Here is a 72,089-nt window from a genome sequence, read left to right as displayed (position 1 = left end):
AACTGTATGCTTAGTATCAAAGGAAGAAAATTCCTGGCTATGGCACAGGAGACTTGGTCATGTAAGCATGGACCTCCTGGCCAAATTAGCAAGAAAGCAATTGGTTGAGGGACTGCCTGAACTTAAATTTGAAAAAGATCAATTATGCCACGCTTGCCAAGCTGGAAAACAAACCAAACAATCTTTTCACAGCAAAAACATTGTCTCAACTAAGCATCCGTTAGAGTTACTACACTTGGATCTCTTCGGTCCAGTCCAGCCGCTGAGTCTGGGTGGAAGAAGATTTTCTTTGGTCATTGTAGATGACTTCTCTCGGTACACTTGGGTCATCTTGCAAAGTAGCAAGGATGAGACCTTTGAGACATTTTCAAATTTGGTTAGAAAAATTGAAAATGATAAAGACCTAAAATTGGCTCACATCCGAAGTGATAATGGTGGAGAATTCAAAAACCAAAAGTTTGTTGAATTCTGTGAAGCCAGCGACATTGACCATAATTTTTCTTCTCCTAGAACACCTCAACAAAATGGGGTTGTAGAAAGGAAGAACAGAACTCTGGTTGAAATAGCCAGGACAATGCTGGATGAGCATAGGCTTCCAAAGTATTTTTGGGGAGAGGCTGTTAACACAGCGTGCTATATTCTTAATAGGGCTCTAGTTAGACCTATACTCAAGAAAACCCCCTATGAACTTTGGAAAGGACGAAAGCCGAATATTGGATACTTTCGTGCCTTTGGCTGTAAATGTTTTATTTTGAATACCAAAGATAGCTTAGCAAAGTTTGACTTAAAAGCTGATGAGGCTATCTTTTTAGGCTACTCAACAAACAGCAAAGCATACAGAGTTTTTAATAAACGAACTCAAGTTTTAGAAGAGTCATTACATGTTGAGTTCGACGAGACTAACCCTGCAGGTAGATACCATCCACTGACCGAGGATGATCCACACTCAGTAACCGCTGACCAAGAACCAGCTACTGAGTCATTCACTAAAAGGCTGACCAAGAGTAAGAGTGAACCTAAGATTACTTTCACTGACCAGTCTACTTCTGCAGAGATTGTTGAAACACAGACAGCACAAGACATAAATCTACCGAAAGAGATAAGGATTCCAAGAGGGCACTCAGAGAGTGCAATCCTTGATTCTGCTGGGAATACCCTGATGACAAGGAATCAACTCAGGAGGTACCTCAGCAATGTAGCCTTCGTCTCAGTATAGGAACCTAAGAACTTCGCTGATGCTGAGGAAGATGAATTCTGGATGAGCGCAATACAAGAGGAACTCGATCAATTCAGAAGAAATGATGTATGGGAGCTAGTGCCACATCCAAGGAGTCAGAAGACCATTGGAATAAGGTGGGTCTTCCGCAACAAAATGGATGAGCAAGGAAATGTAGTCAGGAACAAAGCAAGGCTTGTAGCTCAGGGCTACAGTCAGCAAGAAGGTATTGACTACGGTGAGACCTTTGCCCCAGTGGCAAGGCTAGAAGCTATTAGGATCTTATGTGCATATGCATCTTACATGAACTTTAAATTATTCCAAATGGATGTTAAGAGTGCATTTCTTAATGGAGTTATAAACGAGGAAGTTTATGTTAATCAACCTCCAGGGTTTGAGGATCCAAAATTCCCAAACCACGTTTATAAACTCAAAAAGGCTCTGTACGGCCTCAAGCAAGCACCACGTGCTTGGTATGAGAGGCTGACCAGTTTCCTGCTGACTAGAAATTATGTCAGGGGCAAAGCTGATACAACCTTATTCATTAAGAGAAAGGGTAAAGATACCCTGCTGGCTCAAATTTATGTTGATGATATAATATTTGGTGCAACTAACGAATCAATGTGCAAGGAATTTAGCAAACAAATGCAGACTGAGTTTGAAATGTCGATGATGGGAGAACTCAACTTGTTCCTCGGACTTCAAATAAAACAAGGAAAGAATGGCATCTTCATCAGTCAAGCTAAATATGCCAAGGAGATATTAAAGAAATATGACTTGGAAAATTGCAAGCCAATATCCACTCCTATGGGCACTGACACTGTCCTCTGCGCTGACGAGAATGGTAAGTCAGTAGACAGCAAATTGTATCGAGGTATGATAGGCTCTCTACTTTACTTAACAGCCAGTAGACCGGACATTTAGTTCTCAGTATGCTACTGTGCTAGATATCAATCTAACCCTAAGGAATCTCATTACATAGCTGTAAAAAGAATCCTTAAATACTTGCAAAGCTCAGTGAACGCAGGTTTATGGTATCCCAATACACATGGCTTTACACTCGTTGGATACACTGACGCTGACTATGGTCGAGACAAGCTAGAACGGAAAAGCACCTCTGGAGGATGTCATTTCTTAGGAAGCTGTCTTGTGTCTTGGTTCAGCAAGAAGCAGGCGTCAGTAGCCTTGTCTACCACTGAAGCTGAGTACATTGCTGCTGGTCACTGTGTTGCTCAAGTCTTATGGATTAAGCAACAGCTTGAAGACTATGGTGTTCAAACAAAGACAATTGAGGTCAAATGCGACAACAAAAGTGCAATTGATCTATCAAAGAACCCAATTCAACACAGCAGAACGAAGCATGTCAGCATAAGGCATCACTTCATTAGAGACCATGTACTCAAAGGTGAAATAAAGCTGACTTACGTCCCAACGGATGAGCAGCTTGCGGATATCTTCACAAAGCCACTGGCTCGTGAACAGTTCATCATACTGAGAGAAGCCATTAGTATGTTTAATCCTCTTCAGTAAATTCCTGTTCTATAATGTGAATTTATGCTGAGTGAGTTACTATACTGAATGATTTATGCAAATGCATGCTGAGTGATTGTTATGCTGAGCACTTAACACAAAATACACATCAATACTGAGTCAATATGCACACCGAGTAGTAATCTTAAACTGAGATATCATTCTTTCATACTACTGACCACTCAGAATTCAAAACGCTTAGTATTCTAAATGCTGAGTGTTAGATCCATTGCACTTAATGCTTAAGCACGCGAATAGCCACCTAGGATGACGTATGCGCCGAATGTGTCATAAAAGCCAGGATTTTTTTCGGTTGACAATCCCAAGGCAAAACTGACACATGGATTCGATAAGATCCACATTTCACCGCTATAAATAATGGGCAAATCCTCATTCTTTATTTTCTTTACATCTACCAAATTCTAAGGCAAAGGCTTTCTCTCTAAAAACTCTCAAAGCTTCCCAAACGCATTCTGCAACCATGACTAAAGTTTCATTCAACATTTTCGGTGCCGTCCACACTAAGCCCAGCTCCGATGAAACCTCCAGGCAAACCTTTGTGCCTAACACTACCAAGGTCACTACGCCGAGTAAAGGAAAAACTGGGCAAGCTACCTCCTCCCAAGAAAAACCGACCAAAACTAGAACCTATACCAAGGTCTTTGGTAACATTAGCGAATGGAAGGTGGATTTCTCACGATGGGTCTTTCAGTCCTTCGTAACCTCCGAGCAACCCTTCTGTGAATGGATATCGCAAAATGGATGGACAGAGCTGTTCTCTATTAGGGATCACACTTATCCTGACCTCGTAAGGGAGTTCTACCACAACCTCCGTGTTGCTGATGACAACCAGGACTGTCTAGTAACTGTGGTAAAAGAAAAGACTATCTTCATAAATCCTGACTATCTGGCAAACCTGCTAAAGTTGAAAAATGAAGGAGCAAAGCTGAGAAGATATGGAGATCAGGACAAAACTGGGTACGTAGTCAACTTCTGTAAACCTGAAGGCCACTCAAGAGAAGTATCCAGTTCCTCTATGGGTCAGCACCAAAAGATGGCTCACTATCTGCTGAGTTATTTCATCTACCCCAAGATCAACTGCATCACCTCAGCAACGAACTTCGAGCAATTCTTCATATGGCATATGCTGACATATAAGCCAATCAACATGCCAGTATTCCTCATTGCTGGCTTCCTAAGGAGTACCGGAACTCTAAGGCTGGGATCGCTCATCACCAGGATCCTGATTGATCATCAGATAGACCTAACTGATGAAGTTCAAGCAAGAGGATCTGAAATCACAGCAGCTTCGCTGAGGGCTTTAAAGTTCAATCAGCCTCTGAAGAAAGGAAAACTGCTGCTGCTAATGAACAACAAGCTGACGAAACAGCTGTCCCGGTGAAAGGGAGAAGAACTAAGGCTCCAGCTGCCCGCAAGAGGAAAGCTGCTGAGACCACTTCAAAGAAGGCTGAGCCTAAGGCAAAGAAGCCTAAGTTAGTTGCTGAACCAGGTCAGGAGAGACCGAAGTCAGCTGAGAAAAGGAACAGGCAAGATGAGCCTGAAACTGAGGACAGAACTAACGCTGATGTGCAGCCTCAGAAGAAGCACAAGTCTTCTACACTGACTCCCATCGATGCTATTCCTACTGACGTTGTTGTGCCTGGTGACTCTCACTACACACAGTGTCTAGGAACTGTATCTGAGGAACAAGAAGAAGAGGTGCATCTGGACGATCAGTTTATTGCACCAGTTGAGGAAGAACTAGATAGTGATAGTTCAGAATATAATGAAGAAGAAGAGGCCAGCGGTCAGGATGACGCTGAGGATAATGAGGAGACAACCAGTGAGGTTGAAGCTGAGAAAGCCAATACTGAGTTGGCTGCTGGAGAAGAACAAGAACTTGACCAACACAATATTGATCAAGTAGATGAGCAAGTTGACCAGCATGATGCTGAACAAGAAGAAACTTCTCCCTCTCACTCAGGAGATTCTATTCTAGCTGACACTCCTCCTCACAGAAGAAGATTGGTTAAAGCAAGTGAAAAGACAGTCAGCGAGCCTCCTGTACAACCACCAACTCTTCCTGACTTCGTTATTCAAAAGCCAACCCAGGACCCTTCTGCAGTTAAGCTAAAATTTTTCAAACGACAAGAACCTTCTACTACATCGGCATCTATCGAAAAGCAAGCCTCTGTTTCTTCCCAATAGGAACATGCCGACTTGAATGCTTCCGCCAACTCAACAAGTCAAGTTGAGCCGATTACTGTAAATGCTGTTGTTCCAAGCATTGTGCTGACTCCAAACATCACTGCCCCCGTCAGCACTGACAGTATTCGAATTTCCTCTTCTCCACTCAACATATCTGCCAATCAATCAGTTCTACCAGAACCTCAAGTGCAGATTGGAACAACACTCCCAGTCAATGACCACGTCATTCCTCTAACTCCTCTTCCTACCGGTCATACTGATTTCACTGAAGGCTCTCAAAGTTATCTAAATGCCACTGAGTCTGGCAAAAGAATAATCGACTCAGTGCAAGCTTTGATTAAAGACCTTCAGCAACCTACTCCTCTTACTGCTGGGTCTTCAACTATTGAGACTACTCAGCTTTCCCAAGTCACTCAGCTTCTCAACGAAGTTAAGGGATTCAAGGATTTGCTGAACGTCATCATTACTTTTCAAGCACAGCAAGCTAAGCAGGATTCCATTGCAAAGCTAGCTGAGATCCAGCTGACAACTGTTCAACACTTAAACGCTCTCCAACAACAAGTTCAGACCTTGTCAGCTGAGAACACACGCTACGCCACTTCTGATGAAGTAAAGATGCTCTTTGCTCAGCTTCACACCGAGCAACTCAAAACCAATGAGCAAATGGTTTCTTATTCTCAGTGCTGTGTAGAGCAAATTGGTGAGGCTGTTCGATTGCTGAATCTGAACAAGGAAGAGATGGATACTGACGCTATGAAACAGAATGAAATGCTGTCCATCACCAGACAAACTTTCAATCACATACGTCACAGCAATGTTCAGCGTCAATACTATGACACCTACTTACTCAAAACATTCCATCAAGTCATTGCTGGTCTGACCGATGCACTTACATGGATAGGCAAAGCTGAAGCCTTCACAGTCAGCATGATCAGCGCTGCTGAGCTTAAAATACCTACCGAGGTCTCAGACAATGGAGTGGCTATTTTTGATGGTGTCAATGAAAGCGCCGATAGACTTAAAACGATGTCCACCGAACTAACGAGAGCTGTCTTAACCGACACCTTTAGGATTCCTCCTCCCGATGCTGACAAAACGGGGGAGAAAGCACAAGCGAGAACACAGAATGAGTCTAGTCAGTCCAAACAGAAGAAAAAGAAATAGACATAGGCTAGCTCAGTATAGGCTAAGTATGTATGTAGTCTCTATGCATGTCTCAAAATTTTTGTTGTAAACACTGACTACCTACATTAAATATCAATACTTGCATCTTATGTTCAAACTCTGAGTTATGAATTATTTTTATACGATGCTGTGTATTATGTCATTATGTATCTTCAATTGAATCAGCCTTGTTTAAATGCTTATAAAATTCATTGAACAACAAATTACTCAGCGCCCTCTGAATGATAAAACCTTCCGCTTAAACACTGAGTAAAAGAGAATATGTTCCATGAGCTGACCTATATCTGAAAACTGACCTTAGACTTACTCGATTAAACCTTTAAATGTTTAGAGTAAAACTAAGTCAGTGGCTCAACCCTTACGGGGGAGTTTGTTAAGTTATATTAGGTCAACTATCATGGGGGAGCTCAACACTGAGTTCCTCGCTGAATAGTTTTGCCAACATAAAAATGGGGGAGTTTGTTGAAACACCTTTTCACATAATTTTGATTTGACAAAATTGTTTAAGTATAATTAAAAACATATTCTAAACACACTAAGTTTAAATGCTTTGATTTATTCTACTAATGTGTTTGTTCAATGTTGAGTTAAATTGTTTATAAGACATAAGGATTAAAAGTCCCAAGCCTAATACAACAGTCAAAGCCCAAATCAAACAGTTCAATACAACTCGGCCCGCGTTTATCAAAATGATGTCGCTGTGTACCAAAACGCAACTCAGCAAGAGAAGGATCTAGAAGACCTTCAGGGAACAACTTCGGAACGAAGCTGCTGAGTTGGTTCGACAAAGCGTACAAGACAGCAGCTGGCTAAGGAAAACTTCCAGACAAAGTATTTCTACTTTGGGTAAAGTTCAGACGACACAGTATGCTGTCCAGTTGACTTTACCATAAAAGGAGAGACATTCTGCTGGGCTGACCAAAAGCTGACCGAGGACAGAAGATACACAAATCTGATTGGCCGAGAGCTCTGAGCAAGTCAGGATGACAACGACAGGAAGCCGTTTCCCTCCAACGGTTATTTCGAAATTCGAAATGACCGATGCCTCAAGATGTCTCTATAAATAGTGCCATCAGAAGCTTCATTCCACACAGAACTTGATCAAGCCATTACGCTGACCAAATTTCTACGCAAGTTCTGCAAGCAAAAAGCAAAGCAAATCTTACACTACATTTCATATATTTGTGTAAAAGTCTAGAGTGATTATTCAATCATCTAAGGTGTCTTAGCAATCATTGTTTAGGACAAACACTTATCATTTCTAGAGATTAGAAAGGAGAGGCTGAGTACTCGGTTATAGTACTCAGCGAGAGATTAGGATTGAGTAGAGGTATAGAGGAAGGTACTCTTGTTATACTCAGTTGCTAAGATTGTAAAAGGTTTGAGGCTCTACCTTTAAAGAGCTCGGTAGAGGATTCGAAATCTCGGAACGTGTTCCGGGGACAGGACGTAGGCTTAGAAGAAGCCGAACCTGGATAAATCTGCTGAGTAACGTATTTCTTACCTTAAACTCCTTATATATATTGCTTGCTTAAATAACCAAAAAACTGACCAAGTAAAGAGGTCAAGCTGAGTTGTGCGCATCGAACATCTGAGCGCATGAATAGACTTTAAGTGCTATCTCCTGACTCAAGTCAAGAAACTGACCTAGTCACCAGTTGACTAAGCCAGTATCTTACTGATTACTCAGCGTCGCTGTTAAAACCTTTTCTCTTGAGAAAAGAAGTCTGCCCTAAGTCTTTAAAAAGTTTAAATAGTTCCTAACCCCCCCTTGGAACTATACTTGTAACGTTATAAGGGACCAACAAGTGGTATCAGAGCCTAAAAGCTCACTGTAAAAGGTTTAACAACCTTGAGCTGATCCACACTATGGGCGAAAACAGTACTCGGTTTCTCCCAGGAAACCAAACAACTCAGATATTGCCTGAGGGGCTGTCCATCACTCGGCCTCCCCTATTCTTCGGGTCTAACTATACCTTCTGGAAGAATAGGATGAAAAATTTCATTTAGGCTACAAATATGAGTGTCTGGCTATCTATAGTGCAATGCCCATTTGTACCTGTCGAAGTTGTGGCTGGCCAAACAGTTGTAAAAGCTAAGGCCAAATGGACAGAGGATGATCTCAAGAAGCTTCAAAATCACGCTTCGGCTATTAATATGCTTCACTGTGCGCTCGATGCTGCAGAATATAATAAAATCTCAGGTTGTGAGTCGGCGTAAGAGATCTGGAAGAAGCTGGAGGTCACCTACGAAGGAACCAATAAAGTAAAGGAGTCCAAGGTGAACCATCAGATGAGACTGTACGAGCTTTTCGAGATGAACAATGATGAGGGGATATCTGACATGAATGCAAGATTTACCAACATCATAAATGAGCTCAAGAGACTTGGGAAGATCTTCACTGAGGAAGAACAAGTCAAAAAGATACTCAGGAGTCTTCCTAAAGACTGGCAAGAAAAGAAGACCGTTGTTGAAGAAGCTCAGGACTTAACCACCTACAAATATGACGAACTCATCGGCTCGTTGCTGACCCATGAGATATCAATGAAAAACTTCGAGGTGAAGGAAAAGTCTGAAGACAAGAAGCAGAAATCTCTTGTCATGAAAGCTGACTCCACTGAAGGGAGCTCAACAGATGATGAGGAGATGGCTATGTTCACAAGGAAGATGAAAAGGCTATTCAGGAAAAATGACAAATATTCTAAGAAGCCTTACAGAAAGTTTGATAAGTATAAAGCTGACTCCAGCGAGGAATGGTCGACGTCCCGCAAGGAATGCCCGTGAATGATCCAGCTGCCAAGGAGCCCGAGGGCGATGTGGAGGTGATCATCGTTGAAGAGGAAAAAGGCGCGAGCCCGAATCATGAGGTGCTTGCTCGAAAGCGAAAAAGGGATACGGGGAAATCTGTTGATGAAATTGGGGCCGGGGAAGAGCCTGCCGGGAAAAATGCAGCTGGGGCCAGCGAGGGTGCTAGGAAATCCTGTACTGATGGCGGGACCGAGCTGTCTGCTGATGTGCCGGATCGGGTAGGAGATCATCAGGAAATGGTTAAGAGGATGGAAACGAAAATCTCCAAGTTCAGGGACTATGTCATGAATTTATCGGTGCATTCAGATATGATGACCTCCGATCTAGCTCGGGCGATGGCTCGTGTTGCCAGGGTTCCCGGGGAGCACCAGCGAATGGAGGGGGTTTCAAAAATGAACCTGGGCTTGGAAACCTTATCGGCGCTTGGTGTGGTGGGTTTTTCTATCCGCACTGTTTGCCTAGATTTATCCTTCATGATTTTCGGATTTAACTTGTGTTATTTTATGTAGGCTATCCAGAATGCAACCAGGGTTTTTGACATGTGCGTTAATGATGATCAAGTCTTTCATGACATGGAAAATGCCCTGCGAAGATCTGTTGGCGATCTAGAGGATGCAAATAAGAGATTGATAGCTGACGGGGAGCTTCTGGAACGTCGTGGGGCCGAGATTACCGTTCTGTCCGAGAAACTGAAAGTAGAGACGGCCGGTCGAGTGGAGCTCTCCAAGAGGTTGACATAGGATGTCGAGGAGATTTGTGCTTATCGGGTGTTGCTCAGGATGGCTGTTGCGTGGACTCGCTGAGTGGCAGAGAATCTGAAGGAGAAGATGGGACAGGCGAAACTGCTGTCCGTGGAGAACGACTCCCTTAGGCAACAACTGGAAGTTGCACGGAAGGAGGCTGCTGATCTTCGTGCTTTCGCTGGTCAGCGCGAGGAGAAACTTATAAAGCTGGATCGTATGATGCTGATCACCGCTGCTCACTCTGCCGGGTATGAGGTTCCTCCGGAGGTGATCTTCGCTCCGAATGTGTATGACAAAGCTGCCCAGGCGAAGGCTGTCGAATTCTGTGGTCGTTTCAAGAAGAAATAGTAGGCAGTTGTATTTTGCTCATTCGCTTTTGCTTTCAAAGATGTAATGATGACCCGTACAATCTGAATCTTTTTTGTGATCTTGTGGTATTTTAATTATGTATTCTGTATGTTGATTTGATTGGAGTTCATTGTGATGTCTTTCACGTCCTCTCTCCTTCTTGCTATAAATAGGAGCCGGATTTTTTGTGGACTTAGAACCTCTTTCTTCTCTTCCTTTCCTTATTTAACTAATCTTCTCGGAGAAATGTCGCTTCGGGATGTTATCGATCCAGCCCGCGTGTTGGAGGTGCAAAAGGCAATATCAGCGATGCCACATCCCTATGTCTATTGTCCTCCGTCTGAGGAGCGCGACTTGGAAAGGAAGATTAGGTATTCGTCCCCTGTTTGGATGAACCGGGGCTCGTCCTCTCAACGGAGGAAAGTGGAGAGTGAGAACTCTGTTCCCTATACTAGACCTATCACCGATTCCTGTGAGGTAGCTATTAGCGCGCTCTCTTCGACAGAAAAGAAAATGTGGTCTCATGAAGGCATCGGGTATCTCCAGCCTGATGAGACTGTCTCCCCGGTGCTCAATCCGCATCCTTCCTGGATAAAAAGGCTTCTGGCTGATGAGATGGAAAGGGTGATTAACTTGCCTCATGAGACGGAGTACCGACGAGTAGGGCGCCATGCCTCGCCGACACGTCCGTATGGACCGACGTTCGTCGATCCTATCAAACCTCGAAGTGTGGTTTTCTTGGAGTTCGCGAGGCAGGGTAGTCTTGGTCCCGTTCCTGCTAATCCTAATCATCGTGTGACACATGTGGGCAAAGCCTGTTTATACCATAGGCAGAACGGCCATAATACCGATGAGTGTGTGGACTGGAGAGCGATGCATCAAGATTTGATGGATGAGGAAGCTATCCCGAACCCTGATTGTCCTTGGTCTACCTGAATGAATGTTGGGTTTGTGTATGTGTTGTTTCAGCCATAGGTGTATTTGTAATGGCTTTCTTTGTAGCAGGAGTGATCTTGTTGTAGCGTTTTGATATTCTAGTTGACCTTGTTTATGTAGTTTGTGCGTCTAACTGAATCTATCCGCTTTGTTTGTGAAGATTCCCAAAAAGTTTTATGCCGACGATATTACAACATGGAGAAAATTTAGTTAGCGAGAATAGATAATCGTTATTGATATAGGAAACGTCGGATGACGTTGCAAATGTTCGAGGTGCTCGAGAAGCCTTATGATAACATTTGAATGTTATGTGGAGATGCTCAAAGAGTCTTATGATAACATTTGAATGTTATATTCGGATGCTCGAAGAGTCTTATGATAACATTTGAATGTTATATTGGGATGCTCGAAGAGCTTTATGATAACATTTGAATGTTATATGTAGATGCTCGAAGAGTCTTATGATAACATTTGAATGTTATATTGGGATGCTCGAAGAGCTTTATGATAACATTCGAACGTTATGTGTAGATGCTCGAAGAGCCTTATGATATCATTTGAATGTTATATGGAGCGAAGAACGTGATAGAGTTCTGCTTGCTCAAAATCGTTAACAATATGGGATTGTTAGACGATGTAGGAGGCATTCGATATGCTCGAAGAGCCTTATGACAACATTTGAATGTTTTCTTAGCGGAGAACACGATAGAGTTCTGCTCGCTCGACATCGTTAACAATATGGGATTGTTAGACGATGTAGGAGGCGATCGATATGCTCGAAGAGCCTTATGATAACATTTGAATGTTTTGTTGGCGGAAAACGCGATAGAGTTCTGCTCGCTCAAAATCGTTAACAATATGGGATTGTCGGACGAAAAGACGAAAACATCTTTATTAACCATAATTCTCATGTACAAGCTATTGATAATATTTTTTTAATGTTTGGATATTCCAGCTATTGTCGTAGACCATCCGGTCTAAAGAGGCGATCTTATAAGCTCCATTGTGGAGAACAGTGTCGATCTTGTACGGCCCTTCCCATGATTGGCCGAGCTTTCCTTGAGCTAATGGGGATTGTGCAGCTGCGGCGTCTCTGAGCACAAGGTCTCCGACTTGAAAAGTGCGGGGGCGAACTCTTCTATCGTGATAGCGCGCGATGTTCTGCTTATGGGCCGTGATATGCAATAGAGCATTAAGGCGCTCCTCCTCTAGTCGGTCGCTGGCGTCCCTGAGCTCCGTGCTGTTGTCGACTTCTCTGAAACTGGTTTGTCGAGGGGAGCGAAGGATGACTTCAGATGGTGCCATTGCTTCTGCCCCATAAGCGAGGAAAAAAGGAGTGTGTCCTGTTCCTGTATGAGGGGTGGTGCGGTATGACCATAGTATTGCCGTAATGTGGTCGGGCCATGCCCTGCCTTGGTCGGATAATCGCGCTTTGATTCCTTGAAGGAGCGTTCGGTTGCTTACCTCAGTGACAAAGGAGTGAGGGACCCCGAATCGGTATATGATTGCTCGTTTGAGGAAACTGATGACGTTGTCGACGGTTATCTTGGCAATTGCTTCAGCTTCGATCCATTTGGTAAAGTGATCGACCGCCACAACAACGAAACGCTTTTGTGCCAAAGCCATCGGGAAAGGGCTGAGCAGGTCGATGCCCCATACCGCGAATGGCCAAGGTGTGATGATACCTTTGAATGGAGCCGCCGGTGCGTGATGAGTATTGGCGTGTAGTTGACATGCCTGACAACTGCGGACTAGACGCATCGCGTCGGAATCCATGGTCTACCAGTAGAGCCCCTAGAGCCGGGCCTTCTTCGCAATTGTCCGGGCGCCCTGATGCGAGCTGCAGACGCCCTGGTGAATTTCCTTAAGACAGTGATCCCCCTCTTCCTCGGATACACAGTGCAACCAGGGATGCGTGGAGGATTTGCAATAAAGTAAGCCATCATGCAATGCATAACGCCAAGAACGCCGGACCACGAGGGATGCCGCTGTCCGATCTGCGGGGAGTGTCCCATCCTGAAGATATCTGATAATTGGACTTCTCCATCCTCCTGCCGCGGCGTCTGCTGAGTCGATCTCGATGCGAATGGCCAGGGCGCCTACGATCTCGATTAAGGTGAGCGGGTCATTGGACCGTTCGCCTGCTGCAAGAGCGGCGATAGCGTCTGCCTCCTCATTCTCCTCTCGTGGTACTAGTACTAGGTCAAGGGTTACTCCTTTCGTCCTGAGGTCATTGATCAGGGATGTGGCGAGGGCCAGGTACTGGCACATTGTTGGGTCCTTTGCCTTGTAAGTGCCGCTGATATGGCTGACGACAAGCTTTGAGTCCGAGCATATCGTTAGCCGTCTGTTCACTATTGTTTTCGACAGTCGAAGAGCTGCGATTAAGGCCTCATATTCGGCCTGATTATTCGTGGTTGGGAAATCGAGTCGGATGGCGTACCGCATGTGGAGATTGTCGGATCCTTGAATGGCTATGCCAGCGCCTGCCCGTCCTGGAGCGCAGGACCCATCTATGCTCATAGTCCAGATGTCGCCAGTGCGAGCTGTCGTTGTCGTAGGTTTGGTGATAGAACAGCTGGTGAACTCGATGATAAAATCGGACAGTGCCTGAGCCTTGATTGTCGTGCGGGGCTCAAAACGTACGTCAAACTGGGAGAGCCGAACGGACCAGTTGGTGATACGACCGGAAACCTCTGGTTTCTGGACGGCCTTTTTTAGCGGATAATTGGTTCTGACCACAACCGTATGCGCTTGGAAATATGGTCTCAGCCGCTCTGAAGCTTGAGTGATAGCGAATAGAGCCTTTTCAACCTCGGAGTATCGGATCTCAGCTCCCTTGAGCACTTTGCTCAGAAAGTAGATTGGAAAAAGCTCTGTCCCCTCCTCTTGAGTTAAAACGACTCCTACTGTTTCATCCGTGATAGTGAAGTATAAGTGAATGTCCTGCTCTGGTTTTGGCACCGAGAGTAGTGGGGGTGTTGCGAGGAAAATTTTTATGGCGTTGAACGCGGCCTGGCAGTCCGTAGACCACCTAAAGGGATGCTCCTTCTTGATTGCTTTATAAAAGGGCAGACAACGCTGCGCCGAGCAGGAGATGAAACGTCCCAAAGCGATGATTCTTCCATTGAGTCTTTGAACCCCTTGCAGGTCGCGCGGTGGTTCCATTGCTAGAATTGCCTCGATTTTTGCGGGGTTAGGCTCGATGCCCTTCTCTGATACCACACAACCCAGGAATTTACCACTGCGAATTCCGAAGAAACATTTTTCCGAGTTTAGCTTGAGGTTATAGGCTCTGAAAATTTTAAACACTTCCGCTAAATCTTGCGGATGGTCGCCCTCTTCGGTGCTTAGGACCACCATGTCATCGATATACACTTGTACCGTCTTGCCAATGAGATGGGCGAACATCTTATCTACCAATCGCTGGTACGTGGCCCCCGTATTCTTTAACCCGAAGGGCATGACATTGTAACAATATGTGCCTTCGTGCGTAATGAAAGAGGTTTTCTCGGCGTCGGCTGGGTCCAAATGGATCTGCTGGAAACCAGCGATGGCATCAAACTGAGACAAGATCTTGCGACCAGCAGTTTGATCAAGGAGTTGATCTATGTTAGGCAGCGGATAAGAATCCTTGGGGCAAGCTTTATTGACATTTGTAAAATCTACACACATGCGGTATTTTCCGCTGGCTTTCTTTACAAGTACAACATTAGAAAGCCAGTCTAGATAGTTGACCTCGCGGATAAACTTTACAGCTAGGAGTTTGTCAATTTTTGCCTTTACTGCTGCCTGCTTGTCCTTTGCATGCACTCGTATCTTCTGCTTCACAGGTTCGACAGAGGGGTCGATGCTCAGTTTGTGTATTGCTTGGTCAGGTGAGACCCCCGTGATGTCCTCGGTGCACCAGGCGAACACATCCGAATGCTCTGACAGGATAGCCTTGATCTCTTCGGCCAACGGGGATGCGAGTCTCGTCCCTATTTTCACTATCTTGTTATCCCTGAGGATACAGTCATCAACTGGCTCGATGGGCATGAGATTGTAACCCCTCATGTCCATCAGACCATCCTCCAGGTAGAGCGCTGTCCGAGGCTGAGTTGCCTCCCACTGCAATCTCTTGGCCAACATACGATCTCCCTGGATGGTGAGCCTTCCACGCGGAAGGGGCAAAGTCAAGCATAGTCCGGAGATATCCACTGTGACCCTCAGGGCGGCCAGAAGAGGTCTTCCGATGATGGCATTATAGGCCAGGGGGATATCGACCACCACCCACTCTGCGGTATCCTCGATTTCCTCGACCCCTTCGGTGAAGATAGTTGGTAATGCGATAACTCCTTTTACCGGCACTTCGATCTCTGAGAGGCCAACCAAAGGGAAAGTCCCGGCTCGGAGGGCAGTGTGAGTATTCTTCATTGCGCGGAGTGCTGCCCAGGTGAGCAAGTTCACCGAACTCCCTGTGTCTACCAGCACTCGGTGTGTCTTAAAACCTGCGATGCTGATGGTGACAACAAGAGCCTCCGAATGGCTGGTCCGGAGTGGCGGTTGCACCGTTAGTGTCTGTCCGACTGCCTTCCTTTTACGGGAGCTCTCGGGTGGGGCGGAAAGTGCTGGCGCTCCTTCCCTTATGACGTGTATTTCCCCATGGTACCTTGGCCTCTTAGGCTCCTCTGCTTGTCCCACTTCCCGCTGCTTCGGGCTTTGCTCCCTTTTCCTGCTCGTCTTTTGTGGCGCGCCCTGCTCCGTGATCCGCTCAATCTCCTTTTGTAGTTGATAGCAGTTCTCCGTGGAATGTCCGAAGGATCTGTGATACTTGCAGTACTCCTTTTCTGCCCGGGTTTTGCCCTTATCGATGGCCGGAACTTGCTGTGCGAATCGGCGAGGTTGACTCTGAACAGTGTAATGCACCTCCTTGCCCCGGGATCGATCTCCCCTACGCTCCAAGTTGGCGCGTTCGGTCCGGGCCGAAAAAGGCATCGGGGCCTCCTTGCGAACTCGGGCCTCCTCACGTGCCTCCGGGATCGGCCTGCCTTTATCCTGCTTGTGCGTGTCGCCTTTGGCCTTGTCTCTTTCTGTCTCCTTATAACCGGCGGGCCGGTCACAGTCATTGTATCTGACAAATGTCTGTGCCATGGTCATCAGCTCTTCGAAAGATCTTGGCATCTTTCGGAAACATTTCTGCTTTAGAGGCTCGCAAGTAGTCCCTTTTGCCAAGGCGTCGTGGGCCACCTCCAGGTTGAGGCCTTTAACTTGTGAGGCCATGTGATGAAACCTTGAGAGGAAATTGCGCAGAGGCTTGGTTGTTCGCTGCTTGAGCCCGTTGAGGTCCGAACTGATCTTCCTGACCTTCGCTGCTGCGGCAAACCGGGAGAGGAAAAGATCTTTTAGGAGATCAAAAGAATCAATTGATTCTGAGGCAAGTCCTCGATACCATTCTTGTGCGCTCGATGAGAGGGTGGTGGGGAAAACCTTGCACATGATGTCCTCATCCTTCGAGTATAAATTGATGGTGCTCATGAACGATGCCACATGGTCGTTGGGGTCTTCGGTCCCTGAATATTGGGCCAGTCGAGGAGCTTTCCAGTCGCACGAGAACCTCGTCTCGATGATCCTTTGCACCAGTGGTGTTTTGCTGGAGGTGATGCTTCCTCCCATCATGCCCCCGAGGGCCCTTTTGTCTAGAAAACGTTGAATCTTCAGTTCCAACAAGTCTTCGCTATTCGCGACTGCAGTCCCCTCTCGCCGCGCTTCGCCCTCACTGGTCGCAGTGGCCCCGGCTCCTCTTCCCGCGATGACCACCGGCCCCGCGGCCTGCACTGGCAAAGTTCCCTCTTTCTGCATTTCTGCCGCCTCTTTAAGGTATTGCCAGATTTTGGCGTTCTCCTCCTGCAAACTTCTTTGCTGGTCTATGATCTTCATCTGAGCCGCCGTATGTACGGCCTGGGTTGTTTTAAAACCTTGGATCGCACTGAGGAGTTGAGTGGTGTTGAAGGTCTCCTCTTCTTCAGGGCTTACCTCTTCCATCAATGGCCCAAGGTTTTTGGGGGAGATTGGAATGTTCGGGATCGTACCCTCGACGTGCGTCATGGAGCTGGTTGCTCCTGTTTCGGGTATTGCAGTTGGGGCAGAGTCAGTAGGGGTCTGCATTTTGTTTGAAGCTCTGAAGTCACTTGTAGTCCACCTTCGCCGCACCAAATAATCTGGGAATGCGAATACAGTGATCCGAGCCCTTGCCGAAGAGGTCTGATGCTCTGGACGTTCGTCTCTGCGCCGGGAAGGGTCCCTGTAGACACTCCGACGATCAAGACAGTTAGTAGCCCAAGAGCGTATATTAATCAAATGTGTGAGAGTTAGAAAGAGTTACCCGCCCTTCACTTCCCAGATGAGCTGTGTATTTATAGAGGGTGCTCGGGCCTTAGGGCCCCTATTCATATCCCGAATCACTAAATATGGTCCTTTCCATTTTAACTTACTTGGAAATAATAGAACTGTATCCACAACTTTGAAAAACTTTTTTTTGTTTGTTTTTTTCCATTCTTTTTTTTTTTTTGCAATTTCCCAAATGAAGGATCTAGTGATTTCGGCTAATTGCCTGAACTTCTAGTTCTGTGCACGAAAAAAAACCACGCACATGAACCGAAACTTTCAAAACTAAACTAAAAGTAGACAAATCCTTCCTGGCAGATAAGATAATTTCATCGACTGTATTCCTCATTCCCACTTTTTGATATATATGTCTGAGAAGAGTTGATCAGTTGTTTCTTAGAGAGATAAATGTAGGTGTTTTAAGGAAATGATATGAATAAAGAAAAAGAAATTATTTGGTTTTAATGTAGGATTTGAATAAATTTTTTTACAAAGAGATATGATGTTTTGGTGAAGGGCTAAGTGTATAGAAAAGAGGTAAAGTTATTTGGGAAGAGGTAAATTTCTCTGGAAAAACTATCTGTGACGTCTGATAAGTTTTTTCAAAAATTTCCTTTCCCTTCTAATGTATCTGCTAGCCGGATTTCTTTTATGTAGACTCCTTTTGTGAATTTCATTGATAATCAAATCTCCATGTTATCTTTTGAGAAACTTGGATTTTTTTCCTCTTTTTATTTTTTAACCTGCAAACATCTCAATGCAAACGTTAAATAACAACGATGATTTAGTCCTAGTGACCATCCTCAATAAATAATAAAAAAACTATAAAAATAAATAAATACATATATTATAAACCAAGGTTCGGAATAAAACACGAAAAATATGAATTTTTGTTAAAAATTTGGCGTTCTCCGGCAACGGTGCCAAAAACTTGTTGAGCGATTTCTGCAAGTGCACGGTTTCGCTTGTAGTAATAAAAAGATATCGAACCCATAGAGAACACTTTTTAACGAAAACTTATTTTAATTCAGTTTAATCCACGTTTTAGGTTTATAATATAGAAAATCGTTTAATTGAATTGAATTGAATTAATCAGAATAAGATGAGTGTCCAGCGTATGTTGGAAGCCCGGTATGATCATAGTGCTGATTGTCTCCTCTAGTCTCTGAAAAACGGGTTGGAAGCGATCCTTTGCTAAGAGGAACTCCTCTGGTTCCAGAAATATAGGAAGGCTTGGGTCAATGATGGGGACCGTAACTCTAGATACTTTCATCTGTCTACGGTGATTAGGAGACAAAAAAATAGGATTGATGCCATCAAGAAACACAATGGGGAGTGGACTTATGAGGAGCCTGAGATCCGTGAGCTTGCTAGTGAGGTTTATAAAGAGCTGTTTAGGGATGATAGGATTGAGGGGGAAGAATTCCATTTGTCCCTGGCTTTTCCCCCCTTAAGCGAGGAGCAAAAAGAAAACGCTTTTCATCTTGTTATTGACAAAGAAATTACACAGGCCATTTTTAGCATTGGGCTACCAAGGCTCCGGGTATTGATGGTTTTCCTGCGGTTTTCTATCAAAAGCATTGGTCTGTTGTCAAGGAGGGGGTCTGCTGTTTTGTGGATGGTGTTTTTAATGGTTCTGTTGATATTCGCCAATTTAATAAAACCCTTTTGGTCCTGATTCCTAAAGTGGAGAACCCCTCTTCTTTTGCCCAGATGAGGCCAATTAGCCTTTGTAATGTTTTTATACAAAATTGTGACTAAGATTGTTGCCAATAGATTACGTTGCATTCTCCCTCATATTATTAGTCAAAATCAAGGGAGTTTTATACCTGGCAGACAGATGATGGATAATATTGTTATTGCTCAGGAGATGGTGCACTCGATGAAAATGAAAAAAGGCAAGCACGGGATTATGGCTTTAAAGCTTGACTTGGAAAAAGCCTATGATAGGCTGAACTGGAAGTTTCTTCTGGATTGTCTTATGCATACTGGGGTGCCTGGTGAGTGGAGGAATCTGATTGAATCTTGTATTTCCTCTTCTGCGTTTCAAGTAATGATTAATGGGGATTTGTCAGAAGAATTCACGCCATTTAGGGGTATTAAACAAGGCGACCCCATGAGTCCTTACTTGTTTGTTATTGCTATGGAATGTTTATCTCGCCTTATTCAAATGGCTGTGGACGATGGTAAGTTGCGCCTGGTTCGCCTTAATAAATTTTGCCCCCCGGTGACGCATCTTTTATTTGCTGATGATGTAATAATCTTTATTGAGGGGAGCGAGGACCAAATGGAGGCTATTATGGATATCATCAATGGTTTCTGCTCTGATTCAAGCTAGAAAATTAATATCCATAAGTCAAGAATGTTGTGCTCCAAGAATATGAAGAATGCTGTTTGTAAGCGTTTGAGTGATATGTCGGGCATCCCTGTGACTAATTCCTTAGAGAAGTACCTCGGGATCCCCTTACATAGTGGGAGAGTCTCTAAAGCTTCCTTTAAAGATCTTTTTGATAAAGTTAATGGTAGATGCGCGAGTTGGAAAGCTAATACGTTGTCGCTTGCGGGGCGTCTTACCCTGGTTCAATCTATCACTTGTGCTGCTCCTAATCATGTTATACAAGCTTGTCTTCTTCCTAATCCCATTTTGAATAATTTGGATAAGGTGAATCGCCGTTTCCTATGGGGTTGTTAGGGGGATAGTAAGAAAGTGCACCTTGTGTCGTGGGAGGAGGTGTGCCAACCTAAGATCGTAGGGGGGATTGAGAACAGACAGGCTAAAGATAATAACATTGTCTTACTTATGAAGCTTCTTTGGAGAATGTGGCAATCCCCGTCTGCGCTGTGGGTTCGGCTTCTTTGTGGTAAATACCAGAAAGATAGGGTTTTTGGAGGAAATGAAGAGAGGGTCAAATTTTGTTCATTTTTATGGAAAGGTGTTAGTACGGTCTTTTCTCAATTCTGTAAAGGTATTGGTTGGTATGTGGGGAATGGAAGATTAGTAAGGTTCTAGCAGGATGATTGGATTGGTAATAAACCCCTCCTGGACTCTTGTATTGTTCAACCTGATACTGTTAGTTCTAAGTGGAAGATTGCTGATGTTATTTCTCATGATGGGGAGTGGCAATGGTCGAAATTTGAGAATTTCCTGGGGGAGGATGATCTTCTGCGTATTAGGAGCATGAAGATTAGTAATCTTGAGGAACTTTGCAGAGCAATATCTTTAGAGCCATACGAGGTATCATTGAGCTTCTCTCTACTGACATACAAGGTGTTAGTCTTCCATTCGAGTAGTCAATTTCTTTTTCTTTTCGGTTCTTTTTGTTTTTTGGATCAATCTCATCTGATGCAAAAAAAAAAAGTCAAAGGAATGAAGAGCCACGTTAGCACCTAATGATACTTAGTCGAGGGATGAAACGATATCTAAGTAAATCAGATCTTCCTCACTAATGCTACCGATTCGGCCAAATTAGGCATCACAACAGGGTGAATATACACTATTTTCCATTGAGAATGAACAAAGTAGATATTTTTTTCTATAAAATTCTACCTCTGCTTGCTTATCAACAATGTTCAAAACTCGATGTGTAAATGTTAAAAAAGTAGACACTATAATTGATGAGAAAGCACATAAATGTATAATAATCAAAGTTCAAAAGTTGGAACTTGTGACGTAAATCCATGTGTGGCCTGATAAGCTAGACGAGCAACAATATTCCTGTACCGATCACTTTTTCTTTTCTCCTTCAAAAAAGCAATACATTTCTCCACTTCACACTTCACTTGTATATATAATTCATGAGCTTTCTCTTTCTCTTCCAATAGCTCCTTCTTTCTCCCTGCATAAAATAATTCTGTCATTATCAGAAATCGGATGATTGTCACTTGTTATCATTTCATGTTAGATAAATTTGGGCAACAACTCTACACTCAAAAGGAGAAAAATAGGAAACTATATCGCATTTATATCAGGAGGCATCTCCACCCACAAACTAAACAATATACATGTAAATAGAAAAGGAAAAACCTTCCAAAAGTATCCAATCCATTCCATGAATTAAAGCAATAGATCCATCCACAAACTCATTTCAATTCTCTTCCAACAACAAAATCAACCTCTAAATAATAATCTTAATGGAGAAAGCCCAATAGAGTGTCAAAGGTTGATCATAATCATCATCATGAGACCATGAATTCTAAGTGTTTTTTTTTCTTGCTTCTTGAAGATTTTGCTTTTCCTTCTTTCGTTTGTTCCTCTGGCTAACTATTATTTATATTTTTCAATCGAGTGATTTTAGTTTCTATGATGATATCTATATTCAATCAATTAGGTTTCTATTTTGATCCGTTCATAACAATTTTATGATGAATCTCATATCATTGCTCAACTGATTTTCTGTCAACTCAGATCGGGTCTCCCCGCTTATGTTTGGCCTTGATCTGTCGTTTTTACTCTCTATTTCATTTACGTTGGAGCGTTGAACTTTTGAGGCTTCCGTTTCTTTTTTTAATGACAATTTTCCGATTCTCTTTCTTAATGACAATTTTCCATTTCTGTTTCTTAATTAAATTGTCTGTTTCTTTTTTTTTTTTTGGTAGGAAAGGAAAAGAAAAAATCAAAAACAAAAAACCGCTCAACCCGGGATCAGCCTAGGAAAACTGACCCCCACCACATCCTCCAAGATCAAAGAAGAGATGAAGACCGGCAGGGAAGAGAAGGTAGAAAGACCCAACACACTAGAGTGTCCTTCCATCGCAAGACGGTCCGCAACACGGTTCTGCTCCCTATAAATATGAGCAAACCTAATAGACTCAAAGGAGGAGCCAATCCTCTTAATGCTTTTAATAATGTTCAGGTTATTCCGGCAAACAGCGTTGCCCTCAGAAATCATTTTAACCGCTTCTTGGTTATCCGATTCAACAAGAAGCTTCTTCACCCCAAGCTCCTTAGCAAGTTTCAAGCCCGAGAAAATCCCCCAAAGCTCTGCAGAAAAGGAAGATCCAATACCCAAATTCTGAGAGAAGCCAGAAACCCACCTGCCACCATCGTCTCTAAGGACCCCTCCTGCGGCAATTCTCCCGTCTCTTAGACAAGAACCATCAGTGTTGAGTTTAACCACCCCTTCCCTCGGCTTACACCAGCCTAAAAGATTGACCTCCCTCCTCTGAACATCCCTAGGTAAGGGGTCATCAACAAAACTCTCAACCAAGGTACTAATCTTCTTAGAAAAGAACTCAAGGACATTAGGCTGAGACACCACTACTCCTCCAAAGATCTCCTCGTTCCGCCAATTCCAAATCTGATGGCAGACCACCACAAAAAGAAGGACACCTTGATTTCCAGGCAGAAGAATCCCTTTAATTCCATCAACAAACCAATCATTTTGCTAAAGACAATTTTCCATTTCTTTTTTTACTGATAGTTTTCCGTTTATTTGTTAATAACAATTTATTGATAATTTAAAATTGGCATATATCAATAAGAATGTCATTACAGTTTGTATAACTTCCAATAGTCAAAGATTTAAATAACAATTGTAAGAATATGTCTCCCTATTGAGGAGTTTTACTATGTAAGACAAAAAAAAAAAAAATTTGTTCTTCTCTTTCTCATTCTAGACGCCATGAGTACTCTAAGTTGGAACTGTCGGGGCATGGGTAATCTCCAGACAGTTTGGATGTTAGCAGATCTTGTTTCCCATTATAAACCAGATTTTATTTTTTTGATCGATATTAAATGAAATAGAAATAAAATTGAAGCAATAAAATCCAAACTAGCTTATCATGGGTTTTTTATATTTGTTAGGAATAATTGAAATTACGATAAACGAAAAATAAGCAAACACACGAATTGTTTACCCAGTTCGCCACTCAATATGAATGACTACGTCTGGGGGCACTACCAAGCCAGGATATTTACTATAATGAATGAGATGCGGATTACAGAAAAAGAGGTTACATTTATACGCCTGAAACCCTAACTGTCCAACTCAGCAGCGAGTTGGATCGCTGCAGTTGGGCCCATCGCTTCAGTTGGGCCTATATATTTTAGTCTCCATAAGCCCAAGAATCTCCCACCTGGAGACTAAATCCGTCATCTGATGGTAGTGCCATGCCTTTAACTTAATTACCAAGGCCAGCTGAAGCCATACATAGCTTCAGCTTCTCTAAGGTTACAACCTTAGTCAACATGTCTGCAGGATTCTCTGTGCCTGGAATCTTCATCAACTGCAATATCTTCCTATCCAAGAGATGCCGTATGTAGTGATACTTCAACTCTATGTGCTTTGTTCTTGAGTGAAAGGCGGGATTCTTTGCCAAGTGAATGGCACTCTGACTGTCACTGTACAGAACAGGATCCTTCTGCTTCTTTCCCAACTCACGCAAGAAATTCTGCAACCATACCATCTCCTTACTAGCCTCAGTCACTGCAACATACTCAGCTTCTGCAGTAGACAAAGCCACCACCTTCTGCAGCTTTGAAGCCCAAGAGACAGCAGTACCACCCAATGTGAAGACATATCCGGTTGTACTTCTTCTCTTGTCAAGGTCACTAGATGCCAAATCTGCATCCACATATCCTGTCAACATAACTTTCTTGCCCTCAAAACATAGGGCCTGTTCAGTGGTTCCCTTCAGGTATCTCAAAATCCACTTTACTGCTTCCCAATGCTTCTTACCGGGGTCTCCCATGAAACGACTAACAACTCCCACATCATGTGCAATATTCGGCCTTGTGCACACCATTGCATACATCAAGCTGCCAATTGCTGAGGCATACGGAGTTCTCTCCATCTGGACTCACTCTTCTCTGCTCTTGGGTGAGTCATGTTTAGATAGCTTGAAATGGCTACCCAAAGGAACCGTAGCTGGCTTGGCATCTTGCATGCCGAATCTAATCAAGACCTTCTTGATATACTCAGCTTGTGAGAGATACAACTTTCCAGCCTTCCTATCTCTTTCAATCCTCATGCCCAGAATCTGCTTAGCTTCTCCGAGATCTTTCATAGCAAACCGCTCAGATTACTGCTTCTTCAGTTTTCTCACTTCTCGAGCACTCGACCCTGCAATCAGCATATCATCAACATATAACAATAAAATTATGTAGCCTTCATTCAATTTCCTGAAGTAACAACAATGATCAGCTTCACTCCTCACGAACTCAATTTCGTGCATGAATCCGTCAAATTTCTTGTACCACTGTCTTGGAGCTTGTTTCAGACCATACAAGCTCTTGTTCAACTTGCACACAAGCTCAGCGTTATCAGACTCATAGCCCTGAGGTTGCTTCATATAGATGTCTTCATGTAAGTCCCCATGAAGAAATGTCGTTTTTACATCCATTTGCTGCAGCTCCAAATCTTCTGCAACAACCATACTCAACACTAAACGAATAGTAGTCAGCTTCACCACTGGAGTAAAAACGTCAGTATAATCTATGCCGTACCTCTGCTGAAAGCCTTTCACGACCAGCCTTGCCTTGTAGCGTTTGCTACCATCAGCCTCTTCTTTGATTCTGAAAATCCACCTGTTTTGTAGAGCCTTCTTACCCTTTGGAAGCTCAACAAGTTCCCAGGTTCCATTTGTCATCAAGGAATCCATCTCATCATCTATTGCAAGCTTCCACTTGCTCGCATCCTCTCCACGAGATGCCTCCAAGTAGCTTTCTGGTTCACCACTATCTGTCAGCAGCATGTAGTTGCTTGTAGGCGTGTACCTGTCAGGTGCTCTACGCTCTCTGGTGGATCTGCGTAGTGTAACCGGTGGAGTTTGGGGTTCTCCTACCTCCTCCACAACTACCTCCTCCACAGTTGCCTCCTCCACAACTACCTCTTTGCTCCCACCAGAATTCGTGATGTCTAGGTCCACGACCTCTGGTTCTGAATCAGCAGTATCAGATGCTCCCAGACTATCCTTGTACATCATCTGCTCATTGAAAACAACATCCCGACTGCGGATAATCTTCCTGTTCTGACTATCCCAGAACCGATATCCGAAATCATCACCACCGTATCCAATGAACGTACATTTAACAGACTTCGCATCTAACTTACTTCTCTCAATGGGAGCAATGTGAACATATGAATCACATCCAAATACTCGCAGAAAGGATAGATTTACCTGTTTGCCACTCCAAGCCTCTTCAGGAATGCCACTCTCCAAAGGACTCGATGGCCCTCTATTGATCAAGAATGCTGCAGTGTTAACTGCTTCTGCCCAGAACGTCTTCGGAAGTCCGCACTTCAACCTCATGCTTCTAGCACGCTCACACAGAGTTCTGTTCATTCGTTCTGCAACTCCGTTCTCCTGAGGAGTTCCTTTCAGAGTCTTCTCCATGCGAATTCCATTCTCAGCACAGAATTCCTTGAATTCCCTAAGCTCATACTCTCCACCATTGTCAGACCTCAAACATTTTACCTTCAAACCCGTCTCATTCTCAACCAGGGCCTTCCATTTTCGAAAGGAATCAAAAGCATCAGATTTCTTTCTCAGAAAATAGATCCACACTTTCCTAGTGGAGTCGTCAATGAGGGTCATGTAATACAAAGCTCCGCCAAGAGATTTCACAGGTGCAGGACCCCATAGATCGCTGTGAACTAGCTCCAACTTCTCTTTCTTCAAAGTTCTGCCACCCTTAGAGAAATTGACCCTTTTCTGCTTCCCAAAGATGCAATCCTCACATAGCCCAAAATCAGCAGATTTCAGACCCGGCAACAGACCCTTCGAATACAGCACTTTCATCCCCTTTTCACTCATGTGACCAAGACGACAGTGCCATAAATCTGCATTGACATTCTCCCTCACGACATCAATGCTATTGAAAACGTTGTCTGTTAAGTACAACGATCCAACCTTCTCACCACGGGCAACCACCATGGCTCCTTTGGTCATTTTCCAAGCACCACCTGCAAAGATTACACAATAACCTTCATCATCCATTTGCCCAATTGACAATAGATTTCTCTTTAGGCCAGGAACATGCTTTACTCCAGACAGCTTTATCACAGATCCATTCGGAGATTTGATCGAAACATCTCCCTTCCCTACAATCTCCAAAGGCTCATCATCAGCAAGATAAACCTTTCCGAATTTCCCAGGGGTATAGTTTTCCATCAAATCTGCACTACTACATGAATGAAACGAAGCTCCTGAGTCTAATACCCAAGACTCCAAAGGACTTCTTACACTCAATACCAGGGCTTCTGCTGCTGTTTCTGCGGTTGAATGACTCAGAATCAACGCATCACCAAAATCCTCGCTGGCTGAATTCACTGACTTCTCCTTCTGCGGTGCCTTACATTCACTCTTGTAATGACCATTCTCATTACAATTCCAGCACTTGATGTGGCTCTTGTCCTTCACAGGTTTCCCTCGCCCTTTGGACTTAGACCTGCCACGATTCTGCTTTGACCTGCGATCTGACCTGCCCCGATTCTCTGTATTCAAGGCTGATCCAGATGTGGAACCTGACTCTTTCCTGCGAATCTCCTCGCTTATAATCAAGTCTCTGACATCATCAAACCTAAGTTTTTCTTTCCCTGCTGAAGCACTTAGGGCAGTAACCGTGCCGCTCCAACTCTCTGGTAAAGAAGATAACAGAATTAGGGCTAATACCTCTTCGTCGAAATCAATATCTACAGAACTTAATTGAGTGATTGTCATATTAAAATCATTCAGGTGCGTCGCCACTGCTATATTCTCCGTCATCTGCAGATTAAACAGTCGCCACATCAGATGAACTTTGTTTGCCGCGGAAGGCTTCTCGTACAACGAACTCAAGATCTCCAACATCTCCTTCGTGGTCTTTTCCTTCACCGTGTGATGCGCCACGTTTCTGGACAGCGATAGGCGAATCACGCTCATCGCTTTTCTGTCCAACAGCTTCCACTCTTCATCATACATATCCTCCGGTTGCTCACCCAGAGGCTGGTACAGATCTTTACCGTACATGTAATCCTCGATTTGCATCTTCCAGAAACCGAAATCCGAACCATCGAATTTCTCCACAGGGGTTTTTCCGTCTCCCATCGTAATTACCCTCGCTCTGATACCAGTTGTTAGGAATAATTGAAATTACGATAAACGAAAAATAAGCAAACACACACGAATTGTTTACCCAGTTCGCCACTCAATATGAATGACTACGTCTGGGGGCACTACCAAGCCAGGATATTTACTATAATGAATGAGATGCGGATTACAGAGAAAGAGGTTACATTTATACGCCTGAAACCCTAACCGTCCAACTCAGCAGCGAGTTGGATCGCTGCAGTTGGGCCCATCGCTTCAGTTGGGCCTATATATTTTAGTCTCCATAAGCCCAACAATATTAATCCAGTTAATTGTGGAGGTGGGATTGCTCTATTGTGGAAAAATAATTGTACAACTCATCTTTTGAGCTACTCTATAAATTTCATCGATATTGCAGTGTCTGTTCAAGTGTCTTAAAAATGGTGTCTTACTGCGTGAACAGAGTCAAAGGAGAAACTCTCGGGAGCTGTTGAAACGCCTTTCTCAAACTTCTAATCTTCCTTGATCATAGTCTGTGATTTCAACGATTTACTCTCACAATCGAAGAAGAAAGGGGCAAACCGTCACCCGCCCTCTCTCCTCAGTTGCTTTGGTGATGGGATTGAAGTTTGTGGGTTGTCTGAAGTTCATCTAGTTGGTTACCCATTTACTTGGGAGAAGCGTAGAGGTTCAAATTGTCCAATAGAGGAGAAATTGGATCTGCCATGGCTATCCCAGAATGCTTTGCGACTTTTACTATGGCCAAAGTTTAAAATGTGGCCTATTTCTGATCATACTGCTCTCTTCCAGGTATGCGTTTCCGTCAATTTCGATTTGAGAATGCTTGGACTAAATAAGTGGACTGTAGAGACAAAATTATGTCGGGCTGGGATTCTAATAATTTCTCATCTATTCTTTGCGGATGATAGCTACCTTTTCTTTAGTCCCTCTCGAAACGAAAGTGAAGCTATTAAAAACTGTTTGAAGCACTATTATGACGCTTCAGGTCAATTGATAAATAATGATAAGTCTTCAATTACTTTCAGTAAAACTTGTTCTTGTCGGTTTGTCAAAAGCTACGCAATTTGTTGAGGTTTATTCGAATGATGTGATTGGTAGCTCCAAATCTTTCATTATCTTGAAGAAAGAGTCAAAGCCCGAATTTTTAGTTCGGAGTCTAAATTCCTCTCTAGAGCTGGGAAAGAAGTTTTAATCAAGTGGGTCCTTCCAGCCATCCCATCTTGTGGGATGAGTCTCTATCACTCTCTACATAGAGCACGAAAGAATTATGAACTCCTCTTGGTGGGGTTCTTCTTGTGAAAATCAGCAAGGTATTCATTGGAGATCTTGGGATCGATTGTTTTTACCTAAATATAGGAGGAATGAGCTTTCAAAAGTTGAACTGCTTTAACTTAGTGCTTTTAGCTAAACATGGTTGGCTTCTCCTTTCCAGTGTAAATTCTCTTGTTGCAAGGGTGTGTAAGGCGATATATTATCCTAATATTGATTTTCTTGGGGCTGAATTGAAGAGTAATTTGAGTTTCTTATGGCGTAGTATTTTGAAAGCTCAAGATCTTGTCTGTAGGAGTGCTAGATGCTTATTTGGTAATGGGACTGATATTCAAGTGCTAGACCTTCAGAATCGTATTTCTTCTATGACTGGACTGTTTTATCCTAGAAGAGACCGATATTTTTCTGCTTGCACAATTCAGAAGCAGTGCTGTGAGCGTCTTAAAGAGCATGCCTCTACTATGTCCGGTAACTTTGTCTTTTCTATGTTCGTGCTTCAACAATTAGTAGCTAAGGGCTGGAAAATGAGTCACTTCCAGGCTTTTCCTTATATCACTCTCTAATATGTCCTCAACATTACCCCAACCTTACCTCCTAAAACACCACCACCCATTTAATAGCTCTTGGATTAAAATCAACACCTATTCTAGCATCTTAAAGATCTTCCCCCTCCAAGGACTCATGATCATGCTATTCCCCTCAAACAAGATATTGACCCCATAAACGTTCGTCCTTATAGGTATTCTTATCATCGAAAGGATGAGCTTGAAAGTTTGGTGGCAAAAATGCTAGCAACTGGACTAGAAAGAAAGATGGGACTTGGCGTTTTTGTGTGGACTGCAGAGAACTTAATAAGGCCACCGTCAAGGATAAGTTCCCTATTCCAAAGATACAAGTGTTAATTGATGAACTATAAGGAGCTGTGATTTCCGGTCTGGCTATCACCAAATCAAGATGAAAGAGCATGATGTTGAGAAAATTGCATTCAGAACTCATTATTGCCACTACAAATTTGCAAATGGTATTTGACTTGCTTACCTAATACAAATTGCTAGCTAAGGCTTCTAAGTGCGAATTTGGGGTATCACAAGTGGCCTTCCTTACTTTACCCTTCTAAAATTTCTTCCATGCTCAACTGGCCCATTCCTCTTTCTCTTAAGAGTCTCAGGGGATTCTTAGGATTGACAGGGTAGTATAGAAGATTTATAAAGACTATGGAAGTATTAGTAGACCTTTAACTGAACTTCTAAAGAAAGACGAGTTCCATTGGAACCCAGGGGTTGCTGCAGCCTTTGATCTTCCCAAACAATTGTTTACCCAAACCCTTATTCTGGCATTAGCAGATTTCTCTCAACCATTCATCATGGAATGCGATGCAAGTGGAACAGAAATTGGGGCAATCTTAGTGAAGAACCAGTGCCCTCTTCGCTACCTTTCTAAACCACTTAGCCCAATGAACCAACGTCTTTCTTCTTATGAAAGAGAACTGTTAGCAATTTGCAAACATGCTCCACTGGCGCCATTATTTGGAAAATGCCTTGTTCATCATCAAAACATCTATGAAAGCATTAAATACATTCTAGCAGAAATTGCCCATATATTTGCAGCATAAGGGAATTTCCAAACTCTTACGGGGCATTTGGTATTCTATTGGGATAGGGATAGAGATAAAGGTTAGGATAGGGATAAGGATAAGTGGTTGGAATAAGGATAAAAATATGATAGTCGAGAATTATTATTCAATGTTTGGTACGTGGGATAGGGATAGGGATAAAATAATACATTTTACTATTTTAACCTTATTTAAACTACATAACATTAATTTGAGGGATAAGATGGACTTTTCCATCCTATTAAGATCGCAGGAGCTTATCCCTCCTCCTTATACCACCTCCCCTTAGGTATAGGATTTGAGGGATAAGAGTCTTACCCCTCATTTTCCATCCTATTAAGATCGCAGGAGCTTATCCCTCCTCCTTATACCACCCCCTCTTAGGTATAGGATTTGAGGGATAAGAGTCTTACCCCTCATCTGTCCCACTCTTCTATCTCCCAAACAAACACGGGATAACTTACCTCGTGTTTTTTATCCCTATCCCACTTCCTATATCCCTTCTAACAAACACCCTCACGATTCAATACAAAAAAAAAGGGTGGAAAACAAGGTAGGAGATACCTTGTCTAGGCAACAAGAAGACATGCCAGAAGGCGGGTCACAAGATTTTGCCATTATTATGGTAGTTCCTACTTGGCTTGAGGAAATTCAGAAGTCTTATATAAGTGATGAGGTGGTTACTCAACTTATTCAACAGTTAACAGTTCAACCTAATGGAGTTCCATTGTATGCTTACAAGCAAGGGTTATTTTAGTATAAGAATCGCTTGTACATTGGCAGCAACATAGAATTGAGACAGAATCATGGAGGTGCGCCATAGTTCACCAATTGGAGGTCATTCAGGAATTCAAGGCACCCTTGCCAGGGTCAAACATGCGTTCAACTGGCCTAGGATGGTGCAAAGCATCGCACTATGGGTGGCAAACTGTGACACTTGCTAGCTTTGTAAGGCTAATCACTCAGTCTATCCAAGTCTCCTCCAACTTCGTCCCATCCCTAATGCAGCCTGGCTGGACATTGCCATGAATTTTATAACGAAACTACTCAAGTCTGTTGGGTACGTATGACTCTATATTAGTGGTGGTTGATCCCTTTACTGAAGGGGCGAATTTCTCTCTCTTCTATCTTTCCTCTTCTCCCTAAATTCTTCTTCTTCTTCTATCTAAATCTACCCAATTCTATCAGTCACGTTCTGAACTTGACATCCCCTTCTGAGTTACTTTGGGAGAGTGTGGTCAAATTTTGCAAGATTTCGTGATACTCGTGTATTATGATCATACCTTCTGTTTCAATTGGTTTCCCAAAGTAGTAGTAGAATCTCCCTGGAAATTTTGGCAAGACTCCCGGAAGGTGCATATCTTGATTTCCCACTTCTCCATTGAATTCACTCCTATAATCATCAGAAGAAACCGAGAAAAGAAAAGCAGTGATTTGAGATAAGGATGAAGTCTTTACATATGTAGGATCTATTCCAAACCATTAACGTACTAAGTTTGCATACCTCACACTCTTCGACTCCTCTGCTATTCGGGTAATGTAATCTCTAAGAAAGGGTACCTTCATTTGATCATCATAATCAAAAAATACCTGAGCAATCAAATATACAATTAATTATTAATTTGAACTCTTGAACAGAGATGGTTTTTAGTATTTGCAGTACCAAAAATTGAGAAGTGCCTAACAAGATAAACAATTCACAATCCAGCGCAGGAGTGCCTAACAAGGTAAACAATTCCTCTGGACTTACATCAAAAAAATCATCTTCTCCAACAACACCAAATGGCACAATTTTGGCTCCAAACCTAGCTGCCATCCTGACAAATTCGGACCGCTCTGGCCAGAATAACTTGTATTCTTCACCCTGGAAGCTATGAAGCGTTAGCTCTTATAAAAACAGTTCGAGCATAAATTACATCAATCTTTGTGGCCACATAAAAATATTGAGCCAAGCTTCTGTTCCTTGTATAAGTTAATGTATAACGAGACGGGAAAGAAAATATGATCATCCCTTGAAAATATAAACAATTTTCTTTCGAGATCAAGCAGTGTAATGCAGAAGTTGCATGTTATTCTAGCATAAACTGACAATAACTGGAATAATTATTATTTATATCCAGAACAACTTTGAACACCAAATTAGTAACAAGATTACCTTGCGATGACAAGCCTCACGCACACCTCCTGGGTACAACAGCACATGAGACTTTGAAGCAAGAAGCTTATACAAAAGAGTTCCTGAGACAGGTACTGCACCCATTACTCTGAATATGTCATATTGTTGCATTGGAGGTAACAACCCATCCTTCACTCTCATAAACATGGAAGGATGTGCTATCCCTCTCAGAACAATATTTTTTTCCAACAAAAATTGGGACACCATTGGTGTTAACTCAAATCCAAGTAACATGTGATAACCCACAAACAAGACTGGTCCTTCTGTAGGTATTCCAGCAAGACTCCTGACTATCTTCCCATCTTCTAAAGTTGAGAGCATCACAGGGCTTGTAGCATTCACAACAAACCTAAAAACATAAAAAATGGGAGACAATACACTTAAAAAAAACAACTTAATTAATCACGAAGAGCTCCTATTCTCGTGATGTTAAAAGTTTTTGTCAGGTTGGATGTAAAAATTGTCTGCTGCAGAATATGTTGAAACAAGTTCATCATCCATGTATAATCCCCACGAGGTAAAAAAAAAAAAAAAAGGGCGGCCCGGTCGCATTACGCGTCCCCGCTGAGCGAGGGTCCGGGGAGGGGTCCCACCACGAGGTAATTGAAACAAAATACACAGTTTATTCCCATTCTCAGTTGCGCCATTCTGCCGCTAGTGACTAATTTACTAAAAGTTCATTCCTGTACAGAAATATGGCTTCTATCTAATGAGATAGAAAAATAATTTACCTTGTTGATTCATATATGTTTTTGAATTCGGGAGGTGATGGTCGAACATAATCTGAAACATAATCATGGTGTGCCCCTCGACGGTAGAAATTAACACCCCTGATGATAGCTCCCAAATGAAATTCATCTTCCTACCATATGTGCATAACATACATCAAACAAAATGACAGGAACTATATTTTCATTTTTTCTTTATGCGCACAAACGATAGAGAGGGAGTAAACGTTATCCAACCAAAAAGAGGAAATGACCGCTATCTTGAAACAGACGATTCTCACAGTTCGGCAGTGCATGAAGAAGTCTTTGACCTTCATCTGCACTTGGTAACAATTGATCGTTTCTGCTGTAAAACACAACACTCATTCAGATCATTATGGGTAAAATCAGACACAAAGCGAAAGCTCTTGTATCATGCATAATATAGAGCATTAAAATATTACCAAGAAAATTGGCACTTATTGATTAGACCAGTTTAAGCAGTTCAAGAAGGAACCCGTGAAGACATGGGTTTCCATTAATTTATATTCATATATACAGGTCCAGATTAACTTGTCCGATTTAGTTTTAGGCTCGTCATACAGTTTGCATTATAAGGAGGGATAGAAATGATTACATTGCAAAGAATTACATAGAGGTGGCAATTTTGTGTTTCGTGTCAAAATCGTATTTTATATATATGTGTGTGTCATATGGGTATATATAATATAAATGCTAGAAAAATGATTTTTGAGTCAATCTTATCGTGTCAGTCGGGCTGTCTTTGTAATCGTGTTTTCGTGTCAGAAATTTCCACCCTACATGATGGTTTTTCAAATAAAATAACTAAATGTCTACTTCTATTTAGAGTATTTAATGTTTGGAGAAAACATATATTAAAAAAAATATTAACTGATAAGATAAAAAAACACCTCTAATGTTGGCAGCCAAGACTCGATAGTAATTTTACCTCTAATATTGACAAGTGGGGCCAATTTCAAACACCATTGAAAAATGCATATATTTTGTTCTCGTGTTCTGCACTGGTTCAAAAAGAAAGGATTTTGCATTTTTTTTTGTGATTTCAGTATATATTAAGAGGTGAAATACCTTTATATTCAACAAAGTATTTGGATTTTAATTTTTTTGGGCTAATACGTCTAATACCTGCGGAACATAGAATAATTTTTTTTTTCACTTGTATAGACGGATTTTTTATTATTACGGATGAGTACTAACATGATGCAAATATATAACAAGATTGATGACTGAGAAGAGGGCTCCATTATAATGTATAAAATAGGCCCTATGTGCCAACGTTAGGCCCTTTATTAGATGTAAAGTTAGGATATTTTTTACTTTAACCCAAATATTAATATTCCCAAAAAACTGGCCAAGAGAAGGACCTGCAAAGAACAAGCGTTTGAGCCTTTACACAATGGAGGCGTGAATTGGCATATGCTGAAGCTGATTGAAGCAACTTTAATTTCCAGATAAGTGTTTCTCTGGGTAAGATATCATATAGAACCTGAGACATAAGCCATCACATGTTATTTGCAGGACCAAGAAAAGGACAGCCGTTGACACAAAACAGTAACAGTGGAAGATGCGATCAGCACAAATAATCACGCAATATAGACTACCAATAGATATCCGGGATGGCAATCTTTCTCGTCAGTATTAAGACAGAAAATTAAAAATACCAGAGACCTTGACATGTTACGGTCTCTATAATGGACAAATGCTTTTTAATTCTGCCTCACTCACATATGTAGATTACATAATATATTCATTTGCTGTAAATATGTCAAGACATTTATCCTTACTTATTCATTTACATAAGTGGAATCTTACAGAGAGGTAAAATGAAATCACATCAACATCCCGTGATAGCCTTTCAACTGCCTCTGGTACAGGAACACTCTTCATCACAGTATCCATCACCACTTTCCAAGGATTACCTGAGCTTATTGCACCAATTGTATCAACTTCAGGGTATCAATTTCATCTTATTTAAGATCAAACTAAAACAATGAGATGGAAAATAAAGGGATCATGTTTAATAGAATCAATTCCAATAATCACTTCCAATCAAATTAATTAACATGTTTATCCAAATTCACACTCTTCTGCTTCTGACCACAAAACTAACTGCCTGACAAGTTAAATGCATCATCAGACTTGATTCTCCAAAGAAAGAACTAATCAACTTCTCTACACTATAATTTGTCAGATATACTGAACTGATTAATACTGAAATTAAGTAACAAAGAACAGGGCCTAATAGTGATTGAGGTGGTTGTCCGGATGATTGCAGCTCGAATGGTGCCTTTTATGTTTTATCTTGGCAAGAGTTTGTGTACTTGCCCACTCGCAAACAGCCACCCATTGCTCGTTCGTCTACTAAAATTGAGTATAAGGTTGTGGCTAATGTCACAGCTAAGCTCCTTCGGATATAATCTCTTCTTCATGAACTATCGTTCTGTATTCCCAAGCCGTTTCAGCTGTGGTGTGAGTGAGGGTGCAATCTACCTCACAATCAATCCAGTTTTTGATTCCCGAACTAAACACATTGAACTTGATTCTCATTTATTCGGGAACAAGTGGTCAATGGGTTTCTATCGGTACGGTTCATTCCTACCAAAGACCAAGTAGTGGACATACTTACCAAACCGATCTCGAGTGCTAGTTTCTCGGTGCTCCGTCAATGCATTTGTCAGGTATGAAGATGACAGTTAGGAATTTTAGAAGATAGGAGAGAGAGAATAGAATTAGGAAGAGAGAATGGAAATAGAAGAAGAAGGAAATAGATTCTTCATTAATATATTTGTTAATTCCTAACAATGACAAAGAGCCTCATTTATAGTTGTGGCGAAAAGTTACTTAAAGAAAAGGAAATGACAGCTAGCAAAAACTTAACAATTAAGTAACTAAGACATAGCAGCTAAGAAACTAATAAAAGGAACTAAAAACTTAACAGCTAAGAAACTAATAGTTAATTACTTAGTTGTCATGCGTTTATAGAGGCTTTGACAAACCACTGATGTTGAGTTAGCAAGCCAAATACTAATTGAAGGTGATGCAAATGGGTAGACAGGGAAGGACTGTGTATCAGGATGTCGTCAAAGAAAACAAGGACAAATCTCCTCAGATGTGGCTTAATCCATTAGGGACTGGAAAGTAGCTGGGGCATTACTGAGGCCAAATGGCATAACTAGGAATTCAAAATGCCCTGAGTGAGTTCTGAAGGCAGTTTTCTCAATATCTTGCTCCCTCATTTTAATCTGGTGGTAGCCTGCCCTCAAATCCAGTTTAGTAAAGAATTTGGCTTTGAGTTCATCAATCTAAGAGTGACTTCTTCTGTCATTCCCTTTAAGACCAGTTGCTTATTGTCCTTTTGGATCAATAGCTTGTTTTGACCAAAATCGAAGGTCACTGGAGAGTGACTTCTCATCCAGTCCACTCCAAGAATTAGGTCATACTCCCCCAGTTCTAGAACCCTGACACTGAACTTGAACTTGGCATTCTGCATTGACCATGCGCTGTCATTTCATTTCGAAATAACTGTCAATTGCCTGCCATCTGCTACAAATACTGCTGCTGGTTGGATGCTTTCCAAGGGTAGCTTAGCCTCCTTAGCACGTTTATTATCCACAAAGTTGTATGTACTTCTACTATCAATGAGAATCGTGATGGTCTTCTGGTTCAGGACTCCTTTCAACTTTAGAGTGCCATCCTTGATGCCTCCACCCAAGGCATTGAGTGACAACTCAATGTGCTCTGTTTCTATATTACCAGCTTCCTCAATCTCCTAATTTCCTTCTCCTTCTGTTTCCTCTTCCAAATCTTGCACTCCTTCCATTTGGAGTAAATTTAGCTTCTTGGTTGTACATTTGTGGCCTAGAAAATATCTTTCCCCATATTTCCAACATGAACCATGAACTTTTCTTATCAATAGTGGTGTATTGTTAGTAGCAGTTTTGGTTTCAGGTAGTTTAGTAGAAGTGTTAGGTGTTTGGGTGAAGTTTGAGTAGGGTTTTGAGTTAGAGTTAGAATAAGGAGTGAAAGTTCTAATAAGATTAGGAGATCTGAATGTAGGCTTAGATTTAAGTAAATCCACCATATTTTTTTAGATGAATTTCTTCCAACTTGGCTTGCTTAATGACAGCATATAAGTCAGTAAGATGACCAGATCTGACTACAGATCTAATTTCAGGTTTAAGGCCAGTGGTAAAAAAAAGCTGAAAGATAGGACTCAAAATTTTCAAGGTGTACCTTTTCCATCTTGAGTTTGATGGCCTCAAACTGATCATGGTAGTCCACCACATATCCAGTTTGTTTGAGCAAGGTGAGCTGCTCCATCACATCCACCGCTTCTATTTCTTGAAACCTCTTCTCAATCTCCTCGACAAATTCTTGCCAAGAAATGAGTGGGTGGCCTAACAACCAATTCTTGAACCACTTCTCCGCCTTGCCTTGCAAGTACAAGCCCACCAAATGGATCTTCTTATCTTCTTCAACTTCGAACAACTGAAAATACTTATTGCATTTACTGATCCACATGTCTACATTTGTTCCATCAAAAGATGGTAAATCGCACTTTGGAAGGAGCTTATTGTCGGGAAGGTTCCTTTGTGAAGGGTTGTCAACCTGTTGAGAACCAGGGTGTTGCCCCAAAAGGCCCATGTTCAGTTCTGTTGGAGTGTTGGCCGTTGAAGGTGGAGGAGTTGTGTGGAGAATTCCGTGCTGGGATTGAATGATCTGTGAAAGAGCTAGAATAGATTTTTCCAGGGATTGATGAGAATTCATCTCATCCTTTTAAAAGGTGTTATGTTCAGCAAGAAGATTCTCAAATCGTTGTTGCTGTGATACTTGGTGAGCCTGAATATTCTCAAGTTGCTCGGCTGTGGATTCTGATCGATCATGGAACTGGGTAGTAAGTTCTCTGAGTTGATTTGCTAAGACTTCCATGGCTGCTTTTTCTTTTCTTTTTGTTGTGCGAGTTTTTCTATAAGGGGTATTTATCATTCATAGAATTGCCAGATGAAGGAACCTGGCTCTGATACCAATGTCAGGTATGAAGTTGGCAGCTAGGAATTTTAGAAGATAGGGGAGAGAGAATAGAATTAGGAGGAGAGAATAGAAAGAGAAGAATAAGGAAATAGATTCTTTATTAATATTTTTTATGATTCCTAACAATGACAAAGAGCCTCATTTATAGTTGTGGCAAAAAGTTACTTAAAGAAAAAGAAATAACAGCTAGCAAAAACTTAACAATTAAGTAACTAAGACTTAGCAGCTAAGAAACTAATAGCTAATTACTTAGCATTGGCTTGTGGAGTCGTGTTAGAGATAATATTATCTCTATTATAATTATCTTATTTTACATTTATCTTTACTTAGATATTTCTATCCTAAGAGATATTAATCAACATATTCTTTTCTATTCTCTTCAATTAATTTAACAAAGCCATGCTGGGGCAATCCAACATTAGCAGAACAATTTTAACAGCATTTACCCCTAAGATATATATATCTACCCGACAACTGCCAAAAGGCCATTAAGATATGGAGCCAAGGCCTATTAGAATATACATTTATCTGTTATTCAATTTGTATTATTGATATAGTCAGTTCCTTATCTATAGCCTAGAAGATAGGTTAGTTGTTATACCTGTATATATACCACATTACCGATTAATAACATCACTGAGATTTCACAATCTTACATGGTATCAGAGACCAAACCCTAAACCTATCTTATTTCCCCCTCATCCGATCTCCCTTCTCTCTTTCTCCTCACCGCCACCCCAAACCCTAATTCCGCCACCGCCCGCCCAACCTAGCTGCTGCAACCCTCAATTCTCACCAAAATGACGAACACTTCCGCCACCTCAAACACAAACACGCCAAACACCAATAATTCTAACACAAATTCACCCAATACCGATACACATATCACCACTCATCCCTCTCTCACCGTCTCTAATATTTCCACCTTCATCAAAATCACCCTGGATATTGAAAAGGGTCACTACCCAACCTGGGTCGCCTTATTCAAACTCCATGCCACAGCCTTTCAGGTCATAGACCACATCATTCCTACCTCACACCCCGATCCTGATTCTCTTCAAACCACAAATCCCAAACTCTGGTCTCGCATTGACGCTGTAGTCCTCCAATGGATTTATAGCACCATCTCTATTGATCTGCTTCACACAGTTATTGAAGCCGATTCATCCGCAGCCACAGCCTGGAACCGTCTACAGGACATATTCTCAGACAATAAGCACGGGAGTGCTCTCTTCCTCCAACAAGAATTCTCCAAAACCAAACTGGACAATTTTTCTGATCTCCTCCTACTGTCAGCACCTCAAATCACTTTCTGATCAACTATCCAACGTCGATTGTCCTGTCACTAATGATCAGCTTGTTCTTCAACTTATTTCGGGCCTCACTGATGCCTACGATACAATTGGCACCCAGATTCGTCATGGAGACCCCCTTCCTCCCTTTCACAAAGCCAGGTCCATGTTAATTCTTGAAGAAACAGCCAAGTCCCGCAAAAATTCACCGTCCACAGACCCAATTGGACTGATCGCCTCCTCCGTCGACTCCGCCGCTGCACCATCTCATCAACATACGGCAAGGCCTGCGCATCAACACACAGCCTCGTCGTACCGTGGCGGCAGACACGGCGGCCGCAATTATCGAGGCAGAGGTGGTCGCCACCACTATCGCCCATCGCCACCGCACCACTACCGTCACGCCGTCCCTCCGCTATGAGCATACACTTACCCTTGGGCCCCACAGCAGCAATGGGCGACTCCCCCATGTCCCTATCCTACATCTGGCAGACAACCGTCTCAATTAGGAATTCTTGGACCTCGACCCCAAATGCCACAAGCACACCTCCATATGGAATCTCCGTCATACATGCCCACTGACGTCGCAGAACCTATGCACACCATGACAATTGCACCACCTCCTGATCAATGGCACATGGATACAGGAGCAACAGCTCACATGACAGCCAACAAAGGTACACTCACTTCTTATTTTAATTCGAGCCTCAATGAAAATATAATTGTTGGTAATGGTCATTGTATGCCTGTTTGTGGATCTGTTCATGCCTATCTACCTGCTAAAAATCACCCATTAAAATTATCCAACGTTTTGCATGCCCCTCACCTTATCAAAAATTTGATCTCTGTCCATCAATTTACTAAAGATAACCAAGTTTCTGTAGAATTTGATCCCTTGGGTTTTTCTGTGAAGGATTTACAGACGGGCACTATTATCATGAGATGTAAAAGTACCGGCGATCTGTACCCAATCACACCTCACCATTGTCTCATTCAGTTTTTGCTGCTTTGTCTTCTAATGTCTGGCATAGTCGTCTAGGACATCCAGGGCCTCCTGTTTTGAATGCCCTGTTGAATAAAAATTTGATTTCTTGTAATAAAGTTAGGGATATTTCTGTTTGTTCTTCATGTATTAATGAAAAACAAGTAAAATTACATTTTCAGTCCTCAAATAATTTTGCTTGTATGCCGTTCGATTTAATTCATAGTGATATCTGGACCTCCCCAGTTCTCAGTTCAGGAGGACATCGTTATTATGTGTTGTTCTTAGACTCTTACACAAACTTTCTATGGACATTTCCATTAGCCCGTAAATCACAAGTGTATTCCGCGTTTCTTATTTTTCGTTCGTTCATTCGGACTCAATTTGAACGGGATATTAAAGTTTTTCAGTGCGACAATGGTGGTGAATTCAATAATAATTCCTTCCACCAATTTTGTCAAACTCACGGGATGCAATTTCGTTTCTCATGTCCTTACATTTCTCCTCAAAATGGTAAATCAGAACGCACAATTCACACCATAAACAATCTAATTCGAACAGTCATGCATCATGCCTCTATTCCCTCCAAACTATGGCACCATGCCCTTGAATTAGCAACATATCTCCTTAATATATATCCCCACAAAATATTGGGATACCAATCCCCCACCACCATTCTATATAAACAGGATCCTAGCTATTCTCACCTACGTGTCTTCGGATGTCTTTGTTTTCCCCTTATTCCATCCCAAACACGACACAAACTTGAGTCTCGTTCCTATCCCTGTGTGTTCTTAGGCTACCCCACAAATCATAGAGGATATAAGTGTCTTGATGTGTCTCGAAATAAAATCATAATCTCCCGCCATGTCATATTTGATGAATCGTCATTTCCGTTTGCCACCACGTCTGTCAATTACGGACCTCCATACCAAAATTCAGCAACGGCAGACGCAAATCTGCTTCCTGCTGTCCCTATTCGACATCCTTCTCACACACCCGTCCCACTCGCATCTGCCTCGCCCATATCAGTCTCCTTTCTGTCACCAAATGCATCGACTCATCCCACTCCGTCCATCGCGTCTGCTGTCCCGTCGCACCCAACCAGCCCGTCCGTTTCGTCTTCGTTTCCGCCGTGTCAAACCAGTCCTCCCGTCTCATCTTCTGTTCCGTCGCGTCACAGTACACAGTCCGCCTCCTCTCCTGTTCGAACAGCGGTAACACCCACATCGGGGTCAGCCCCTGTTTTTGCGTCTTCACCACCCGTCTATGTTCCGCTTTCTCCTGTTCCGTCTAAGTCGTCCGGTTCGACGGACTCCCTGCCATCTCCTCTTACCTCTAAATCTATCTCTTCGACACACACAACATCTGATGTCGAACCATCCATAGCACCGCCCACCACATTTCTTGGTCGGCCAAGCGTCAGCCAACGCTATCCCGATCCAGCGCAGAGGCAGAGTATCGTGGAGTTGCAAATGTCGTTTCCGAAACCTGTTGGATCCGCAATCTGCTTCTTGAAAATCTCATTTCTTGGTCGGCCAAGCGTCAGCCAACGCTATCCCGATCCAGCGCAGAGGCAGAGTATCTTGGAGTTGCAAATGTCGTTTCCGAAACCTGTTGGATCCGCAATCTGCTTCTTGAACTTGGGTGTCCGATTCAGAAATCTTCAATAGTGTACTGTGATAATGTCAGCGTTGTGTATCTCTCCGGTAATCCGGTTCAGCACCATCGCACCAAGCACGTCGAAATGGATATCCATTTTGTCCGGTAAAGGGTTGCAAAAGGCGAAGTCCGTGTTCTACACGTTCCCTCTCGGTATCAAATCGCTGACATCTTCACTAAAGGCTTACCGTCACCACTATTTGAAGATTTTCGACATAGCCTCAATGTTCGGCCTCCAAACCTTTCGACTACGGGGGTGTATTAGAATATACATTTATCTGTTATTCAATTTGTATTATTGATATAGTCAGTTCCTTATCTATAGCCTAGAAGATAGGTTAGTTGTTATACCTGTATATATACCACATTACCGATTAATAACATCACTGAGATTTCACAATCCTACAAGGCCAACATTAAATTACAGTTTATGAACGCTATCTAATATCTCTAGGTGATTCGTTTGGTGAAAGCAAACATGTAGGGGCGGTGTATAGATGGTTTCAGCCAAAACTATGCTAAAACCATGCAAATATAATTTGTATATCGAGCAACAAGCAAAACCAGAATATTAAAAAATTGATCAACAAGAAACAACCTGTCATTGAGCTCATCACATAAGGAAGACTACGATGGAGTTGGTCAGGTATGACTTCCAATAGAGGTAATAGAAGTTCCATTTGTGACTTCCTAAAAGACGTTCCTGAAATAAATCACCAATTGGAAATCATATGGAATGGATAAAGTATTATCTTATGAATAGCATCAACTAAAAAGCTCATAAATGCTGAATAACCAAATCATTTTCTGTTTATCTAAAATAACAACTGCAATATTGAACTGTTCATATGTGGCAGTCTGTTATGCTGATTATGTTTCAAATCATGGCTTCTTTTCTTCCTAACTTTAAACAGTCAATTTAAGCAGTAAGAACTCAATGGTTTAATTTGATTAAATGGTCACTTCACTACCAATATTTTCAAGTGCATATATATGACTGAAGTTTGTAATCTAACCATACATGCAGAAAATGGAGAGAAGTGCTGAATGTAAATTTCTATTAGTGATTGAGAAGGATGCAATTTTCACCCGGATTAGCCAAAATTAGAATCAAATCAATCTCCGGGTTACGAGCTGCAACAGCTAGCGCAAGGCATGCAGCCAGAGATTCCCCAACTAGATATATTGGCCTTCCATGTGAACGGTGAGCTTCTGATCTGACAGTTCTTTCTATTATATCAACTAAACCTGAACATTGACATTTTATACCAAAAAAAAAACAATTTGAAAATACGAAAATCAGACGGATACACATTCCAGATCACAATGAACTCAATTTTTTCCTTCATCACTATTATTGCACCGCTTACATTGAAAAAACTAACAGATATAACAATAGATTGCAAAAACAACACCTGTAAATGATGTTCTGTCCTTGACAGGAATATGCAAGCACCATATGTCGAAAATCCTGGTTTCAAGATGAGAGGAAAAAATCATAACAAGTAGTAGCATAATGGGTAAGATCAATAGAGACACAGAATCATTCATATAACAATATGCAAAGGCAACCAGGTTTGGAAATTCATGTAAATGAGATGAAGCCATGAAAGAGACATTTACTTTCCAAGATCACTATATTGCGTAACAAGTCCCAGACCAACACCATCTATCCCTGCAAATTTCAAAATCTGTTTCAACAACATGTACATGGAAAAAGAATATAAGAAATGAGAGATAAAAAGATGGAGGTGAATAATGCATTGTGAAACAAAAATATACACAGGCGTGCTGGAAAAAAAACTGAAGCTTCAAACTCCAGCTGAATACGTTAAATTTCGTTTTTCATGCTTGCCCTCAACATTACGAAGTAATCAACTATTTTACCAGAAGTATATTTGTTAATTAATTTCGATTAAAAATTTGGAGTTTGGAGTTTCAGGTTCCTATCTCAGGCAGGTAAGGAGGTGTTGCTAAAGTCAGTGGCCCAGGCTCTACCTACCTTCTGTATGAGTACGTTTCTCTTACCTTTATCTATTTGTGATGAGCTCCAAAAGATGATGAACTCTTTCTGGTGGGGTTGGAAAGCTGGGGAAAAAGGAGCATCCATTGGTTTGATTGGGCTAAATTATGTCAACCAAAAGACATTGGAGGAATGGGTTTTAAAGATCTGCACGTGTTTAACTTGGCATTGTTAAGCAAGCAAGGTTGGAAGCTAGTGAATGAACCAAATACTCTAGTAAGTAGAATTTTCAAAGCAAAATATTTTCCAAGGGAAGACTTACTTTTCTCTAAATTAGACAATAATCCTAGTATGGTTTGGAGAAGTATCTGGAATGGTTTGAGTCTAAAGGGCTAAGATGGAGGGTAGGAGATGGCAAAACTATTAGAGTTTGGAAGGATGCATGGGTTCCCAAACTAGAAGCTTTCTGTATAAATTCATATTTGGTCCCTGGGATGCAGGACATGAGAGTGGCTGACCTGTTACTTGAGAATGGTAGGGGTTGGGATTTGAATAGGCTCCAAGGATGTTTAAATGAAGCAGAGGTGAGAGCTATTTGTGATATTATCCTACCTTATGATGTTGGAGAGGACACCAGGGTGTGGCACTGGTCGAAGGATTCTATACAGTGAGTTCAGGTTATACTGAAGGGATGAAGGGGGAGGTCGAGGGACTCGGAATGGAGGGCTGGGGAAGGATTTGGAGTTTGGAGGTTCCCCCTAAGCTTAAATTGTTTATCTGGCGGATTTGTTCAGATTGCTTACCTACACGAGCCAGGTTGGCTCAAAGACGTGTCCCCGTCACAATTGAGTGCCCTGTATGTGTGGAGCAGGAGGAAACGGCTAACCATTTATTTGTTGATTGCAACTTTGCAGGTGATTTATGGAGGACAGCCGGCCTTCCGACCCCTCAACTTGGAGGGCTAACTCTTGCAGACTGGTTATTGCGTGAATTGTGCAGACCAAATCAGGACAAACTCATCCGATCATGCTGTGCTCTGAAGGCTATTTGGGATCACCGGAACAGAGTTTTATGGCGTATGGAGTGGTGGCCGGTGGACACCAGTTGGCGGTTAGGTTTCGAAGAGTACCGAGAATGGAGGGCGTTTCAGCGAGGAACTGCTGTCAAAACCGCGTCTCGGCAGCGACAAAGTGGCATGAAACCTCCGGACCCGTCACCCACGGACCAGCAGCGTCGACAACCGGGTGCAACGGCTATCTCTGAACCAACGTTGGCGGATTCTGCATGCCCGTCACGTCCACCCCCGCAAGTATTAACCACCTTCTTTCATTTTGTTCCCTCTCCGAAATGGAAACCCCAGCGCTAGGTTCAATTAAATGTAATGTTGAGGGGGCGTTATTCATGGAGGAGGGGAGTTGTGGGATGGGAGCGGTGGTCAGGGATGAAACGGGAACCTTTTTATTCTGTAGCAGTAGCTGTGTTGCAGGGCATAGGGAGCCTCGTGTGGTTGAGGCATTAGCACTAAGAACAAGTATGATTTGGTTGATGGCTTTGCATTACACACATGTTGAATTTGAGTCTGATGAGAAAGTAGTTGTGGATGCGATTCTGTCGAGCAAAAAAGACATCTCGGAGTTTGGTTCTCTTATCCATGACTGTCAATTCATTCTAGGATCCAATCCCGATTTTAATTTACCATTTACTCCTCGTTTAGCGAATAGGGCTGCACACTTGTTAGCTAGGCAGGCCTATTCCAATGTTAGCGATTTTGTTTCTTCCGAAATTCCGGAATGGTTGTCAAACACTATTTTTGAGGATGCAAATCCTATTGTTTTATGAGATTTCTGATTGTTGGGTTCAAAAAAAAAAAAAAACTCAAATTAACCTATAAATTACAGTTATAGTACTTATTATAACACTGCTATAACTCAATTCAAGTTTTCCTTTCTTTAATTGCGGGTTAGGTAGAGTAGCAAATATTTAAATTACAATCCAAGTATCATAGAGAATATACCACCCACTATGATGCTCAAAGTTAGCTTGACTAGTTGTCGAGTATAACTGAGACCAACTCAAAATGTTAGATGTTGAGTTTGAGGTAAAAGCACAAATTGATTCATGAACTTGTATTCTATGGATAAATTCTTTTTAGCCAAATTCACGTTTATTTAGTAGTTTCACAAATTGACTCACTCAAACTTATTATTTCGATTACTATATTTCAAAAAGATACAAGTCCGGAGGATTTTAATTAGCCTAAAAAAAATTAATTTGAGCCAGTTTGTGCATATGTCAAGTATGACGAGAAAAAAAGTTTATACACAATTGCACTTGCAGTTGAAGAAGTTAATCGTGTAATAAGGCCGAGAAGTGAATAGTGACACTTTTCTTTGTAACAATTGCTGTCCAAAAGGAGAGTTATTTCAGGAAATATTTATATTAATAAAAATTCTACCTAAAATTAAAATTAAATAAATAAGTAACAAAAAGAATAAATAAACAATTCTCATAAGTTGTATAGTAGTCTAGTGGTTAAGAAGCATGTTTAGTGTTAAGAAGTCTTGGGTTCAAGTCCCATTGACAGCAAAGTTCTATTTTTTTTAATTGAATAGCAACCCTGGTTAGACCGCTTAACCGTGACTGGTTCAGCCGGTTCGCCGTTGCCGGTTCTCACCGGTTTTTACATATGTGAAAATATAGCTATCTCCGGAACGGAACAGTGACCGGTTCCGGTTGAACCGGATCGAACCGGCCGGTTCGGTCCGGTTCTTACAACCTTGGTTACAATAATGCCTCATGTTAACACAACACATAATTTAGTACTATTTCATATAAAGGGTCATTTATTTGGCGAACTACATATTGCTCAATTATTGAAATAAAAAGAAAAAGAAATAAGAGAACTCTCCAATTCGGTGGGGCCACGCTGTTCAATAAATTAGGAATATGGGACTACCGTTAACGCTGAAAAGAAGAAGCAAGAAAGAGAAAAGTCTAATATCATTTGACTTTCTACTCACTCATCATCGCATACTTTTTCTCCATTCCCAATCAGTTTTCACATTCATTTTTATTATCATATGATTATTCAGATAAAGCCAAAGATTTAAAAACAAAAATATGCCCAACAAGAAGATCAAGTGGAGAAATGAACTTGCCCGGTAAATACAAGAGGAGAGGAGAGTTGTCCAAGCGGGATCCACACTCTATTGGAGAGAACCACCGCGGCGGTCCACCGTCCGATTTCACTAAATCCTTTGACTCCTCCAGCAATTTCTTCAAGCTCTTTCTGTATTTCATTTCGGCTTCAGTATATGGATTTTGGCTCTCTCGTGTTTTAACTGATTTTGCTTCTTCTTCTAACTTCTCCGTAGTCAACTGTCTCTTCTCTGAAAAACTCGTCTTCGTTGCCGTTAATATCTCGTTGGTAGAAACTGCTAATCGCCGAGTATGATTTTGAATCGGATTCGGTTTCCTTTCACCGGATGACGAGGATGATAAAGGCTTTCTGCAAGAACGGACCACCGTGCTGGAAATTCCGGCAGCGAACAAACAAGCTCCGGTGGCCGCCATGCTGAGTTGAGGGATTTTCTCTCAAGCCTCCTCCGTTTGGCGGTCTTCAGAGATTTGAAGGGTGTCTCTAGAATCTCTGATATCGACTAATAATGTGATTCCATTACCATACATGACATATCAACTAAATGACAAATTTCTAATGGAAGCGCTAAATTAATTTAATGCTTTTGCACGATGGATTTTTATTTTATTTTATTCTTTTCGGATTTTATAAATTTTGCCTAGTCGAAGGCTTGGGATATAAATTTTTTATATATTTTAAATAAAATAATGGTAGATATTATGTTTATTTTAATAAAGTAATTATTTTTGAATCATTAACAAAGTAACTAATCATCCCATGATTTTTTTTTCACAGTGAATTAATTTTCTATCTCATAGTAAAAAAACAAAATAATCATAATCATAACTTACACCATGTAATAATTAATAACTATAAAAAAAATCAAAATTAATAATAATTTGATTTTTTCTATAAATTTAATAAAATGAATTATCATAGTTCTATAGTATTTTATATTATTTATTGATAACTTGTTATCTAATCTTAGTTATTTCGGGATGCTGATCCTACGTCGTATTGAGCCTACAAAATAATATGCAGGTTAGATGAGATTGGAATCCAGTAAACCTGCTCTGATGTCTAAGTTAGTTTCTGATTTAGGACCGAATGGAATGATATGGACTAGTTTAGAGATAGTAGTTAACGTACCGAACTTTGTGTCTATACTTGCGTATTTATAATATTCGATTAGGTTTAAGATTGTCACCTCCTTGGGAAATCTTTATGGAGCTAGGATTCCTGATCCCTTAAGGAGTCTGAATCCTGTGAGGAATCATTTGTCTCTTAGGATTCTAGAAGATTCATTTAAGCTGTGAGGTTAAAACCTTATAAGTCGTGATAGGTTGTCGCTCGTTGGGCTTAGGCCGTAGTGATCGTTTTAGACTTGTTGAAGTGGGTCTGGGGCCGTCTGGGACATGTTTAGGCCTTTATTATGATTGGGCTTAGACCGCAATGAGGATACCGATGATGTCACGCATATGACGTCATTTAGTCTGATATCAGATGTCCCCCACCTCTCTAGTCATTAAGAGATTTTTCCAACATTATGTTGTAAAATAAACCTTTTGTAAAAGGGGTATTTTGTTATTTTGCTCCAAGCCATCATTCTTTCGGAATCGTGGGTCTTTCTCTAATTGTGCTAACGTGTCAGCCGGGGGATGGGTCTAGGATCTTATGTTTTGGCGGCTCTTTAATGATAGTGCATGTTCTAATGCTGGAGACGCTTTGTTTATCTTGAAGTCTTTTGGTTTCCCTTTTCCCTTTTATCTTCCTTCTTCCCTTTATTTCATTGTCTTGTCCTTTCCTTCTTTCTCTAAGGTTTTCAAGCTTCTTGCTTTTTCCTTATTTTACTTCTGTCATAATAGGCTTATCCTTTCTTCTATCTATCATGGTCTGCGCCAGGACTTCTCGGAGTAAGGGTAAGGGTTCTATCAAAAAGAGTAGTCCCAGAGATGAGGAAGTTGATGGGTCCTCAAAACCCAAAGTTTCTCACTTGAAGAACTTTGAACAACCTTTTACCTTTAATGATTTCACCCTAGCGAACCTGGTGTCGAATTTCCCTGAATTCGCTCATCTTGAAGTTAGGGTTTCTTCCTTGGATCATGTGATAACTGAAGCGCCGGAAGGCCACATAGGTTTTTACGAGATTTTTCTTAAGAATGGGGTGTGCCTCCCCTTTTCTGACATCATTCTGAATGTTTTGGGGGACTAGGGATATGCCCTGCTCAATTGTCTCCTAATGCCTGACTCGGCCTTTTAGGTTTGGCTAAGGTTTGTAAGATTATGCGTTGACGGAGCATCTTTTTCGTCATATTTGGACTCCTCTATGTCGAAAAATTGATGATGCTCTGCACATTTCAAAGCTTCCTACCAGGATGCCTTCCTTTGTGAACGATAAACCTCGAACAATAAAAACTTCAAACCCCGCTGGTTTTGGATTTGTCTGCCTAAGGATGAAAACTGGAAGATATTAGGAGATTCCATTCATCCTCTTGATTTTCCTTTCCACTACTCCTGGAATCCGACGGCTATGGTAAAGGATGTCTTTCAAGATTCGGCTCTCCCTCCCCTTTCTACTAATGAAAGGGGTATTTTGAATATTTTGCTTAGTCTGAAGCTCTACTTATCCAAGGATCAGCTGGTGAGTCATTTAGAGCGAAGTAAGCCCTTTTTAGTGTTGGATTTGGAGCACACGGTTCACTTGGAAGGGTCTCCCTCCTATAATCATACTCTTACGGGTGAGAGAACATCCCCTTATTTGCATTTTGTTTGATCATGTTGATTTTGATATGTATAATGTTTTTTCGATTGTTAGCTTGTCGATTGGCTGCTCAAAAACGTGTTAGTGAAGAGGCTGAAGCTGCAGCGAGGCGTTCTGAGGTTGCCAGGCTTCGGGGTGAGGAAGAAGCCGATAGTTCCTTAGTCGTGACTTCTTTCTTACCAGAAGGGTTGCCCCCTAGCCCCTTAAGCACATTTTGTGGTAGCTCTTCGAGGGCGACCGAAGGTGTGTCCCTTTTTACTAAACATATTGTAGATTTCGTGTTTGTATTTGTTTTATTGTAATCGTCTTCGTGGTTTGTCTTTTGCATGCTCGCAGCTACGACCTCAACTCATCATGCTGTTGGAATTAATGTTGTGCCTTTGGCAGCTGTTCCCATCTCCTATGGTGGCCCCATTGAACCAGCTGATATTCCTAAAAAAACCTCATGCTTTGTGGATTTGGATGAAGATGAGGAAGCTGCCTGCCTCTAAAAATGGTGGTTCTGAAGCTGGAGCTGACGCGGAAGTGGTGATTTTGAACAAAGTTGTGGTACCATTGAAACTATTTTTGTGAATGCTTTGAATGAGAAGAAGCGAAATTTCACTGAGACCATTGAGCCCTGGATAAGTGGGGAGAATCTTGGTCCTCAAAAGGACAAGCGGTTCAGTGGCTCTGTGAAATTGCCACACATCCCTTGTCCTAAGATGAAGATATGTATGGTGGGAGATGCTCAGCATGTGGAGGAGGCTGAACCAGGGGTTTTACCCGAGGCTCCTTTTTATAGTCCTTCAGTTGATGTTGCTAAGAGTACCGAGAAGTCTCTTGGAAAAATCTATTGTTATCCTAGTGGTAAAACAAAAAGACCTTGCCAAGAATAAGCCTATTCCAAGTGGGGCTCAAAGTTCACAAGGCGGAGCTCCACCCCGCGCTGGTATAAGGATAAGAGCGAAGCGAACCTATCCCTCTGCTCATCTGCCTTCATCCAAAAGGACCAAAGTTTCCTCAGAAGGATGGGAGAGGATGCCTCCTACTGCTCCAACTATCTCTATGTTGCTCCTTTGCTACTGGCTCGAACGTTTCGCGTGCCTTGTCCATTGATCTTAGGGTCCCCCTGCTAGTGCTGCTTCTTCCAGTGTTAGAAAGCCTTTTCGGGGAAGAATTTATATATATATATATGTTGAAAGATAGAAATCTCTACATTCTTTCTTATGTTGTCACCTTCTAGAGATTGCAAACAAAAGTTTGGTTTTTGAAATTCCTATTATCTACTGGAAGAAAATAGTTTCCTTCATACGGTAGTGAAAGTCTAGACAATTAGTTAATATTTCATTGTGAGTACTTGAATGTTTAAGTAAGTGATAGTTGATATGTACTTGTTTGATTGTTCATATGTTGTATATTTGTTTTAGTAATTAATTATCTAAAATGGATACAATGAACTTTTGAAATTGAGTGGATTGTTGTAGACACCGGGGTCGGGAGGACCGATGAAGAAAAATTATAAAAAGGGATCCGAATCAGTCGATTAAAATAAATGATGAGTCAATAAAATAAAATAAAAACGTTGTTCAAAGGAACCGTGGAAACCGGTTTGATCGAATTCGGAAATCGAATCGAGATGACGGGCGAATAGGTTCCGCGAATGAAATCTTAAACCGTCTCGCCAAGTTCGGAGTATTTCGTGTCATTTTCTTATTAATTCTATTATTAATAAAATTTCGGGTCAATAAGGGTTTTGTTTTAGAACTCGAAAAATAAAAAGAGAGTTTTGTAAAAAGACCGATTTTATAAAAGCTAATTTTATAAAATCGGTTTTGGTAAAAATCATTTTTGATAAAAAAATCATATTTTTTAGTTTTGGTTACTTTAAGTGTTTTTTATTTATTTAGTTATTTATTTTTATGTTATTTTTATACAAATATGGTCCCGTCGGGAGCTGCTATTTTTGTCACGGGTCGTTGGACGGCCCGTGACGGGGGCTGGGCCGCCCAGGCCCAGCCCCATGGCACTTGGCTTCGGCCAAGTGCATTTTTGCTGCACTTGGCCGAAGCCAAGTGCAAAATTCATTATAAAAAAAAATTAAAATTAAAAGTAAATGAAATGTTGGCAGCTTACCCTTGGCTCCAAGGCAAGGGTGAGCTGCCAACCTTTGCTTGGAGCCTACCTTGGCTCCAAGCAAAGGTAAATTACATTTTTGGGGCTCCATTTGCCTATAAATAGGATGGAGCCCAAGTCATAAGAGGAAGAAAATTGGACCCGAACCCCTGAAAAAATTCAACGAGACCCGAATTCTTCCAAAAACACAAAAAACCGACTCAAAACACAATCAATCGATTTGATTTGGCATTCCCATTACCGATTGAGAGGTAATAATCCGAGGAACTAGACCCGTTTAATCTTTATTTCATTTTTTGTTGTTTAGATCTATTTATTTATTTGTTTTTGCACTTTTATTGTTTAGATTTGTTAAATTAATTTTTCATTTTGCACTTGAATAAGTATTTGGTTTTGATTTTGAAATAAAACTTCGTTTCAAATCCCAATACGAACTGTGACCCGATCCAAGGGTAGTTCGGATCCAAACGTCGTAGATCCGTGGGTTTATAAACGTTTTGAACCATTATTTTCAACAAAACGTTGTTTTAGAATCCTCCGTTACAAACCATGACCCGATTTGGGGTAGTTTGGGGGCTAAAATGATGAAATAGAGTAGATCTAATGTTTTTCATCAAATCTGGAAAATATAGGAGCTGTTCTGTAATTCTTCTGTTTCTGTCACTAAATGCAGTTTACCGACGGATTTTCCGTCGGTAAACCTGCTGGAATTTTAAAAAATGCTCTTTTAAGCCCATTTTCTTAACTTTTGGGTATTTGGTCCCTTATATATATATATATATATATATATATATATATATATAATTATGTAATTATTTTATTAAAATTATTTTGGGGTATATAACTAATAATTATTTATTATATATTTACTTATTTTATGTTTGGGTATTATTTATGTTAATTTAACTTTGTAAAAATAAATATATGCACATATGGGTTTTCTTTAAACTCATTTAAGCTATATCTAATTATTATTTTTGTGGATTATGTTCTTGGCCCATTTGGGATAATTAATTAAGTGATGTTTTTGGGTTATCAAGTAGTATTTTCTATTATCCATATTTAATGTACATTTTGGGTGGGTTATTTTCTATATATTTATTATGTAAGAAGAACTATTTTGGGTTAAAGGTTATTTTTCATTTATGAACCTTGTTCATTATCTTTACCTGTTTTTTTTTAATTAGAATAAAAGGTGTACTATATTTAGTATTATTTTCCTTTTTATTAGTACATGTCAAAAGCTATAATGTATATTATGTTTTTACCTCATTTTCAATCTATAGGTATAATTACCATTTTTACCAAAACATATATGTATATGTATATATACATATATTCATTCTTTTCTCTTTGGTATTTTTTGCACATATTTTAGATATATTGGGTTGGTGTGGGTTTTTGGATTTAAATTGTTCATTATTGTAATTATGTTCAAGTGATGATTAATTTGAGTGAAAAAGGGAAAAATTAAATTTAAAAAAAAGATTTCAATTTGGTTATTTAAATTAAGGGTTTTTAGATGTTCCAAAAATGTAAATAAAAGGTTGTTAATTCTTTATCTTTTTTTAAGCCACTTCTTAAAAACATCACGTTTTAAAACCTTAATTCGTTCCAACGACGGATTAAGCGAACCTTGTAATTAAAATCGTTTTCCTTATAAATAATAGAGTTTTGAATCGTTTTCCCAACTAAACGGTTTTGTACAAAAATAAATGGACTTGTATGCTTAATCACGTTTTTGGTTAAAACTTTTTGTTCAACGTTTTCACACGCTCGAGTCGTTCCAACGGCGATTCGAGTGAACATCATGAAAATTAACGGGGTTTTGAAACGTACTTAAATCGTTCCAACGGCGATTAAAGTACGAACCATGTAAATAAACTCGTTTTTGGGGAGTGAGATTAGTGTAGATTTAATGTATAATACAAAGCATAAATCATGTTGTAAATAAATTAATTCTTCCTTCTATCTCCCTCTTTCTTCCATATACTCTAAATTCATGTAAATGGGTGATTCTTTACTAATATGACTTTCAATAATATATGCTCAAAACGGTTTTCAAAACGAGAAAGAAAAGGTTTCAAATGAATTTTAAACTTAAAGAAATATACGATTAGTCCGTTGTCGCCTAACACGCTAATTAGGAGGTCGGTGGTTCATAACCGGGCGATATCGGGGTGCCTAGTAGCCTTTCTCCGGAAAGGAGCTAGCCTTCTCGGCTCGTACCTAAGTTTTCCGAACCCTCACCGGTCTCCCGCAAGGGATCGGTGTTCATTTCTCATTCGTGGGTGGCGACTCTTCCATACTCCGAGCTCCGGCCCTGCCGAGCAGCTTGATTCCGCGATTGGTTGCTTTCGGCGCCAATCACAGCATCTGTCGTCAACGGTGTCCACCCCTCGGTCCGCTCGGGCGAGGCCGCGGCACCTACAAGTGGCGACTCTGCTGGGGAAGCGAGAAATTTGATTCCGGAAGGCGTGTATTAAGCCCTTAACGGGGACGGGTCGTATTATTTCTTTTCGTATGCATTCATAAGCATTATTGCAAACCTTTTGGGTAATTTCCGCGAAACCTCTATTGAGAGTCCATTCGTCGCTCGAAAGAGGCTAGTGTAAGTTCCCCCTTGCAGTAAGGCGCCAAAGGGTCCCCATCCATTCGTTAGAGGCGAATTTGTGCGGTCCTGTAAGGTCCCGCGATCAGCCGTGTCAGCATATAGTAGCCTTAGAAGTTGCCATAGGATTACCCGTTACCATTTTTTATGTGATAAATGAATCAGTTCGTGTTTTCAAATTGCCATGATACGTGTCTAAATCCTAAAATATATAAAGGAAATGAAACGATGCGTTAATATATACTCTTAAACCGATATGTAAACTACCCCGAAAACATCGAAACGATTCAGACTAAAGACGACTTAGTCATCTCGTATGAATGAACTTGTGCGACCCGCCTGGTCCCTTTCCATGTCCCGAAGAAGTCACATGTTCAGGAAATACGTTGTGACGTAAACACGTATTAGTACGAATCGGTTTGGTATTAAGGATAGTTATATCTCGATTCAAAAGACTATATTAACGATAGCCGTTATTCACATTCTTTAAATACGTTGGGATAAAACGAGATTATGACAAAACGAAAACAAAGAACATTTCTGTTTTGAACGACCCCGTTGTAACATAAAGAGTTTCGTGAACGTGGCCCGTCCCTTCCGAATAAAAAACGAGCTCTTACGTTACACCTTGCGTTGTTCTAAGGAGAAATGGACGTGTCCGCAAAAGTGACTAAGAAAATAAAAGAAGATAAAAATGACCAAAACCATTCCGTATCTACGATATATATCAATCTCGAGAGTAGTTAAAGATGTTGGGGTTTTGGTGTCCTATAGACAATTGTTCTAGGATACAAACTTAATGTAAATGAATTGTTCTTTATATCATTTGTTTTAATGAGATATATGTTTTATAACTATATAAAGGCAATCCCTTTTAAGCACTAAATAAAGTCTAATAAAAGGAAATCTGTAAGTTTGTTTAAAGTGATTATAAAGTGTTCATACAAGCATGAAGTGAGACAAAACTTTATAATAAACTAATAAACTTAAAACCACCCCAAGTCAAGTGATATGTTTAGGATTGATATATCACTGTTGAGACTTGTATGTAACAATGTCTTCTGTCCGACAGAAAGCTGATCTCACAAGCTTCATATATACAGATATCTGGACAGTTACATAGATCCGATGAAACGTTGTTCATTAGGATTGGGGATCCGATTTGAGATAACAGGATGGGTAGATTCATCCTTGTCACCTGTTCATCTCATTGGTATGAATAGGTATAACTAATCCTCATACTCAAAGGAATGTTAATTGGTCATCCTGAATTACTGAATGTGAGACTTTGATCCTGCTGTCCCACGATCCTTAATAGAGATGACTCTGGGGTGTGAACGGCAAAGGTTGGGTGTCATAGGAGGTAATGTCAGGGTAGTTATACATTGGATTGAGCATTTATCACTCCCGATTAATGGGAGATACATCCAAGGATCGCTTGTGGAAGACTCGACTCTAAATCCTTGCAAGGTGATAGCTTAAGAGTAAGAAATACAGATTTCACTTAACCTATCTATTTGAGTTGACTCGGCTTGTACAAGTAAAATGAACGTCTCGCTATATGTGACTTGACATCACCCATAGTCATAAGATTCAGTTCAAGGATGTAGTTGATAAAGGATCGAATTATACTGTAACTAATACGGAAAGGTTAACGACAGAATCAACCTGTCTTCTTAACGGACTCTGGGGGAATGATTACAGACTTGCCAATAACATACTCAGTACATCATTCCGTTATGCAAAGATTAAATATAATTCTTGAAGAAATTAATTTAATAGTTGCATACGACCAGAAGTAGTAAGAACCTAATGGATCACACATAAGACTTGGAACCAAAAGAGAGATGGATGTTATTAATTGATGGAAGCCCAATTGAGCCCAGTAAGGCCCATTTAATTAGAGGGGGTCGAAATTTATATATAATAAATAAGGAATTATTTTAATTCTATTAATCCTAATTTGATTAGGAATATTAATTAAATTAATTAAGAGATAATTAAGTTAGGAGTTTTAATTAGATTAATATACTCTTATTATTATCCAATTAGGTTATTTATTATTATCCTAGATATATTAGATATATAATGAGATAATAATTGGAATTCTATTCCGAATTGAATTCCTATTAAGTAACCTATTCCTATCTAACTAGGGTTTAGATACAAGTGATTATATATACCCCCTCTATACATGAATTTCGACTAACCCTCTCTAACTAGCACTAAGTGATTTTCGAAATCCCTACCTTAGAGAAAAAGAAAGAATTCGACCCCCCCAAGTTCGAGGACAAGAATTCATACGGCTTCCATCGATCGATTAATTTCATCTATCTCCTTTTTCTTTGATCTTGTGTTGGTTAATTAGAGGCAATCTATTTTGGTTGCATCTCATACGGTTGATTCTAACTTAACCTCACCGTGTTTTACTTCGTGCTTGGGAACTCGGAGAAGAGTTGTGGGCGCTTCATTAACAACGGTAGATTGTTCTTCAAAAGGTATTTCTTCTTATCCCTCTTTATATAAAATAACGATTAACGGATCCTATGGTTAAAAGGAAGTAGGCTAAAATTTTTATATTTCCGCTGCTATACCTTAGCCTAATTTCCTTCAGTGGTATCAGAGCCATCGTTAAATCCGTTATTTCATATATGAAAATTTAGAAGTTTTTCAATAGGATTGAATAAATATTTATGGTTAGGATTAATTAACAAATTGTTTGATTAATTAATTCTAAAGATAAATAAATTTTGATTAATTGTTAATTAAAATAGATTATGCGTATGTTCCTAATTATTTCGGTTGATAATCATTATAACAAAATCTATTAGTTTTTATAGTTAGGTTAATAAAATTAGTTTTATTAATTCTAAAAGATAAAACGGAAATCTATTGTAGTTTTTCCTATTTCTGAAAATCGTTTTTAAAACCGTTTTAAAATCTGATATATATATATATATATATATATACATATATATGTTTTATATTAAAAAAAAACGACAGCGGCTCGGGTCGCGCCTCACGGCGCGACCAGCAGCCGCGTGCGCAGCCGCGGGGCTGCTGCCAAACGGCAGCAGCCCGGCTTCGGGCCCCCGGCCCGAATCCCACTTGATTTTAATCGTTAAAATCGGCTTGAATATAACTTGTATATATAAATATATGTTTCGGAAATTAATAGTTTTCTGTTTTGATTATCGAATGAAAATTCGTTTAAAAGTTTGTTTTTACCAAGTTGTAAATCAAAGTGTTAAATGAATTAAAATCAAAATAATTGGGACATGCATAATCGACGTTTTATATGGTTATATTAATCTAAGAATTAATATAAAGATACAAAACGATTAGAAGTAAAATTGGATGAAAGTTAATTTGACGAGTTAATGTGATTAACCTAAATATTACATAAGACGGTTATGTAATCAACCAATTAAATTTATTTAATTGATTCTATGCATGTTTGGAGTTATGGACATATTTGGACCCTCTTTTAGTCTTTTGGTATTTTTGAAATAGGGCCTGCGCGTCCTGCCTTTCTACTATCTATTGTAATTTCTCCTCTCATCTGATTCCCTTCAATTCAATTGAAGTTTTCTTATAGTAGTATAGACATTAATATGTAATTTCAAGGCGCCATGGAGAAGACGGAGGACCTAAAGAGAAATATGTAATAGTTAGTATTTCCTTAGGTTTGCCCTTTTATTCCGTCTCTGGCTCGACGGAATAATTTAGATGATATGTCAATAACGCCAATGTATGTGAATGTATGTGTCTGGGGGCCTTTGGGTTGTTGAGCAAACTCAAGCTCGGGGTCTTATGGTAACACCTGAATTATCGAAAATCATTCTTTCATGAATATAGGGTAATACTTAAATTAGATTATGATAATTAGATGAGCAAACTCATGTTGTCATAAACTAATGGGCAATATGGTTGGGATTAATGTGAATAGCATATTAGTTACTAATGTGGTTAGTAACCCAATAACCTAGGAGTCACATTCGAGATGTGATTGATTACATGAATCTACCTAACAAATGAGACTAGCTTGTTGAGCAAACTCAAGGCGAAATCTCAGGAGTTAGGATCCTAGCTCACTAAAGGATTTGTGAAATTCTTCGAATTAATATGGAGGGCTATTAATTTGGCAAAATAGTGGGAGCAATCTGAAATAAATTAAAAGGCCTATAATTTTAGATTGTTATACTTTAAAGCAAATGAATGACATACGTTTACTCTTTCTCACTCTCAGGTTTTGTTTAAACACACTCTTAAAATCATGACTAAAACTAATCTGCAAAACATTCTTACCGATAACAAACTGAATGGTTCAAACTTCACCGACTGGTTTCGTAACCTCAAAATCGTTTTGAAGTTCGAGAAAATTGGGTATGTACTTGATACATCGATACCCCTTGTCCTTGAGGATGATGCTCCCATCGAGGAAATAGATGCTTATCAGAAGCACAAGGCTGATGATGATCATGCCGGATGCATCATACTTGCATCGATGACATCGGAATTACAAAGGCAACATGAGGAAATGGATGCCTATTCCATCATCGTGCACCTAAAGGAACTGTTTGGGAAACAGACCAGGTGCGAACGCTACGAGATATCCAAGTTGCTATATCATTGCAGGATGCAAGAGGGCACATCAGTCATGACACATTGTGTCAAGATGATTGGCTACATTACCAAACTTTCTAGTATTGGATTTGCGATGGATAACGAATTAAGTGTAGACTTAATCTTCAATCCCTCCCAGAAAGTTATTCACAGTTCATTATGAACTATCAGATGAATGACTTGCAAACCTCTCTTGAAGAGCTTGCAAATATGCTCAAGTCAGTTGAGCCCAATATGAAGAAAGACAAGACCATACCGGCTCTTGTAATTGAGGGATCAAAGAAGAGGAAAGGGAATTTTCCCAATCCTAAACATCCCAAGAAAGGTAAGAAAGCTGTGTCCAAGGGAAAGGAAGTGAAGAAGCCCAAAGGAGAGTGCCACTTCTGTGGTAAAGACGGGCATTAGAAGAGAAACTGCAAGGAGTATCTAGCCACCCTCAAGAAGGGAAAAGGCGGTGCTTCTACATCTGGTATGTTTTATATTGAAATAAATACAGTTTCACAGTCTGAATATTGGGTACTTGATACCGGATATGGATCTCATATTTGTACAAATATGCAGGAGCTAAAATAGACTGAGGAACTAAAGAAAGGAAGCATAAACTTGCGAGTAGGAAATGGAGCAAGAGTTGCCGCCCTCGCAATTGGAGATTATGTTTTACCTTTGCCCTCTTGGCTTGTAATAGAATTAAGGAATTGTTTATACGTTCCTGAAATGTCTCGTAACATTATTTCTATTAGCCATCTTGTTGATGACGGTTTTCATATTTCAATAAAAGACAAGAGTTGCAATTTTTATAAAGATTCGATCTTTTATTTTTCAGGAATTTCACAAAATGGGATTTATGTGTTAGATAACAAAATTCCTGCTTTTGCAATTGATACCAAAAGACATAAGCTAGATAATTCAACTTACTTGTGGCATTTTCGTTTAGGCCATATAAACAAGAGACGCATGCTAAAGCTACATTCAGATGGGCTTATAGATCCAATCGATTCCGAATCATTGGAAACATGCGAATCATGTTTAAAAGGTAAAATGACAAAGACACCCTTTAGCAATAAAGGTGAGCGTGTATCAGACACTCTAGGACTCATTCATTCAGATGTATGCGGTCCTATGTCGGTCCAAGCAAGAGGAGGATTCAGATACTTCATAAGCTTCATAGATGACCATACTCGATATGGTTACATCTACTTGATGAGGCACAAATCAGAAGCTTTTGACAAGTTCAAATGCTTCAAGAATGAAGTGGAAAATCAATTAGGAAAGAAAATAAAGACGCTTTGATCCGATCGAGGTGGCGAATATCTTTCTGATGATTTTCTGAATTATCTAACTGAATGTGGGATATGCTCACAATGGACACCTCCCTATACACCACAACACAATGGTGTATCCGAGAGGAGGAACCGTACCCTATTAGATATGGTACGATCCATGATGAGCATGGCCTTACTTCCAAAGACGTTCTAGGGCTATGCCTTAGAAACTGCCCTCTTCACCCTGAACCGAGTACCAACTAAATCCGCTAGTTCCACACCATATGAATTGTTCATTGGTAGGAAACCTGTGTTCTCGTTTATGAGAGTATGGGGTTGTTCAGCGTATGTCAAACGCATTGCGTCCGACAAACTAGATTCTAAATCTGATAAATGTTTCTTCATTGGATATCCCAGGGAAACCGTAGGGTATTACTTCTATCATCCAGATGATCAGAAAGTAATAGTATCCAAGCACGCAACCTTCTTAGAGAAAGAGTTTCTCGAAGAAACACAAAAGGGAAGCGTGATTGAACTCGACGAAGTTCAAGAAGAAGAAACACCGACTGAAACAACAGAAGCGGTTGAGGTACCCGAAGTAGTCCCATTAGATGAGACTCCAGTGGCACCTATTCGTAGATCACGAAGAGTTCGTGAACTCCCAGTTAGATATGGTTTTCTAGTGGGAGATGATAATGAGGTTCCCGTTTTAGACGACGAACCCGAAAACTACGAAGAGGCTCTTACTAGTCCAGATTCTAAAGCATGGCTTGAGGCCATGGATTCTGAAATGGATTCCATGTATACTAACCAAGTGTGGACTTTGGTTGATCCACCCGAAGGGATAATTCCCATTGGGTGCAGGTGGATCTTCAAAAAGAAGACAGACATGGATGGAAAGGTTAGCACCTACAAAGCTAGGTTAGTAGCGAAAGGATATCGTCAGAAGCAAGGAATTGATTATGACGAAACTTTCTCTCCTGTGGCTATGTCCAAATCAATCAGAATCATGCTTGCAATTGCCGCTCATTTTGATTATGAGATTTGGCAAATGGATGTGAAAACAGCTTTCCTGAACGGAAACCTGCTTGAGGATGTATATATGATGCAGCCTGAAGGTTTCATATCGAAGGATGCAAATAAAGTTTGCAAACTTCAGAGATCCATTTATGGACTCAAGCAAGCATCTAGAAGCTGGAATAAGCGTTTTGACGAAACCATAAAACAATTTGGTTTCGAACAAAATTGCGAAGAAGCTTGCATTTACAAGAAAGCAAGTGGGAGCTCTATAGCATTTCTCATACTATATGTGGACGATATACTGTTAATGGGAAATGACATTGCTCTATTACAGTCGGTAAAAGTATGGTTATCCGGTAACTTCTCAATGAAAGACCTTGGTGAAGCAGCTTATCTACTTGGTATAAAGATCTATAGAGATAGATCGAGAAGACTGCTTGGTCTTTCACAGGCTACATACATTGAAAAAGGTGCTAAATCGGTTTAGCATGCTTGAATCGAAACGAGGTAACTTACCTATGCTACATGGAGTAAAGTTAAACAATCATCAATGTCCTAAAACTGATGATGACAAATGACGCATGGATGTAGTCCCGTACGCCAGCGCGATCAGTTCGATTATGTATGCTATGCTATGCACTAGACCTGACGTAGCGTTCGCATTATCTGTAACGAGTCGTTACTAAGGGAATCCGGGAGACGAGCATTGGATTGCCGTCAAGAACATTCTTAAGTACTTGAAAAGGACTAAAGATATGTTCCTAGTGTACGAAGAAGGAGATCTGAAAATAGAAGGATTTTCAGACGCTAGTCATCTCACAGATGAGAATGATTTTAAATCCCAATCAGGATACCTGTTTATCTTGAATGGGGGCGCGGTCAGTTGGAAGAGTTCCAACCAGGGAAGCGTAGCTTTCTCTACGACCGAGTCAGGGTACATCGCTGCTGCGGAAGCAGCAAAGGAAGCAGTTTGGATTAGAAAGTTCATTACATAACTAGGTGTGGTGCCTGACATTGTCAATCCCATTACTCTGTACTGTGATAACAATGGAGCCATTGCGCAAGCAAAGTAACCACGGTCTCATAATGCATCCAAACACTACCTAAAGCGATACCACATCATAAGAGAGATTGTGGCTAGAGGAGATGTGAGAATAGAAAGAGTACCTACAGAGGACAATGTTGCAGATCCGTTGACAAAGCCTTTAACCCAGAAAGTACATGATCGTCATTTAACTTCTACTGGGATAAGTTTTAGAAACAATTGGCTTTAGTCCAAGTGGGAGTATGTTGGGGTTTTGGTGTCCTATAGACAATTGTTCTAGGATACAAACTTAATGTAAATGAATTGTTCTTTATATCATTTGTTTTAATGAGATATATGTTTTATAACCATATAAAGGCAATCCCTTTTAAGCACTAAATAAAGTCTAATAAAAGGAAATCCGTAAGTTTGTTTAAAGTGATTATAAAGTGTTCATACAAGCATGAAGCGAGACAAAACTTTATAATAAACTAATAAACTTAAAACCACCCCAAGTCAAGTGATATGTTTAGGATTGATATATCACTGTTGAGACTTGTATGTAACAATGTCTTCTGTCCGACAAAAAGCTGATCTCACAAGCTTCATATATACAGATATCTGGACAGTTACATAGATCCGATGAAACGTTGTTCATTAGGATTGGGGATCCGATTTGAGATAACAGGATGGGTAGATTCATCCTTGTCACCTGTTCATCTCATTGGTATTAATAGGTATAACTAATCCTCAAACTCAAAGGAATGTTAATTGGTCATCCTGAATTATTGAATGTGAGACTTTGATCCTGCTGTCCCACGATCCTTAACAGAGATGACTCTGGGGTGTGAACGGCAAAGGTTGGGTGTCACAGGAGGTAATGTCAGGGTAGTTATACATTGGATTGAGCATTTATCACTCCCGATTAATGGGAGATACATCCAAGGATCGCTTGTGGAAGACTCGACTCTAAATCCTTGCAAGGTGATAGCTTAAGAGTAAGAAATACAGATTTCACTTAACCTATCTATTTGATTTGACTCGGCCTGTACAAGTAAAACGAACGTCTCGCTATATGTGACTTGACATCACCCATAGTCATAATATTCAGTTCAAGGATGTAGTTGATAAAGGATCGAATTATACTGTAACTAATACGGAAAGGTTAACGACAGAATCAACCTGTCTTCTTAACGGACTCTGGGGGAATGATTACAGACTTGCCAATAACATACTCAGTACATCATTCCGTTATGCAAAGATTAAATATAATTCTTGAAGAAATTAATTTAATAGTTGCATACGGCCAGAAGTAGTAAGAACCTAATGGATCACACATAAGACTTGGAACCAAAAGAGAGATGGATGTTATTAATTGATGGAAGACCAATTGAGCCCAGTAAGGCCCGTTTAATTAGAGGGGGCCGAAATTTATATATAATAAATAAGGAATTATTTTAATTTTATTAATCCTAATTTGATTAGGAATATGAATTAAATTAATTAAGAGACAATTAAGTTAGGAGTTTTAATTAGATTAATATACTCCTATTATTATCCAATTAGGTTATTTATTATTATCCTAGATATATTAGATATATAATGAGATAATAATTGGGAATTCTATTCCGAATTGAATTCCTATTAAGTAACCTATTCCTATCTAACTAGGGTTTAAATACAAGTGATTATATATACCCCCTCTATACATGAATTTCGACTAACCCTCTCTAACTAGCACTAAGTGATTTTCGAAATCCCTACCTTAGAGAAAAAGAAAGAATTCGACCCCCCCAAGTTCGAGGACAAGAATTCATACGGCTTCCATCGATCGATTAATTTCATCTATCTCCTTTTTCTTTGATCTTGTGTTGGTTAATTAGAGGCAATCTATTTTGGTTGCATCTCATACGGTTGATTCTAACTTAACCTCACCGTGTTTTACTTCGTGCTTGGGAACTCGGAGAAGAGTTGTGGGCGCTTCATTAACAACGGTAGATTGTTCTTCAAAAGGTATTTCTTCTTATCCCTCTTTATATAAAATAACGATTAACGGATCCTATGGTTAAAAGGAAGTAGGCTAAAATTTTTATATTTCCGCTGCTATACCTTAGCCTAATTTCCTTCAAAAGAAAATAAACCAATGTCGTTAAATACGTGCCTCGAACTGGTATATACACCGCTTAAAAATCACGAAGCCGAATTAAGCTAAACCGCATTAATGCACCATATGGACGAGACTGTGGGTTTAACTAATGGCTCGATCTTTTCGACCATTACCAAAAACACAAGAAATATGGCCCGATCTGCGTGTTTGCTTAACTCGTGCCTAAATAAAAAAGAACGGTGATGTCCCTGCTTCGAATAAACATGCGATTAAACGAAACGTTGATTTTCTATAACCACGCTAGGATGATATATCCCGTAAATTGGAAGAAATAAAGAGTTGTTATTAGCCGAAAGATTATCGCGTGCTCAAATAAGACTCACCGTCTTTTCACGTAGCTAAAACGAGCAAGCGGATTCTTGACGCTAGAAACAAACACATTACGCGATGAGTCTGTTCCCTAAAATAAAGTGATATCATCACTAAACAAACACGTGGTTGCGTCTCTCGATAGATCCAAAAGATCTCGTCGTAATCCAAAAATCGAGACACGAACCCACGTGAATAAAGGGGAACGAGTCATTGTCAATAACGAACGATTGAACCAAAAGAATAACTCGTACCACGTCTAAATCCGAGACACGCCAAAAGGGAGTCAAAACCCGAACTAATGCGTCTCGCGAAATAACAAAAGACAAGTTATTCAGAGGGACAATCCAATTTGGCCAATATCTTAGTCACGGAATGTTGATACGTCAGAACGGATTGTATTGTTTGATGAATGATTTATTTTTCCGCAGTAATCGACGGCATCACGCGTCCTCTGGACCACGATGTGAGCCCATACCAAAATCCTAGGAAAGAGACTTGGACCAACGAGTGTGTGGAGGAATAAGGATGGAAGAGAGATGATGTGATGATTGTGATTGTTATCTAACATTTTCTTTCTCTTATTGCAATCTAATTACGCGTTATGTACGATTTTCGCTAACTAGTTTGTTCGTATGGATTTATATCTTGTTGTACATCAGTCGAGTCAGATTTAAGTTATAATGCATTCTATAACAAATCATTGCAGTCATACCATATAGAGCGTTGCATGCTGACCAAATTGTGTGCAGCCATTTTAGGTTTCGTAGACTTAGGACGTGTTTATTAGGAATGTGAGAAACAGTCGACCCCAGCATCGCGTGTCCATCAGGAGGCATACCAGTTATGTCGTGACGTATCCCATACGTCTTTGCCTTATCGTACCTATGTGTTGGGACGCATCCTATGCGTCCTTGACACGTCTCGTGCGTCTTCACCATGTCGTTTGTATGCTAGCTAGGAGGCATGTCCATAATGTCGTGACGCATCCTATGCATCTTCGCCTTAGCATGCTTTGCGTACGGTAGCGTACCTTGTTTATTTCTCTAGTATCCTAGGCACTAGTCAGAAGGTACAACCCTTATGTCATGGCATATCCCCTACGCCTTTGTTTTGGCATACCCCGTATATCGCGGCACCTCCAATATGTCCTTACCCTATCAAGAGGCGTATTGTTCTCTCGTGACGTATCCCATATGTCCTTACTGCGTCGTGTCATCACACGCCAACCCATCAGGAGTCCCACCTGTCATGTGATGACATATTCCTTGTGTCTTTACTTTGTTGTACCCCATAGGAAGTAACACACCCCATGCATCTTCCATTAATCATTCAGACACCGATCAAGAGGCGTACCGGTTATGTCGTGACGTATCCCATATGTCTTTTCCCTGTTGTGCCTCATATATTGTGACCCTTTCCTTTTGTCTCTACCATGTCATTACACACCGGTCAGAAGGTGTACTATATGTGTCATAACGCATCATGTGTATCTTTGCCTCATCCCTTACGCCAAGCGAGGGGCATAAGCTTCATGCCCCGTATGTCATGGCATATCATGTGCCTTTTTCACCGTGTTATATACGTTAGACGAAAGGCATACCATTTGGGCCGTGACGTATCCCATACGTCCTTGCCTCGTCCCACCTTCCATGTCATGAAATGTCCCATGCGTCTCCATCACGTCAGCTATACACTAGTCAAGACGTGTACTCGATGCGCCGCCATGCATCGCGCACATCAAGGTATTGTCAAGGTCTTACATCGCGATAGGTCGCATATGCATCTTCCATATCGGATACGCTAATCTAGAGCCATACCCCGTATAGCATGACCTGAGTTCTCGCCTTGCTAGGTGCCTAACGAAAGACGTACCTCGTGTATCACGATGTATCTCGTATGTCTTTACCATGTCTCGTATACCCGTCAGGAGGTCTACCCCGCGTATTATGATGTGTCTCATACGTTAGTCCGGAGGAGTACCTCTAGGCCCTAAGGTATTCCCTACATCTCCACCGCACATACCTTTGTTGTCCTATTCATACCATTAAGGGGTATACCTCATGCATCGTGACATATCACATGTGTCTTTACCATCGTGTTTAAGTCATCCAGAGATATATCCCGTGTATCGCAATGTACCCCGCATCCCTCTATCATGGTTAAGTATATTGTTCGTTAGATATATATCCTTGCCTAATCTAAACTACTCAATGGTCATACCTCGTTGTCATAACATTCGCATCGTGGGGCAGATTCTGTTCACTTTCCGCATGGTCGACTCGAGACACACTATGTGTGTCGCCACGTCGTTGACAACATATAGATAGTTCAAAAAAAAAAAAGAAACATTATCACGGCATCGGTTCCCCCGAGACTCGAATTAACCATTCGTCAATGTCTCATACACGTCCTACTTACGCCTCAAGACATACCATGTATGCTGCTACGCCTTATCCAACACATCTCAAGATTGTGACCAATACATTGAACTCAAATAGAACCATAATCTCACGGGTCGTTGTCACCTCCATTTTGTATCTCAAGACATACCCACGTATGTCACCACACTATACACAATGCCAAGGTGATTCCAAATTACGTCGTTATATTATCCGTGCCTCTCATCTCGTAAGTTGTCATCATGACCTTCGTACGCTAAGACATGCCATCTATGTCGGCACGCCGTGCACCTATACTCCAAAGTTACGTTGTTGTATGTTCGGTACCTTAGGGTCGAGTCGACTATTTCACATGAATCTCGCTTACCTGTCGTCATTCGCATATGGGGGATGTAATCCATACATAGCACCTCCGTGTTTCAGAGTTGTGGGCAATACCTTGAGCTTCGAAATGAACCCTTAACTCATGTGTTGACCACACCTCCCATTTGTACCTTTAGGGGTGCCACGTGGGTCGTCCTGGTGCCCCCTCGTATTTACATCGTCCCACTGTCCGGACCCCAGGTTCACATTGGCCCTCTGACGCACGAAGTCATCTCTTCACATCCGCACTTTAACTGGCGTCTTATGTGTCACCTCATCACATCTAATAAATCCATGCGTCATTGTACTAACCTCCTAGCTGGTAGGTCATCCTCATGCCCCATTGGTACTCTCGACCGTACCTTGTATATCGACACGTCATTGTACTAAGGTAACCCATGCATCCTTGGCCTTCTTGAGACACCCCGTCGCATTTTCAAAACAGCCAAATCGATATGAGACATACCAGGTGTGTCACCATATACCGTAACACGTCAGTATTCCAAACATGTGATACTGGTGCTTCGAGCACGTATCAGCTTTCGGTGCATATCCCGTATGTCACCGCTTGCGCTTTAGTCATACGTTGGGCCTGGTCAAAACGTGCCCCCGCATGTCGCCTTGTCATCGGCAATATTCGTAGTCCACGAATAGGTCATTAGGCTATCCAATTCTAGACTGACCTTTGACACGCGTTCCGTATGCCATTCCTCGCGTCTTACTCACATATCAAAGGCTGAGTCATTTATACCCTCCAGTCAGGGTTAAGCTTGGAGCACACACCCCCATACGCAGTTTTGGGTACATCCCATCCGCATGTCAAATGTCGAGTCATCCATGATATCGAGTTCAAGTCGAATCTGGGGCAAGTATCATATATGTCATCAAGTGCATCCCGCTTACATCTCCAATGTCGAGTCATTTGTATCGTCAAGTTCGAGTCGAACTTTTGTCATGTACCTGTTATATAGAGTGATTCATGTCACCGAGTCCAAGTCATACCATTAGGCACGTACCCTATAGGCCGTCTCGGGCGTCCCGCTTACACCTTGACACACTGAGTCGTTCATGTCGTGAGGCTCCTGTCAAACTTTTGACGTACGCCCCGTAAGTTGTCACTTATGTCTTGAGTACGCCTCAAACAACGGTTTGTTTATATTGTCAAATCCTCGACACGCTCCCCCTACATCATTGGTACCATTGTCTATGCGCCCCAAACCCCGAATTACCTTATTTACGAGTCTGAGACATATGCCCCATGTGTCGCTATTTGGGTCTCGCTCGTATCAGTAGTATCGAGTTGTTCGTACCGCGTCCAAGTCCAACATATGGCACTTACCTTGAAGGTCTTGGTTTGCGCCTTCGTTGCTCCGCAAATTATTCATAGTGATAGGTTCCAGTCGAACTATCGATGTCTACCATGTATGTCATTGCTGGTGTCTCAAATATCGGTGATGGACCAAATACGTCATAAATATCCACGTAAGATCTTTAGGGATTCTCATAAAACATATCGTCGTCGGGTTTGAGCTACGAAAAAAATTGACCTTTGACACATACCAGGTAAGTCGTCGTTTCCGTCTCGTCGGTACCTCGATCGGATTAGGACACCTTTCATTCTACCAAACGCACCGATGTCCGTAAGTTCATCGAGGTATTTATGTCTCTATCTTGAGTTAATCCTTGGACCGCACCCTGCGTGTCGGTATCATGTTAGCTAACACCTCCAATGTTGTTAGGAGGTACCTCTTGAGTCATCTCTGTGCTTCATCTATACCCAAAGTTGGTCAGATAATACGTGTGTCGTATGCGTACCCTATTCGTGTCTCGTACCTAGCATGTTGGATTTCCCCTGCGACGGTCGAAATCCCAAAATCAAGCCATCACATCGTTCGTGAGTTATGTATAAGTCAATCGTGGGGGCACATCAAGTGTGACTCCCATCATGCCTTTTGGCTACCTCTAAGGCATACCATGTACGTCATCGTACTTCCTAAATGCACCATGTTTCAAACCATGCTGTCATGATACTAGTGAGCCAAATAGGAGTTAATAATTGGCACATACCTCGTATGTTGACATATGCATCCTATTCGGACCTTGAGTATCGGGTATGCCATGTTCATTGTCCCGTCAAATAATACCCATCATTGTAATAGTTGCTTTCCAAGAGAAGCTGACAATTAGTGCATATCACGTATGTCGCTCGCGTCTCCCTTATGCCTTAACCTGTTTAGGGCACACCCCGTGCGTTACCACTTTCTACATAGCACACCAAAGTTCCGCTGGTACATCTACTAACCATTGACCCACACCCCATGGGTGGTGGTCACATCCTGCTTGCTTCTAGTTTGGGACACATCCTCTATGTCGGCCTGTTTCAGGAAGCTTGTGTTTCCCACAAATGCGGTTCCATGCTATTAGTATCGATACTAAGTAAACTATGGACCCATGCCCCACACGTCTTCATCATGGTCCATTTAAGTCTCAGATGTACCATGAGCGTCACTTCAGCCCGATAACGCCATGTATGTTTGAAGTACGTCATTACAACCGATGATGACAATCCCTCACATACGCCTCATGCAGTGTCGCTTATGTCGTTCTTTTTAGATCGGGAGTCGTGTCGATGTACCAAGTATGCCATTTCCCCACTCATGTCGCTACCCCTCCAACGTATCTACACGTCACAGATGCCATCGGGGTACACTCTCATCTACCTAGCGTCCTAGGAAATTTTACTTATCAGGAGGGTCGTCTCAATCTCACAAGTGTCGGTCGTGTCGAGCATCATTCAACATTGTACATCTTGTAAAGCATTGCAAGGTAAACTCGTAGTTCGTACTGATGTGTGCATAACAGTTGAAATGGTTTCAGACATCCGCGCTTCCAAATAGGTAAGTCAGCACAGACGACCGAAGTGCTGCCGATGGCTCTGAAAAAAAAAAGGGGGTTCAGCTCTAGTCAAATCGTGTTTATGTTGTAAAAAATAAAGCGCACACCACGAATCATGCATAGATCATACATCCATCCCTAGGAGGCACAAGTAGATAGCTCTGGCATTCGCATCACACGTGCATCGCATCATCGAAATTCATAATGCCTAAAAAGCTCCACTCACCAATCCTTTCTCTTTCCTTGTTAGAAACCCAACTCATGGCCCAGTCCAACAATCCAAACCACAATCTTGAGAGCCGTGTGCAAGGGGCTTTAGCCAAATACATCTTTTCTGATGAGTTCAAACGTGCTCTTAATGATCCAGAGGCTACTAAGCATGATGGGGTTGAAAATTCCCAAGAGATGATAGGAGATTTCAATCTCAGAGCAGAAATCGAGCGAGTTCTTCCCGATATCCTTGCTTCAGATGAATTCAAGATAGAGCTGAAAAGGTTGGTCAGGGAGGTCCTGAGCGAGTCACTGGTTGCGGAGATCCCGAAAGATGCTGTGGAGAAACCTATGTTCCAGCTCGCGTCACAAGCTAATCCACAAACATTCACTCCACCAAGGGTAGTCTCACACCATGTTTCACAAACACAACAAGATCCACACCATCGGGGACATGAGATTACCAGGGTTGTTCGCCCTCGATCGCCCACTCAGTATAGAAGGGAGGGAAGGGAATTCTCCACTTTCACTCAACCCTTATTTGAAGTGTTGGAGGGTCTACGAATGCATGACATACTTCATCCTCTACCAGCCACGGGAGGTCAAACCACTGAGTTAGCCAAACGTAGGGGCTACTACCACTTCCACCAGAGATATGGTCACGAAACGAGTACTTGCATGAGGTTGAAGCATGAAATTCAAGATCTCATCGAAGCTGGAAAGATAAGTGATCCAGATCCTTCTCAGCAGATGAAGCCTTCGACTTGTTCCTTGAACAGTGAAGTCTACAACGGATCAGGATAAGCTGAAGAAAAAGTTCTCGAGATTGAGGACACTTATGAAGTGGAAGAATCTGAAGCTTCCTGAAGTAGCATGAGAGAGAGGATTGCACTTGTAGTCTTTATCCTTGTCTTTTATTTTATCTTCTATTCCACAAGATGTTGTTAACCTCCTTTTGAATTTAATGAAATTTCGTTTCCGCAAATTTATCCTAAACATACGTACTTGCATTTGATATCTACTCAATTGAGATATTCCCGCTTCTATCGTGGCACAGACGTAAGCTCTAGAATATAATTG

The 72,089-nt window shown here is 41.1% G+C and overlaps 1 protein-coding gene across 2 annotated transcripts; it reads right to left on the bottom strand.

Moving 5' to 3' along the window:
- Positions 1-20,821: 20,821 nt before the first annotated feature.
- Positions 20,822-47,820, bottom strand: LOC136222129 (phytyl ester synthase 2, chloroplastic-like). Of its 2 annotated transcripts, none has more exons than XM_066009620.1 (14): positions 47,264-47,820; positions 43,766-43,817; positions 43,558-43,613; positions 43,232-43,390; positions 42,741-42,845; positions 34,988-35,094; positions 34,540-34,661; positions 33,392-33,497; positions 33,158-33,288; positions 32,406-32,775; positions 32,001-32,114; positions 31,755-31,840; positions 31,534-31,643; positions 20,822-21,176 (listed from the first exon to the last, which is right to left on the bottom strand). In XM_066009620.1, exons 1-14 carry the CDS (start codon positions 47,676-47,678, stop codon positions 20,983-20,985), a joined length of 2,127 nt encoding a protein of 708 aa, XP_065865692.1. In that variant the 5' UTR covers positions 47,679-47,820; the 3' UTR covers positions 20,822-20,982. The 2 variants fall into 2 exon arrangements, with proteins under 2 accessions (XP_065865692.1, XP_065865691.1); XM_066009619.1 differs by having other exon boundaries at positions 33,392-33,500; positions 47,264-47,819.
- Between the last annotated feature and the right edge of the window lie 24,269 nt (positions 47,821-72,089).

Source organism: Euphorbia lathyris, chromosome 3, assembly GCF_963576675.1.
Source record: "Euphorbia lathyris chromosome 3, ddEupLath1.1, whole genome shotgun sequence".
Lineage (NCBI taxonomy): Eukaryota > Viridiplantae > Streptophyta > Magnoliopsida > Malpighiales > Euphorbiaceae > Euphorbia > Euphorbia lathyris.
Note: the sequence above shows the minus strand (reverse complement) of the source record. Positions and strands in the feature narration are given on the sequence as shown.

Bases quoted from the DNA above. Each gene is read 5' to 3' on its own strand.
- LOC136222129 (XM_066009619.1), bottom strand. From the start codon at position 47,678: ATGGCGGCCACCGGAGCTTGTTTGTTCGCTGCCGGAATTTCCAGCACG. The intron at 43,614-43,765 runs GTAAATGTCTCT...TCTTGAAACCAG, and splicing joins CAATATAGTGATCTTGGAAA to GATTTTCGACATATGGTGCT. The intron at 31,644-31,754 runs GTATGCAAACTT...TGATGATTATAG, and splicing joins GAGGAGTCGAAGAGTGTGAG to GAGTGAATTCAATGGAGAAG.